The 72,089-nt window shown below is 43.7% G+C and overlaps 1 protein-coding gene across 1 annotated transcript; it reads left to right on the plus strand.

The window, feature by feature from the left end:
• Nucleotides 1-31,833: 31,833 nt before the first annotated feature.
• wnt7bb (wingless-type MMTV integration site family, member 7Bb) lies at nt 31,834-56,883 on the plus strand (the record flags this gene model as incomplete). Its single annotated transcript, XM_079223652.1, has 4 exons — nt 31,834-31,916; nt 36,144-36,374; nt 52,202-52,469; nt 56,404-56,883. 4 exons carry the CDS (start codon nt 31,834-31,836, stop codon nt 56,881-56,883), a joined length of 1,062 nt encoding a protein of 353 aa, XP_079079778.1.
• Nucleotides 56,884-72,089: the final 15,206 nt, after the last annotated feature.

The raw sequence follows: 72,089 nt of genomic DNA on the forward strand, positions 1-72,089 counted from the left end.
GATGCATCATCAAAGCAACTTAATAGCCCAAAATCAATTCAATGATGCACAACTGAATTGTATTTAATCAGAACAACATGGAAACAGTTCCAACTCTTTGCACCAAAGTGGATATAACATCCCTACTGGATGACATGCAAGGGACAGTAAAGGCTGCCTGCAGCATCTGGTGGACACCTGTATGACTGCAAGTCTCTGGGGTGAATAAGAGGCCTTTGTGATTCTGCTAAGTCACCAAAGCTCGGGGCCAGAGTATATACTGACCCCTCAGTGCTCCAGCCAGTTCCTGCAGACTTTCGCATGGCGGCCATGTGGGGTGTTTAATCTGAGCGATTCATCACAAAATGCAAAAGGCAACATAAATAACTAAGAGCAGTCAGCGAATGGCAATACATATATCAACGCCAATCGGGTGAGCCGATTGTTTTTTTCTTCCAAGGTCACTAACACAGCAAAAACAAGGTGGGGCACTAATTCTTTCCAGGTAGATATAGTGCAATCTGCACCCTCATGGATTGAAGTATAAAGGGTGAGAGATTCAGAACTGCTTCTGGGTGTCACTCTGGATGTTAAAACGTTTGCATAATGCCACATGTTTAAAGTTAAGAGACATGTTGCAGAGCAGATTTATGTATTGATACACAATTCGAAACAGTGGACAAGTAAATTAACATCTGTAAAATATAACGCAAACAGAATATGAAAAAAACATGGTCGATACATATTTTCAGTTTGTATTGAGACTAAAATTGAAGCCATAGTTTGTGTGTTATTGCTCTTCATTGCATTATATTGTAAAGTTAATCTTATTATTACTATCATTATTATTGCAATCATTAATAAAATAACGCCTCTGTTGTTTTGTATGTTCCAAAAATTGCACAATATCATATTTCACAGATGTTCACATTCCTGTGTTGGCCTCCTACATACAAAGTACTCACAGTGATTGCTTCAGGGACGTTTTTCTTTCTCTTCGTTCGTGAATCTGTTGGGTAAACAGGAAAGACACAACCTTATCAGTGTGTGTGTGGAACAATGTCAAATTGTGTCTTGCTGCCTAAATCTTAAGCTCTCAAAGACAAAAGAAAAAGGTTCAACATGTGTTTTAGCTCAAGCACTTTAGACTTGTATCCAGCGCTCAGCGTTAGCCCGTTCATTTATGAGAGCTAATCACTTCATGTGGACCCGATCACAAAGGGATCGTCACCGACACCAGAGCAATTACGTTGTACATGTCTAATCCCTTACACAGCACTTAGGGCAGTTTTAAAGGCCACCAGCGCACACTGCGGAGCTCCCTTAACTGTTAGGGTGCAGTTTGGTCCATTTTACAGCCACTGGGGCACATGCCTGATTGTTAAGACCAGGGAAAGTAATCCCTGGAGTCAGGCCACTAAACCTGCTCCGTTCCTGTAACCATGGCAGCAGACAGGTAGTGTCTGGGTCACAGGGCAAACACGGCCAGACTTCAGCACCGGCCACGGGTTAATAAAAAATACAAAAAACTAGCCTGGCGTGAACACGCCGAGCGAACGCACACGTGCATTCACACACAGACGCAAATGTACATGCATGCACGTTAACACATGCACACTTACAAAAAAAAGGTTCAGGTAAAAGACCACGGAGCGGTTGAAGGGTTTCTGTTAATCAACAGTGGAACCGGATTTTGAACACGGCTTAAAAAAAACGGCATCGCTGCGTACGACCACGACGAGTCACAATGACAGGTGAATGGTGAAAGGGCCCAGGAAGGATTAGTCTCAGACGCGTCAAGAGAGAGGTGGATGATGGGACTTTTACTTAAGTTTATTGTAATTCGGTGAGTAAGCAGGACCTAGCAAAATAAGCTTTTCATTTCGTTGTTATCTGTGCATATGACAATACAAATATATTGAATCTTGAATCATGTAAGCAGGACACTCATCAGAGGCTGGAGGGACTTTTCATTCACGCGGTGGTCTTTGCTTCCAGATGATTAACCTTTTAATATATTATGCTAAAATACCTCTTTCACAATTTTTATTTTTAGAAAAAAAAATGCTGTTATCCCATTTGAAATGAGGTAATATACATTGATGCACAGGGTGTGAGAAGAATGCTCCAGTTCCATTATTCCTCTTCCCAACATCTCCCAACGCTGGTCTGGTCTATCTTGCCCTTTTGAAAGCAGCACATGATCTCCCCTGGCCTTTTCTCCATTTACCAGCTCTCCCTCTCTCAGTTGCTATGAGACACTCCAGCTGAAGCCAAGGCTTCCACAATTCATTACTGGAGGAACAAAAGCCAAAGTGCTGGACAAAGCGGGGTAGACCAACTCAAACCAGCTCCCACTTAACACACACATCACACCTCTGAGTGCTCTGCTGACATACAAATGGACAATTCAAGACTTCTTCTTTTTTAATCTATGTATATATATGTTTTTACAATGCTAGAAACGCTCAAAAAGACCAGTAAGAAGTCAACAGGTTGAAGATTTGCCACATTTTGAGATCAGTTAAGGTTTCATTATATTCTTCACCAGATAATATTCTTATATCAGCAGCCAGAAGGATTTCGGGGAATAAATATTTCCACACAACAGCTTTTTAAGGATCTTGCGCCAAAGACTGAATAGGCTACTCTGCACCATCGGTGCAACATCACCTGTCTCTGGCTTTCCACCAGCTCTGCCTCGCCACATCATGAAACATCTCTTTTCCCTCCAACCAATCAGAGCTCAATCTCCGGCTGTTCTCATGCAAAGAAAGAAGGGGGGTAGGCCAATGAGAAATGGTCCTCCTCCTTCCCCTCGTATCCTACACACACACACACACACACACACACGCACACACATACAAGACAATCACCGTCTGAGAAATGCCAACGGACGGGCAATCAGTCATTGTAATTAGGCGGGCTGCCATTACTGAGTCCTCATAATTCAGGCTGGAGCTGGAGGACATAGGTAGTGAGAGCCCAGCTGCCGGCTGCCAAAGCCCACCCCTGGCTCACCCAAACCTCAACACAGGCCATTCCCTCTTCCCTCCCGCTGATGGGGGGGACCAACAGAATTATAAGTGGGGGCAGGCTGACTGCAAATTTTTAAAACTCCCTCCTCCCTCCCCATCTCCCTCCCTTCCTCTTCGTCTACATCCCAAAACCGCTCCCACTCACACTTTCTTTTCACTGCACTGCAGAGTTTTGTTCTCCAAACAGCATGAGCGAGAGCGCAGATACCTTGTGCTGAGAAAATGGCCGTTCAAAAAGAGAAAGGGTCTCAATCTGAACATGTAGAACGCCTTCATACAAAGTGGACAAGTGTCATTTTCCCCCGTACAAAAGCCTGCAGATGGGTGTTGTCCACGCTGTTTCGAGGTGTTGGGAACGCTGGATATACAGTACAGACATGGCGCGCTCTTTTCTCTTTGGAATTCACAGCCGAACAGGGAACTACATGGCAGTATTCTGCAGAGATTTATCTTATTTGCATAAGGGCCGTGGTCTACTCAGAAACTGGCTTTTCCTGTCGCATAGGACCTGAAGTTTTTTTGGCAGTGAAATGAAGAACTGCAAGTTCAGCCAAAATAGACAATAAAGCAGAATGGAGAAAACATGCCAAATTGCTGCAGCAATTCAGTCCAGAGGCTCATTTTTCCAAAATGATTCACACTGGAAAGAAAAGCATTTCCCTGTCCTCAGATGAACTTAGTTTGCTCCGTGTGGAAGGGAGGAACGCGCACACGCACGTACACATGACCACACAGTCATCACTGTCGATTCTCTGCTCACTGTGGAATTAGGTCATGCACATGAAACCAGCAAAACACAGACACGCATATAAACATGCACTGCTTAAAAAGAAGAAAGACATTGTCAAAGTCACAGGGGTGAAAACCACAAACTTGGAATCTTTGCAAGAACAACCCAAAGAAGAACAGCCATTTTGCATGTACTGTACCCTGTACTGTACAGTCGCAGCTCGTACCATAACAGCAGCAGCACGGTTGAGGAATGAGGGAGGACTGAAGGCAGGTTTTGCATCAGTCAGCAGTGTCCTGAGGCCGGTTTATTGGCTTGTCTGGCCTGACAGCGTTCACCTGTTCCTTCTTCCCACGGCAGGATGACCGTCAACAGTCTGCCGCTGCACAGCAAGAGCAGGAAGCTCCAACCCAGTCGGCATTATTTCCATCGTCCACAAAGACTGCCTTTTTTCGAAAAGCAGATGTTGCAAATGAATGCCAATAAATACCACATAATAATTACCAAAAATACAACTCAGTTTGAAAAAGATTAATGGCGGCATAACATGAAAGCTTGTGAAAGAGGAGCGCAGCTCCCTTGCAGATATCCACTCATTAAGTTTCACAATTCAATCTTGCACTGAGCAAACATTAAGCATTAGGTTACAGAGAAAAGATAATAGCCTTCTGTATGTTTTTTTGCCTGGAGCTTTTAGCTTTTATGCACTCACAACTATGCCGCCACTAATGATAAATATTTGTGCAGCTGCTGTGCGGCGCATCAGCGACGTGCGACAGATATAATATCATATCAAAACAATCACCAGTGATGAAGGCAAAGAAGGCCGAGGACCGAAAATATGCACTCACCACAACCAATTGCATGGAAGTCATCGCGTTAGTAGCTATGTCAGGCTGAATCATGATCTTTTGAGACTTTGCTTACTCAACAGATTATGCTCAAAAATCTTTAATGGCAGTTGTAATAAAATTAATGAGTCACCCCAATGTTCATCCTCCGCACAGCTATAAACCGACGAGCTCTCCGAGCAATAAAGAGCTGAACGTGCGGCGGAGAGACACACACATTTGGACCGAGGCCTGGATGCGTTTGTTGGAAGCGAGAATAAGCATGCCGCGTCATATTATGTAACCTCGAATGTTGCTGCAGACAACAAAAAACCTTGATTTACACAAAATGTAGGTAAATGCAGAATCACGCAGAAGTTAAAAGTATCATTTCAAAAGGTTACATGAATAGTGAGCAACGTGATGGCTGCCAAAACTTTTGTTTTTTTGCAACGACGGTTCCATACGACACAAAACAGGAGTATATCTCAACTCTTTAAAAGCGGGTTTCCTATGTAAGTAACCAGCCCTCTGCCAACAGCTAACCCTCCTCCTCCCCGTTTCATTTGCTTACTTGTTGTTTTTGTTTTGTTCATTCTATTAGTTTGTATTTGTGTTTTAATTTACTATGTAGTTTTATTTTCCTCTGTCTGCCATTTCCTTTGAATTTGTGGGTTTAAAGAAAAAAAAAAACCCCGGTCAAACCCTGTTAACTACAATCACAGCTTGTATGACTTTTTTTCTGAGGTTTGATCAATAAACATATATACATATATATATATATATATATATATATATATATATATATATATATATATATATATATATATATATATATAAAAAAGCAGCATTTCCTCTTTAGGAACCACGAGTGAGATTGGTGCTGAACTGCAGAGCTGCTGAAAGGTCTTTGAGCGAGGAACTCAATCAGTGACCTTTCAACACCGTGGAGGTCAAAGACAATGTCTCTACATGAGGAACAACAAGAGCTTCAGAGTTATCAGTGTCAATTCTAATGGGCAGTTTGGGTTTCAGACTTTAAATATGGTGTCTAGTTTGGTTAAGAAAATGGGACAACAATTCCAGATTTGTCCTCAAGTGCCTTGACAATGTCTGATATAAAAGAGGTTGTCATGATGTCAAGATGTCAAGATGTCAAATGTCCAGCCTCACTGTAGAAGCCAGGGAGTCTGTTTACGGACAGCCGACAGCGACAGGTCATCACAGTGGAATCATTTGCTTTTGCTTTCCTCAAACAGGCTACAGACACAGAAATGACAAAACAATGACATCTGATGGCGAACAATTCAAGCTGCAGAAGAGTGGTAATATTACAGCTCCACAACTCATGCCCGATGACTCCTTGTAAATACATAATGTACTTCAAATGTTATTGTACCTCCTGATCCACACTAGATATTGCATCTTGCGCTACTAAAGTGTGACCCGAACACACATTATATTAACTTAAATGTGTACTGTGTGCTGTATTTTGACAATTATTACCTTGATGGTTTATGTTTTCAATAACTTTAATGGGGCTCTTCCTCTGTAGGTCGTTTCGACCCGATATTCTCATTTAGATTCAGTAAATCATATTTCTGTAGTCTTTGGACCAGACTTCTCTTCCTCACCTCTTTACGCTGGTGAACATTCTTCAAAATGACTTAACTGAACTAATAATGTTCGGTTTCCTTGACGCTGCAGCATCCTTAATCACATTTATTTTCCAGCATAACTGTAAATCAAGATTTGTTTTAAATACAGCAAACTAATAACCACTACGCTGGATGGATTTCACCCCTCTGTGCTTTAGCTTTGTTCATGTTTTCACTCACCAGCTGCATAAATGACACCAAACATCGACACTGTTCACGTGTTACTTTTTTTCCACTCCCATGACAGTGACCCTGGAACCACATGACACCTACCGACAAGAGGCACTGAGTTCAAATACAGGAAATAAACTAAAAAGAAGAGAACCACAACCGGAATGAACTTTACACCACGGGACCAGTGCAAAAAATAGCTTTAAATACTGGTATAACATTGCAAAAATAATAGGATTATAATAACAATGTTAGTAAGATATGTATTTTCAGTGCTACACAGAGGGCTTTTATTAGACACGGGAGGAAAACTACCGCAATGTTAAGTCTGTGATGTGCACAAATACACACTAGGAATTACACTGTAAATATATGAAGTTGTTGAGCATAAACCCGTTCGGTTTACATTAATAAAACAATACTTCCAGAATAAACCACAGCATGTCAAGTACCTGTCTAAACAGAAACAGCAGGGCTGCAGTGGACTCACCATAATAATAACGCACCATGTGCAGCGTGCTGCTCGTCAGCTGCAAGTCTCCTCCTCGCGCGCCGTCCACGGAGTCACGGAGTGCAACAGGCACGAGTGGAAACCGAGGGGAAAGTGGCACAATAAGGCTTTCTCTCTGGTTGAAGAGCCGCAGCAGCTGCGCGCGGAGTCTTTTGGGGCTTCAGACACATAGTCAGGAAGAGGAGGGCGCTTTGGAGAGCTGTGCGTGTCACCGCCGCTAATTCAGACAGCCTAGAAAGTGATCCTCAGCCTCAGTCGAGTTATAATCTACGAGGTAGTCTGACGACTGTCGTGAGGACGGGATTACGCGCATCCCGTAGAAAGCTTCCCATCTGGTTCATCCCCCCTACACACGCACACACACACGCACACACACGCGCGCGCGGCTGCTCCATGGCGACCCTGACTGACTCTGCAAATAAATATTATTATTATCACAGCCATCATAAACTGAATATCGTCACCTTCCTAAAATAATGGCCGAAGTAATTGTTCCAGGTTTTTCAGAAAACACAAAAAAACTTAAAAAAAAAAAAAAAAATGTAATAGGGGTGCACAAGCTGCCTATAGACACTGCACAACAGGCATACTGTAATACCGGTCAAATTATGTTATGATTACTAATATTATGTTCGAGTGAGATTTTCTTGACAAGAATTCCACCTAAATTGCTGGCTTAAATGCTAGCTTCAAAATGCCATCTTGAAAAGCTTGTAAAATTGCCTAAGTCACGTTGTCTTTTGACTTAGGCAAAATAAAATGGCTTAAGTCACGCTCTTGACATAGGCCGTTATACTATAGGGGTAGAATCACATGATCTGTTCAACTGAGGATGTAGGAGTATATTTGTATTTTACCATTGATTTGGCCTACTCTCTGGCTGCGGGACGTATGAAAGTTAATATTTGATGCCAGAGGGCTGATCAATATCACACATCTGGTGGAGTGAAGCCTCTAGAAACTGACTGGCCGACGGGGCATTATGCAGGAGCCCTTTAAATCCTCTTGGAGTTGTGGGCATGAAGTCAATTTGCTTTGACCTTCGTGCAGATAAAATGTCATTATAATGCTTAACCAGCTTGACCCTGCAGTGAAAACTGGTTTTGGAAAAGGTTCATCTTGCCTGTTGAAATATATCTTAATGCATGCTTTAGCAGATTAATTATCATAGCACATAGTAAAAGTCATAAAGTTGTGAAATAATAAAAAAAAACTCATGAACTATTGCACTTGTGATAAAGGCTTGATGTTGCTACAACAGATACTCAAAACAGCTGCCCTGTGGTCGCTGCAAATTTCGGCTTTTGTCAACGCAAAGTGTTGACAAATGACACGATGATTATTTACGCTTTAAATAATTTCACTTTCCAATTCCCACTGTATTTCACCAGCTGGATACTCACTAGAGAAGCCAAATCATGTTTGAAATACTGCAACGTTTTGCACTCATTTTTGTGTCCCAAGTGTTTCTAAATTAATAAACACATTTAAAATCTCAGCAGTGGAGCACCAAGCATCCTCCGGTATTCTGTGTGCACTTAAGCAGAGAGTTGATCACTCTGCAATCCTTCAAACAGGCTGAGGCCTTAGGGAGGTTCTAATAGGGACTTGAGCCATCACTCAGAATAACTTTCACTATATCTTGATTTGCACCTGTTGCATGAACTGCTCTAAAATACCAGACTTGACAGACAGTAAACACAGGCTGCGCTGACTTTTCTTTTCCCGAGCACACAAACGAGCCGGCAGCAGCATGTTTTGCTCCAAATCCGGGCCACTTAGACCGCTTGATAGTATCTATTAATACGAACACCGCCTCTCGCATTAAAGTGGCTCATGTTTCTGTGAGGCCTCGCGGAAATTTATGATCATTTTGATCTCGGTGCCCTGCGGTGGCCCGAGCAACACAACCCTGTTGACCCCGCGCTGCATAGAGACAAGGGTAATGAAATTAGCCGTGCATGAGTGTGGCTGTCGTTTGTGCTCTGTCCTCCTCTCCAGATTGTGCGTGCACAGCTTTCAGGCTCTGCAGTTCAAGTGACAGAATCACTGCAGTTAGGAGGGCGGGGATTACTGGGCGGGGTGAATGGGTTCACAGAGCGGCAAGAGCAAGGCAGCGCGAGGTTGTGCCAAAGGAAATGACATGAAATGTGAGGGACTTCTGCCTGTTTCCACAAAGAACTTCCTGCCTCTTTATGATAGGTTGGTTAGGCCTATTTTAATGCACTTGGACAAATGGTTCAGCTTTTAGGACAAACTGTTCAGCTTTTAGGCCATGTTGTAAGCGACAGTGATAGTTTAGATTAAAAAAAAAACCTATCTGCAAAACTCTGTTTTGATCTTTGCCTAATGTATTGCGTCTTACGCTATGATGTCCTGCATATAAACGTGTTCACCTTAATGTAGGGCCGTGAATATGGATATCCAATGCAACATACCTAAGGGTGTTTGAAGATAAGATAAGCTCGATTGATCCCTGAAGACAATCTGCATCCTGATATGATAGTTACTCTTCAGAGCAGTTGTTGGCGTGAGCCTTCATGTTTAGGGACCGGCATAAGTCTGTGGAAGCAGCACAAGGTTTCGGCTTCCACACCCACCCGTCTGGGCTGCTCCAGACGCGAACGCGAGGACAAAGACACAACTATGATCTCGCTTGTCAAACCAAATCACCTCTGTCGACTTGATGTTAAACTGTTCTGGGACTTCTGCTCAGCCTCAATACTCAGATGAATTACATGTTGACTACTGAATCAGAGCAGTCGCACTAGCTTCGTGTCATCAGTGGGGAGGCGGTTGTCAGGCCTTTCATACTGCATCATACGGGCGTTTCCTGATGGACTATGAAGATAAAAAAGGTCACAGTTCATAGCTCTGAGGTTAATTTGCACATTTATCATCTTTGCAAAGATGATTGGGCAAGTATTATCATCATTATATCTACCTATAAAAGGATCACGCCCCATGAAAAAATACATCCTGTCCTTGGAGTAATTAGTTTTCCTCCCAGGACAGCTGCTCTTGGTCTCCACCCTTTCCAGCACCACACAAGTTAAAAAGCTAAAATCAGTTTTTTTGATTCAAAGTCACTCCAACATTTGTGCAACGGACCCTGAATGCACAAATCCATACCCTGTTTCTATACTCCGTTTCAGACAATGAATCTCTTATACCGCTTGATCAAGAGTCCAGACACAACACGCTTGCAAATGCAAAACCACTTGATATTTAGATTGAGGATTACGACTCACTTGTCCCGTGGCTTCTTCTATAACTCCATGGAGAGTTCGCCATCATCCATAAGCATGGGAATTCCAGCTTTGGGGTGAAGCGATGAGGTCGTCTGTGGCTGTGCCGAGATGTTTTGCTTGAATGCTCTTTGACCTCAGACTGTCTGGAAGCTCTTTACACGCTAAGCCATGCTTATTTGTCAACAGAATGCTTTGCTAAAGTTCTCCACGCTCAGCCTAGAGCCTCTGAATGAGGCCACTTTGCACAAAGAGGCCATTCTCACTGCTGTTTGGACCCCAATTCAGCTTTTTATACTTTATATTTGCAGTAGAGGATTGAGAAAATGTGACTATTTCTTTTTACATAAAAAATGCATTTAACGCGTGCATTAACCAGTAAATTGAGCAGAGGTGAATGACTTGAAGGTGATGATCTTTCATGGTGCCCAGACCACCAACCTCAGTGACAGTACACCTCCTAAAATACTGCATGAAATCAAACAAGATTGCAAACCAAAACTGGCACCGGACCTCAAACTCTTGGCCGCCGCCACCGTTCTCACATTCTCCCTTGTGCTAGTCCGTTAGCTATACCTCCTCAGGAAAACATGTTCATTAAATTCCCAGCAGGAGTCCCTACGTGGGCTTCACCCTGTCATTGACAGATGCATGAATGACTCAATATGCGTCTGGATTTGTAACCTGCGAGGGCTTAAGAAGAAAAAAAAGCCTGTGAGACAAAGGCAAGTGAGGCGAAGCTGCAGAGCCTTCAGTCTAAACAAAATCTCATTGTTCCTACTTTCCACAGCTAGGGGGTTAGGCATACTCTCGCCCACCCCCCACTCCATAACACTCCCAGAACCTCAGTCCGCTGTCCCAGGCTCTGTATTCCACCAGCTCTGAGTGCTGTTAGTGGGGCCAGTAATTAAACAGGGCTACCTCTCAGTTTCTGCAGCTCCATGGGGGGAGTCCCTCCATGAAATGCACTCCTCATTCTGAGTACAGATGGCAGCTGATGAGGGATTATCTGCTGGCCGAGGCATGGCATACTCCCCACTATAGTCTTCAATTAGTTCAGTTCACGGTGATGTATTGGCTGGACCTGTCACTATACCTTTCCCACGGCTTCCTCATAAACACCACACTAATGTATTGCAACATATACTATGTCACTTTGGTTTGCCCTACAAAGGGTGTCAGATTGCGAAGAAAATTAGCTTGAAACGGTAAATACATAAGTGATATGAGCCACACTTACAATGTGTAGGTTTAAAGTAAATTGTGTACTAAATGGTATTTGTTATTTGGAATGACATGTGTTGTACAGCATCATAATTCAGGTTAGCTCAACCACCAGACAAAACATTTTCTGTTTTTGAATTTTTGGTTCTTGTATCCTTGCATTACAAAAAAGCATACAAAATACAGTAGAAATGTGATTTTCATCTTCTCCTTCTGCAGCTGGTACATTATTCTGATGTCTGAAGCACTAGTTTACTGCATCATAAAGACTTGAAGTTCAAGTGCATTTCCTTATGCTGCCATTTATCACAAGCTAAATAAGAAGCTACCTGAAGACCTGTTACATGGTTAAACAAAAAAAGGGCACGAGAATCATGTGAGCTGTAAAGTCATGTGATGTTTAGGGGGGAAAAGGTGTTTTATACCAATTACCTTTGACAGAGACTAAAAAACTATCAAAATGAAAGCGGATCAAGAATCCTAACGAGATATATCCAATCAAGAACAAAAAGAATCAGCTCATGGAAAAGACATTACTGGCCTACCAATCATCTATTATGGCTCAAATTACTTTGCAGCAGATACCCAAGACTCTCTGAGGTAAAGCCTTACAACAGGCATGCTTCACCGTCTGTTCCCATAAGTCTCGGTCCATTTACAGTTTAAACAACTGAGAATTCAGAAGGTGTGTCTCAAATTACAAAAAAAAGAAAAACACATTAATTACTTTGACTGAAAGATTTTTCCAAAAGCTCAGGATGGAGTTATAAAACCCAGTTCAGTGACTTGATGAGTGCAATACTTAAGCAAGTGCAGCACCTTTAATGTTGAAACACATTGTATTACATGCATTACATTTGATGTATGCAAATATAGTGCTATTTCCTTATATTAGCTAATACAATAATTATCCACTCACGTTACAGGCCAAGGCTCATATTTGTTCATTTTGCAATACGCAGAACTCTAAAAACACTTCTAGTTTAATCGTTTTTGTTTCAGCAGGTTTCAAGTTCTAGCATGTAAAGACCAATTGGATTTGTTTTAAATGAGAAGCAGTGTTTGGGGAGGAACAATATTTAGTTCAACCAGTTCTCACTGGTGTAACATCGCTTAAGGTTATGATGTAAAGTGTTGGCTCTCACACCTAACGTCACTCAAAATGGTCTGATGCCAAGAGGCTGTCAAACTGCGGGGAAATACAAGGCCTTTTGGTGCATAAAAACAATATGATAGGGATCAATAACTCCAAGTTGTCAGTGCGAAGGTTATTTGATCCACTCGTCAAAACGTGGAACGTGACAGCCAGATAGGTTGGACTAGAAGGTCGTGAAATGAACCCCTAAGCCACGTCTCCCTCTATTGACGATCAGCTGGTTTTCCATGAGAAGTCACCAATGAAATGTCTGAGAAACCCGGAGACCGTCTCGGACATAAAAAAGACAAATCCCAAGTCCTTTGAAAACGGAGGCTCAGCGTAAACCAGCATCATCTCATAATGAAATCAGAGCACTTGGAACATAAAAGAATGATCTGTTGCTTACCGCTGCACCACTGCAATGACTTCAGCCTTCTATACACTTTCTATTATTTTTATCGTGGTATTATTCCAACATGAGGAATTACTAACACTGCCATAGATCTTCAAACAAAAAACACAGCACGTACTGTGCCCTACTTGCAAGGCTTTGCACGAAACAAAAACTCATATGTAATATATATTTCTAAAATGTTGACACAATTGGGTTTAATAACTTCTCCATGCTACAGTAGAATGTTTGTCAAGGTGAATCAATGTGTGTAAGACATTAATGAAGCCATCGGGTAAAGTCTATGTTATGTGACTGTAAGGTGGTTTTATTATTACTCTGTAACTATGCTAACAAATCAACTCTCTTGCAAGACTCCAGGAAGCATATTAATATTTTCATTCAATCGAACCAAAAGTAACTTTAACATTGGGTACTCTATTGTTCTACATCAGCAAAATAACAGAACTTAATTCACTTATGAATATGTCACACGGTCTTATATCAGGCCTGTCTCTCCAAGAGCGTGTTTTCACTTGCAGACAATTTACATGAAGAGTTAGTTTTAAATTGAATTTGCACTTCTCCTCTTTGACAAAAATGACTGCAATATGTCAGGCAAATTGTGTCATGTAAACGTAAAAGGAAATAGAGTGCAACTAATAATCTTCGCAAGCTCCAGTGCAAACCATTCAACTAGTGGTTTAGTATTAAAGTGCATGGCATGTCACGTTAGTCTATTATCAGATGCATGAAAACCGCAAGTGAGTCACAATCATGTGGAGAAGGGTCATCTCAGGTAAAGGAATCACATGGGCTCCTCTGGCACTTCATCCTATTATTGTTGAGAAAAGCTGGTGTGTTCCGCAAGAGTGTCGGCGCAATCAAGGCAGATGACGGTCCTCAATTTACCTGTGACCTGCTTTTTAAGGACACGTCTGAAAGGAGGAGAGCGCGTGCCAAGTGTTTTTGTAGATATGTGGATTTTATTTGTTTTCCCTCGGAGGATTAGATTGGCTGGCAGACATGCCTCAACAAGATGTGGGGCAGGCTTTGATAACACACTCGGATGAGCTGTCTATCTGCGGTCGTTGGACTCAATGAACTCGCTCACCCCCAGCCAGCGCAAATGGAAAACAGATTCAAATATCAAAGAATCGCAGGGATCATGTTTTGTTACACTATTTATACACATATAGTACAGTTGTGGCTCATGCACACGCATTTTTGCCTTTTGCATTCACCATTGTGTTCAAAATGTGCATGTATTTATCTGTGCAGTGTGTTTGCATGTGCACAAGCGATCTTTGCATGCAGCGTCTAAATGTTTACCTCATGTGGCCTGGCCCTGTCGGCTTGTCTGGGCATTACTGCATCTGATCCCCGTCAGGGCTCTTGGATCATCTCCATTTGAGGGTTTTATCCCTCCAGCTGACCCAGAGGATCTTTGCCGCTTCGCTCGCCGTCATTGGACCATCCCCGCAGCCCTGCTGCGGTTCTCTTACTCAACACGGCATGTGTGATTCATTGCATGTTGCCGAGAGCTGTCAAAAGCAGCCATGACAAATGCTTGCCTTTCTGTTTATAAGACGATCATGTTGGCCTCTCACTTCAAACCTCCATTATCATCCTCGCTTGAGTGCTGCGCACTTGCAAAATCTGTTTTGTGGGCACGCCGTGCCATAATTCAAAAGGCAGTAGGACGTTTCGTTTGCAAAGTCAACGAAAGAGAACATTCTTCACCGCATGTCAGCGCGGTGAAAAGCGCTGAGGAAACAACAGGAAAGCCATTAGTATAATCAACGGTCAGATTTGTGGACCAACTTACTCTTTTCTCATCCAGTAAGTGACCTCAACGAACTGACAGCATGAAGCAATCAACGCTAGTCACTGCACAATACGATTACTGTATATCTCTTACAGCCCCCCATCCACTGCTCCCAGAGATGACAAACATGCATTGTCCTTGTCCAGGGCCAGAACAATCCCTTCCTTTGTGGGGGAATGCTCGGGGTCAGGCAAGGTCAAGGATCTTTAAGAACTGGAGGACTGTAACAAATGCACATACTGTACGTGCGGAAAGGAAAACAGGACTCCCTCACAAGAAGGATACTTTTGCAATGTGTTCTACTGTAAACCCATTACCACCAGTTGAAATCAAGCCTCCGTTGTATTTGCATTTAAACATCCCCACAAATCTGTCGATCTGGCAAATGTGGCAAAGCCTTCCCTCTGTCACAGAGCTGTGCTGAAGATATTTGGACTGCTGCGTGGAGACAGTTTTGTCCCTTTTCTGCATCACTCCTTCTTTCCCTTCACCCCTCCTTCTCCACACAGGCTGAATCAGCACACTGCACCCCCCCAGTGTCGCTTCGCAATGGCATCACCACACATTTGCTTCGGCGAGCCGGGCCCATGCCTCACAGACAGAGAGCCGTCTCCTCCAATGACAAAGCCTGAAGAGACCAGGTGGGCGGGGTATGAATTTGAAACAGACGAAATGACTCGAGTGAAAGAATCACTGACTGAAAAAAAAAATGAAAAAACATTTGCTCAACTGAGATTTAAGGGGAAACAGGCATAATAAATCAAAAAGAGCTCATGAAGCTCCTCTGTAATGTTGTTTTGGCTCTTGTTTGCATTTTAACATTTAAAAGACATCTGTATTCACTTTTGCTGTGTGAAGACCACAGAGTATTTGTCATGTTGAAATACACGGCTAAGTTCTAATCCTGCCTGATAACTAAACATCAAGCAAAGGAAGGAGATCAGTGTAAATTGGCCCACGTGAATATTACTCACTAAACTTCTATGTGACCCGTGTGATTAGAAGGGAGCTTGAGCAGCAGAGTTTACTCGTGCAGCGACTGGCAGACTCAAGCAGTTTATGGTCTGCTGTAGTAAATGTGCAAATTGGTCTGGACACAGCGAAGATTGATTGTATACGGGTAGGAAATCTGGTGCATCTGGTGTATAATTTACTGGGTCCCTGATCTTGATTTCTATCTTTCTCATAATCTTTGAAGTGTTTGGGGAAAAGATAAGCTCATTAGGAGAATTATATATTCTGATATTCTATCAGGAGGCCTGCTGACGAATGCAGAAACACCAGATGGAGGATTTGTTAGTAAACTTTTACAACAAGAGATTAGTAGACACAAATCCAGTGAAAGCAAATATCTGAACATTTCACACCATATTAGTTATTCCAGTCTGACATAACAATTGTCACATTTCTTGAACTTTTTGGTTTCCCTTCCTCATCCCATCACTTCAACGGAGGCCCTCCTCTTTTCTCCTCCATTCTGGTTCCATCAGCACCTCCACCACGTTTCTCTTGCCCTTCACTCCGGTCAGTACTTCAGGATTGGTGCAGCGACCTCAGTCTCCCATGACAGCATCCCAGAACACTAAATACCAATCACGGGGTCCTCTCAAGTGTATCTCCGCTACATCTGCTCTGATCCTAAAGATCTCCGCTCTGCTCAATAATCTGCAAGTAATTAGAAGTTTTGGGAGGTTCGTCGTGGTGCGACGGCAGATTCCTTTAAAATGCACTCAGCAAAGCGGATGAGCAACAAGCAGTTCACCCATCACACTCATCGATACACTGATTGGGGGTAACATGCAAGGTGCCACTTGGACTAAACACATTCCCACCAGTGCATGCACCGGTGGCACAGCATCAGCAATAGTTGGGCTTTAGAATCTTGCCCAAGGACACTTTGACATGGACTTGAGGAGCTAGCAACCGAACCTGGCTCGTCAAATTCGACAAAAAAGACCAAAACCAACAATGTGTTGGTCCAACCGACGGAAAATAGACTCGAAGCTTAAGTACATGCTTCGAGTCGCGGTTTCACCGAGGGACGCGCCTGTCAGTGCAGACTTCTGCATGGATTCAATCATGTGGGTTGTGTTCATTCAGTCGCACAACACAGCGGTGGTTGTTGCAGACACTTGCACATGGTGGAGATCTGCACTCAACTGAGAGCACCTTTCTAGTTGGCAATAAGAACAAATATCTGAATTTAACAAAGAGCCACCAGGCTTAGCAGTGGGCTGAAAAAAATCTGACTCGTGAAAGAAAACCCTCTTTGTCTCTAAAGGTTGAGGTGCTCAAATTAAAGTGGTAATGTAGTGACTGATGTCCCTCAGGAGCAGCGTGGTGAACAAAAGGCTGCGGTTGAAGGCTACTGGGGAGGTCCCTAAACGAGTGCAAGGTTTTAATAGAAACTATGCTCCTCTGCAAGGTTTAAAAGTTTCCTCTACGCAATCATGGACGTGAATGACATTTCCTCACAGGGGATTAATCAGATTGCTCAGTGCATTTGCGATTATTATTCAGTTTGTCCAAGTAGCGCACACCGCCAGAGGTTTTACGTCAGTCCGTGTTCAATGAGAGGAGACAGTTTTGACTTCATTCCGGTCGAGATCGGCCTGAGATTGTACAACTAAACAGAGAATTTACATACGTTTGAGGTTGGAGTGCTTCGTGCAACATGCTAAAACACAACCCGGCGCTATAATGCACTTTGACTTGGAGCAGTGGGCACAATGTCTATCCTTGATCAAGCTGTTTCTGGATCTTAATAGGGGTTCTGTTACTGTACAGCGATACGCCTGGTGGGACCGGGGGCGCGGCGTTTACGAGGCAGACACTGTTTCAATCACACGGCAAGGCTGGAATTGGAGGAGATGTGTTCCTCTGAATTTAAAAAGTGGTGTGCAATCAAGAGTCAAGAACCCCCAATACACACTCACTTACACACACACACACACACACACGCACACACTCAGTTGGCAAACCGATCCACCGTCGTGTTGGCTGCAGTCAGGAAGTGCTAATGAAGTTATTAATAATATTCATGTGTGCAGTGGCGTGCAAGCAGCGACTGGGCCTCCATTGACCAGCTGGTCGATCTGTCTCAACTTTAGTTGATTGTGACTGATAAAGTGGGGAAGAAAAGAGAGAAAGAGACTTTCACTCTCTGAGCTTTGTTCTGTAAAACTGAGCACAGAGACACTGCAGACCAACACATGGTAAAGTGCTCACTTTTTTTCCAACGATGAGGGAAATACTGCGTATGATTAAGTGATTAGGGGTTAATCTCCTGATTGCACTAGATGGCTGTTCGGACACTTTACACTGTCTGTTGTTTCCTTTTTGTTGGAACTATAGTGAAAGTCACGGACCGTGTTCAGCTTGGAACAAAAGCAATCGATGCGGACACACTTTCTAATCCAGAATGACTACCAGATGCGCAGCTAAAACATCTCACCACTGTTCAACTGATCAAAGACGGGTCTTGTCCACATTACAACGTTCCGTTGTCGCGGCGATAATTTTGAGCTGTGAGTCGCTCCTGCAAAAATGGCAGCAATTAAGATGGCGGAGAGACTGGAGGGCGGGGGCGAGGGGGGGGGACAGTCAGACCCCAGCTGCGGGCGGGACGGATCCACTGGCTCCACTATATGAGGGGACCTCCTTCCCACTGCTGCCTCACTGCTTGTCCAACAACTCCCTCTGCTGGGTGACCACTTTCCTCAAGAGTCAGCTCAGTTTAATCCAACTCCTCAGAGTTCTTATGCATAGAGAGTGTGAGTCCATGATCAGCCCCTTATTCCTGCATTCTGTCTTCAAGCCTATTCTAGTTGTTTAAAATCACTTCAACATCTATACAAACTAAACGTCTAACTTCATGCATGTCCTTTGCAAATGTGTATTTGCTAGTCAGCTGAAGGAAACTGACACAAAATGGATCAAGCGCATTGTGTTGCATTTTGTGTTGCGTACTTTGTCTCCATCTACTGGGAAGACGCTGTTGTTCCTTTGTTTTCAAAGTTCGCTCCAGTGTCTCTCAGTGGCAGATATTATGTCCACAAAGGCATCAACATGTGGATATTTTCACCATAGGAAGACACCAAAAAGGTTTTGCTGATAACGTCGGCAGTATTTAGGAATATTGGCACTTGGCAGCATATTTCATGTCAGAACAGAAAATAAAATGTGTACATGACTCCAACTAGGAGGTCGAGACAGAAACAGATCACATCATATTTTTAAAAAAAAGAATATTTCAGACACATCGGATATAGATTAAAATGTAATTTTTGACATATTACTCTAATTTATTGTACCACACACAGACGGGCAGTGATTCCCAAACACATCATCTTTCGAACGGATTCCCGATGACAGCGGTCAAGTCTGAGTTTTATACAGGAGTGCCAGGATCCAACCACCCATTAACCACCAATATATCCCTCAATATATTTAATCACTTGGTTATGCATGATTTATATGGCCGACAAGATGCGGCGCCAGCTCTGTGCACGCTTGGGAGTCCTTATTCTCCTCAAGCTAAACGAAGATAAAGGAAAGACAAATTTATTGCTCTCGTGCACCATTGGTTCGAAAAAGAGCAATTGCACCGTCTACGTTTGCTATCTGCCACTTTCTGTGAGCGTCTACGTCTCTGCCAGCAAGCGTTTGCTAAAATTCCATTAGATTCCAGTAAGTCGTGTCAGACAGCTTTCCCGGGTTTAACGGGAAATCTGTCTTTGGGGTGCAAGATTATAACCTCTGCAAACCGCTGGTCAATGGAAAAGTCCTAATCCACTCACGGGGCCAACCACTCCTGGGTGTAATATTGGCTCCGGGAGATATGGAGGTGGCCGATTCGACCAAAGACAAATAAATTCTATGAAGAATAAAATAAATACACAGAACAGAGCAGCGTGTGGGGAACGGAAGAACTTTTCGGTCTCTGTTTTCCTTACAGTCACTTTTGGTTACATTACGGCTGTATTCGAGGAAAAATGCTGCTGTGAAGATGTGTGTCCACGTCGTCCCGTCTGTTTCACTTAAAACGGCAAATACCTGGATTCTTAAGTATAGAAATTCATGAACTAATTGCATTTTACAATGTGATCTGGCAATTCTGCGGAGTAGTATATTCCACACAAATGCCTTTCACATTACGCTGCCATTCCATTCTTGCACCAGCCTCTCATCAGAAGCTGATAATGACTTTTACTCTTGCACTTGGATTAATTGTCGTTCGGTAGCCCGAACAAAGGAGACTTTTCTTACGAGTGCACGTTGTAAAAAAAGTGTTGGACGCACCGCAGCAAAATAAAACCAAATGGGAAGCCTTTCATGTGTCTGCAGCTTCGGTTTACAACGGGGTTTACGCTCTGACTGAGTATGTCATTGTCATGCTGGTGGCGGCTGAGGTAATGGCTCCGGCCTCAGTGCGGAGGATGGCTCTCCTTCTGTGTCCGCCAGCCGTTGTTGTCATCTTCGCCCAAAACCCCCCGACACCAGACAAGAAGGAGGAACTGAGGACGGCGTGAGGAAGACATGCAGAGAAAGAAGAAGAACGCCTTCAGAGCGGCCACAGTCCGAGTCCGAGGGAATGCGAGAGTGCCCTTTGACCTTCTGCTCCAGAATTCTTTCTGTTTGCGGCCCCGTTTGGAGTCGAGCCTGCTGGGAGGAAGCTCTGGGTTTGGCAACGCTGGCTGTCACTCTTCTGTCTCCACGGAAATGTCTTCTTCCTCTCGTCGCCGAGGGGAAGCTTGAGGGCAGACACTCAGACCGACAGACAGACAAACCGCAGGCAGCCTCAGCGCTCTCTGGAGTTGAAATAGCAGTCGCTTTTCACAGGAAGTCGCTGCTCACTGGGATGCTTCACTGCTCAGACACAACAAAGTGGGCTTTTACAGACCAAAACACACAGGGAGAAAAGTGTGGGGTTAACCGGCGGACAGGAGCCGGATTAGAGTTGAAATGGAGTGTGTGTTGACTGTACATGCAAATTGTGTGGGATGCGTGTCCTGGAAAGGGATGAATTTGAAGTAAACAAATAGAAAAATGACAAATGGGCTCACATAGTGTGCTCATAAGGAGTTCATCTCTATTTCTGAAGAAGAAAAAGGTTCATACAAGTCTCTGTGGGGTCTGGTTGCCCTTTTCAACACGTGTGTTGGTATGCAAACTGATAGCCAGTTAGCTGTCAGTGTCTTTACACCAAATGTCACCGGGACCACATCTCGCACATTTATTGTTCTCGACAATTTTGAGTGATTCTGAGGTTCTCTCTCCTCTGGCTGCCTCCTTATCCCACTGCAAGGCCTCTCTACCCACGGCAAGAACCTCCCTGACCCAATTTAGATGTCAGATTACTGTTGTGGAGTCAAACAGGCAAACAAGCAGTGTGTGTGGCTGTGTAACGGATCCATCCAAACATTCCTTTGTGTACGTGAGGCCCCTGCAAGGTTCAGTGTGTGGCTGACACAACAAAGGGAACCTGTGTTTGTCAAGCAGCCCGGAGCCAGGCCCAACCCGGGGCTGCCAGAGAAGCCCGGGACGCTCTGAACCCACCTGAGTCTGGGCGTCCAGCTCATGGACACGATGCATGAAATTCATACAGATAATGTATTTACATGTTACCATTTAATTTGCTATCTAATGTGGCTCTTGTGACATATTTTGAGTTATCTGTGTTGTGTTGTTGGCTGTGACTCGTTGCCACCGCAGGGATATTCAGTTGGCATAAATACATGAATGTGCTGCTCAGTGACTTATTTTCAAGCAAGGAAAAGATGCGAAGAAAAGTTCTGTTTGCATGATATCTGAAGTAAAACAAAACTGCATTTAGGATGATAAAATATGAGAATTAAGCGAATCATATGTCTATAATTTATCTGAAAAGCTTTAATCTTTATTGGCCCAGTTGACTATTTTACGACTTAATTATGAAACTGAACGATATGTCTGAGAAACAGTGAATATGAGGTGCTTTTTGTTTTCTATTCATCTTTTAACAGATCCAACATTATTTAGTTTGGTTATATAATAACAGAAGAAAACATATATGGCTCATATATCAAAAGCGGTTTCTTTCTTTCTTCTGCTACTCTGTCATTTGAAATCTTGAATATTAAGATGCCATGTTATCTGTTATTTGATGAAAAATCTTGCTCAAGGTTCACTTACTACACTTAATAAAGTTTCACAAATGCCACTTTATTGTCTGCTGCTCCTCTAACACAACATCAACCTCATATATGGCAGATGTGTGCTTACCATAGCAACTACAGCCTGGACTGACACAACACTTAGTATTCCAGAGCTTTTGATGGTCTTCCTCAGTGGATGGATAGTCGTCCACATGACTTCAGGGGTAATGATCTCTCTCACACATCACCTGTAAATCAAATCTGCTAAGGAAGTCTGTGAGGTGTATTTGAAAGGTCTGGAAAAAAACTAATTGTCAAAATTCAAGATTTCATGTCAACTGTAATTGATGTTTTTCTTTTTTTTGTGTGACTGTGACAAAAACTGACCGACACACCTGGCAAAGCACTCAAAACTGCTTCTGTGGTATAGTTCCCGCTACAGTAGGTGTCTCGAGGACCAACACACACACACACACACACACACACACACACACACACACACACACACACACACACACACACACACACACACACACACACTCATAAGGTGGAAACAATACCAACCACACTCTGTCGCGGCTTTTAAGAATGCACCAGATATTTCATAGTCTTTAAGGGAGAAATGTAACCATTGCGTAAAACTAAATCTTGGCACGAGCCACGATGTGATTTGAAGGATGATTGGTCGAGCTTATTGCTCCCTTGTATCAACAGCAAATCTAGCTTGAATATCCTTTCACATCAGCCCTCCTGAAAAAAAAAAGGCAGCACTGTAAGGAAACATTTTTGTGCCATTTCTCTCAACCGCAGTCTATCAGGCCGGTATTATTAGGCCTCACGATCCAGCTGCCAAGCCATCAGTGAGCAGGAGTGAACGCCACAGATGGCCTTTACATATTACATACGCAGTGTTTGATGTCGGGATGGTATACGAAAAGACACACTGACGGTGCCAAAACAGGAAAACCGCATTCTCATATCCAAACATATCAGGCCATTGGTATAGAAACCTCAATGTGCCAAACGCAATGCTGAAGATAAACAGCATGGATGGATTGAAGGGAATGGCATACGCAGAGATGGAGTCAATTGAGAATTGCCAAACACTTTTTGAAAAGGTTTTTAGACATTGAGCCGATGCACTCAACCAGAGTGACTTATGTTGGACTAATGACATTCTGAGAAAATCAAAGCAACAGTAGAGCCTTTTTAAATTTGATGAAAAAAGTCATCGTAAAATGATGTGATTTACAGAAAGACAGTAAAAACAATATTGCTCTTTTGAAAATGTCTTTGGTTAATTTTGTAAAGACATTCTGGAGTTCATTGTTTGTCCACATTTTTTTTATTAACCTCTCAACTTTATAATAAATCACCTCTGGCCAGATCCTCCCTCAATTGAATCATCAATAACCATGGCACCGCTTTCCCTGTATATCTAGCTCATTGCATACACACTTTATATAAACTATTTAATTGTATGACATTATTATGTTCTGCTCTGCTCTGCTATTATTCTGCTATTATTGTATTGTATATATTGAGTATTTCCCATACTTAATATTTTTATGTTAACTATGTAACTTGCTTGCTGCTGCTCTATCTATCTATCTATCTATCTATCTATCTATCTATCTATCTATCTATCTATCTATCTATCTATCTATCTATCTACAACTGAACAGAGAGTGAAAGCCACTTGCTCTTGTGAACTTGGAGTACCAGCAGGTTTGTCTTCGTGACTGCCATTGTTAAGGAAATGAAATAGTGCACGACTAATATCTCTGTGACCCTGGCAGGAATGCCAAAACACTATCAATTGCCCGGAGGAGAAAACACGGGGCGAAACGTATCAGGTGCATTTCTGAGATTCTAAGTGATTTCTCAATGAACTTGGCCCGTGTTTTCCGAGCGCGACCTTTAGGCCAAGCCTTCACAAAAGCGAGCCTCAGAGTGTGCTTGAATGGTGAGGGGAAGGAAACGAGCGCTGTTTGAGCTAGGTGCAGTGCAAACACAGACAGTGCATGGGTCATTGTGTGAGGCCGAGAGGAGAACGCACTGCAAACACTCCCAGCTGTTCAGAGTGAGGTTTGCTCGTGTGTGTGTGTGTGTGTGTGTGTGTGTGTCCATGCACTTGTGCCCCGCTCATAGCTGCGGTCAGATACAAATATGGAGCCACACCTTATGTCAATGCGCTCTGTTTAACTTGCACAGGTATGTAAACTCCAACGCCAAAGCATGCATTTGATGTGTCCGCAAAGTTTACCCAAAAGGGGAGGAAAGTTAATACCTAATTCGGTTTTGCAACGTTATCTCAGCCATATTCCTGCCTATTGAGGAAAAACATGCCCAGGACATTCACTATTAGCGCTCGATCAATGAGACCAATGTGCCCTGGAATCAATGATGCACGATGGTTATTTAAAGAACCATATGGTCATGTTGGAGTGCTAAAAACCCGCCAAATGCCATAAAGCGAACCTCAAACTCACTGTTTTATGTCATTTATGCTTTATTAATGCCTTTTTTCATCGTCAAGCTGCCCTTTTGAAAACAAAACAGCAATTATCCAGTTGAACTGTTGCTTCTGGAAATGGGGAGCATGTCACGGTATCAATATTTCAGACGAAATCCCGTCCAAAGTGCCAAACTGACGAGGACTCTGTGTGTTCTCAGACCCTTTCTCATATGCCCGGGCTTATTAGAGGCCAACAGAGAGTATTGCTCGTGTGCGCTCCACTGCACACACGGTCTGGGGCCTTTGCTGCAGACACACACCAGCCATATGTCTGTCAGATTTTATTGTGAATGTAAACGCCTGGGTTCCATTCTCCGACCGAGGAGACTGAATGTGGTCCATGTAGTTTTTTTATTGTAGCATCAGACCTTTTGTTGTTGTTTTTTTAAGTTTTTTTAGTGACGACATTCATTGTTTCTGCGTTTAGTGATCCCTATCCTCAGCTTTGCTTCTCATTTTCTATTAAGTCAAACTGGGCGGCATCCATAATAATTTAAAACCAGCTGTGATGTACCCTTAATGACACTAAAACACAACACAAATGTCTTTGTGGGCGTCCCATTCTCATTCCAACTGACAAAAAGCTCTCGGCAAACTGAGGCACAATGGCCTCCTATACTTTCGGATTACAATTTCACTCACCTTTGCAAGCACCTGCTGCATCAACTATAAGTTGTGCATATCAAAGTCTTAGTCTGGATGTGGGGACAGCCAATGACGATATATCCAGTAACTCTGGAAATAATATAACTTCAGTTCAATCCCCCACAAAGCGCCATCACATCGTTCTGGTGTTCCAGTCTATCGTTTCTGACATTTTGGGAAAGGAAAGCAAAAAAGATTAATCGAAACATACTTTGGGGAAATCCTAAATGCAACAATGGATTACATTTAATTGAAGAATTGGCATGAATTAAAGTGTACAGACATTATTTTATTTTTTTACCGATTATACTTTATTGAGCTTCCAGCCCATAAGCAAATATTAGCCTGCAAATCAAAAGTGTTTTAGTGGAAGACATAAAGTCAGAAAAGCAAACCATCAGTCATGTTGTATTGTGTGGCGAATATTGCTGATTGTGACTGGAACACCAGAACTGCTTCTATCATAATGTATTCCTGCTGGACTCTCACATCCAGTAATTATTAGGTGTATATTATATTACTTCTGTGAAACATACATAACTACAGTCACATACTCAGGAGCCAGGTCTGGAGACATGGCACAGTAGCAACAAATCCTAATCTTCGCCATTCTCAGGCCTCTAACTTGAAACTGGACTCTTTTCTTTCCTCTCAGACGTTGCATTCATTTTACTGAGTGTGCTCTTGAATAGGGGCTGCAGCTTTGGCGTGGTGTTCCGGACTGTCAGATTTGGGTAAATTGATCCTGCCTCCCTGTTCACTGTCTCGGAGCCCTGGCCTGATCAGGAAAATACCCATGACAGTTTGGCTAGCGGAATTGCTAAGAAGTGAGTCCTATTTAAAACAGCAACATTGCAAATTAGTGTTTGAAGGTTTTAACATGAGGAAGAAAAAAAAGAGCGCACTGCTCTCCCTTTGGGTTTCTGTTCAAACTTCATACAAGCTCCCCAAGTGGTATCGGACGCTTGTGAGGCCAACCCTCAGAAAACCTGCTTTCCATCGAGAGGCCATGGCGCAGCATTTTTAGGCCGGCCCAAATCAGCCAGTGAGAAGCAGGCCTGGGAGCCGGCCTGGCAGATCGGCATGCAATGCGTGTGCACTGATATATCAGCGACCACCTCCTGCTTCCCTATACCCACAGCTGTGACCGAGAGAGGAAAAGGTCAAACCCATTGGTCGGGACGGGAGGACTGGTAGAGTTGGTTTAACCTCTGACCTCACACTCAGATGTACGAGGAGGCGTCTGACATCCGGGTCGAGGAGGTCGCTTTCTCTCAGCGTACCTCCCGTGAATCGTCTTCCGGCGGGGCCGCTTCCTCTCCCCCCCGTCTCCAACTGAATCTGAGCTAATTGACGGAAGTGTTAAGATCAAGACGAATAAGGAGATGGAGAGGGGGACTTTGCGAGTGCATAATAGCCGTTTCCCCCTTCTTGCCTGGGGCCCAGTGTAGATGTGGTGGACCCAGCCCCAGACGCCACTCCATGGTTTGGCACGCTCTGCATTTCAGCCCTCTCACTGTTTCCAGCTGAACCGGCTCCCATGCAAACACATGGGCAACCGGTGGGTTTTCTTATTTAGTCGTCGGTCAAGAGTACTTAATAGTATTCAAAAAGACAGTGCGACATATCATCCCATGCTTGCAAACCTAAGATTTCCCCTGCAGATGAAAAGGAGATACAAAATGGGGTAATCTTGAAAAGGTTTGGCAGACAGTTATTAAAGTAATAGAGCACAATGAGAAGAGGATAAGTACGGAGCAAGGAGGACATATAGCGACCGCCTTTCGGGAAAAGAGGACATATTTCAAATACAATGGCCCGTAATGTAGCGTAAAGCACAGGCAGGGATGTGGCGTATGACTTACCCAGATTGATTTGTCCTCACTGACCCAAATGCTCTCATCCTTGCCTCTGCTTTTTGAAGTTAAATAAACAGTGTGTCACAAGATCTTCCATACCACCCAAGTGCTACAGTGTGTGTGTGTGTGTGTGTGTGTGTGTGTGTGTGTGTGTGTGTGTGTGTGTGTGTGAGAGTCTCCCTGTGTGTCCGCAGTGCATGTCTCTACCGTGTGATTTGTGTGCGTACTTACTGTATGCGTGGACACACAGAGACGGATCATGTGTGTTAGCGCGCACAGGAATGCGTGCGCCACCAACGAGTGTGACATGTCTGTAACGACAATGGCGGGTGACAAATAACGCTGACGCACACTGTCCACGGTCTCGATCCCGCTTTCATAAAAAAGTGTTGGCTCTTTGAACATTTTAATTAAACCAAAAGGACCATCCCCACCCAGGCCTCGGCGATGAGCTACGTAGCTACATTTGAAGACAAACAAGGCCATCTGTTACGGGGTATAGACATCAAATACGTGTCTTTTTTTATTTATTTTTATGTCACTCTGGGCCCGCATGTTGACTTTCATTATTTCTAAAAATCCATCTGGAATTTTGATGGGCATGTTGTGAAGGAAAAGGCCTCGAAACCACAATGCAGGGATGTCTTGAAACAAAGGTCTCTGCGGTCGTGTCTGTTCCTCGTGGTCAACAGCAGCCCGGCAGTCTCTGTGCCCGGATAGCTCACGTCTGTAATTTTAGTTTACGCCATCATTATTACAACACGTTAGACATTTTTCATGTAATTTCTTGCAAGTAAAATGAATGAATGGTTTATGTGTTCTTTTAAGGAATTGAGGACTGTTGGATATGCGGTAGAGGAGACCAGGGTTCCGATTTTGAATTGACTATAGCAGGCAGATAAGAAAAGTATCCGGATGAGTGTTGTTGCCTTTTCAGATCGAAGTTGTGTCGATTAGAAAAGGGGTGAGGGGACCAGACTGGCCGAGTCAAAATAACATTATTATATGCTTTATGTATCTTCATCTTATACATTTTCTCCTCACTAACTACAACTGTGGTGGGATTGTAATATAAAAAGTGTAATATGTTCACTTATAGTTAACTTTCTGCAGAAGCCTCACACCTAAATGTGAGGCCCTCGCAGGAAGTGGAAAAAGAAATCCCTCAATTTAATTTCCCCCCTCATCAAGTTGTGAAGCTCCCTTTGAGTTCATTTTTTCACAGACATGAATGCATTTTCAGATTAAACCTTAAAACTGCTATGCAGAGCGTCCACCTTATTAATGCATGTTGAACCACATCACTTCAGCAGTGTCTTGTTGCCACCAGAGGGAGTCTCCTTAGTCAAATAACAGCTCCCAAAGGAGTAAACTATGCATTCTGAACATCTGCTCAAAATACACATCATCTTGAATCAAGCCCACACATATTGGAATATTGACGTTTTGTTTGTGTTGTATTGTTCAGGCTTATTAATAACAGTGACTGAGAAAAACTCACTGACACAGATCTCTCATGACGCCAGTTCATTATTATTAGTCATTATTAGTCATGCAATTGTAATTGTGATTCATGCAGCTGGAAAGCCATTCCTCCTCTGTGCATTCCTCATTCCTTTTATGAGGCTTACTGTTGTGGTGGAGCCCGTCCGGGAGCCCACACTGGAAGGGGCAATGCGACAAAGCACCAGCGCAGCCAGGGCCACAGGCCTATAAAAAGGCCGTTTCACTTCGTCCCTTTTTTAGTTTTCTGTACAACAACTACACGTGTTGAGCTCAGACTGGAAGCCCGTCCCATTCCCTGCATATCCACGCTGGAGGAGGAGGAGAAGGAGGAGGAGGCGTGCAGCCCTTTTGTTACCTGTATTACCTGGCTGTTGCAAAGTTATTAACATGGACTAAGATGTCTTCACCCGAGCGATGCACTGAAGCTTTAAACTAAACGAAACCCAACATCAGAGCTGGCAGGGCACGACTATAGTTTTTGTTGTTGTTTTTTTTTCTACCTGCGTGACGCAGCAAATGGGAATCGTTAATTAGGCTCTACCGTGAAAGTGAGGACGAATAGGAGGCACTTCCTCCAAGAACTCATTCACCTCTCAAGTCCGACCCTCTCTCGAGTTTCATTTTCGGAGTTTCTTATACAGCCACCTTCCAGGTCGCCATCAGCATCTCACCTGTGCTGCCGCAGCCATGGATTTGACACGGTCGAAGATTTCCAAGGAGCCCCAGCTCCACGTCGCGGAAAACAGGCGGTGTCCGCGCATCTGGAAGGGTTAAAAGGAACCCGACAGCAGCTCGAGCTCTCTATGTTACAGCGCATGGCCTCTGGATAAAGTGGGAACGATCATGCACAAACCTCCCCGAAAGCGGAGTCTGTACCTGTTCCTGTGTTTTGGCATCATCTACCTCAGACTCGGGTGAGTTTTTCGCAACCTGTCTGATCACATTTGCACATGCCTGCTTTCTTCACATGCGCAAAAGTGACGCTCAAAAATTACGCAACACTCTTTTTGATTATTCACGTCTTTATACGGCGACGCGTCTGCTGCCCTCTGACCTCAGACTGTAGCATGGAATCAGTTTTCAGCAGGTGGATAAAAAATATATATTTTTAAATACTAACAAAATGCAATCATTATACCGGCAACGCCTGCACGCGGGGAATGTGTCGTGCGTAAAAGTGCCAGATAAGGTGACAGGCAATGCGATCGTATTCGCTTTCAAGGAGCTGGAGTTCACCTCATGAGACTCCTGCTCCTTTGTCGCACACGATCATTTGAGCCGCTGTCATTGCGGCAGATCCCGCTCCCCCTGCATACCTTCACTAATAGCGGCAGACTGAGTTGTATTTCCACATTCCATCGGCCAGACGGAGTTTTTACCTGTTTTGCAATAGCTCACCTTGATGCATAAACACAGAAGCACTGCGTGTACCGCAGTGCCTCTCATGTATATTCATAATGTATTAGGACCCTCAGGTATAGTACACATCAGTATGGCGTGAAAACCTTTGTGGGAAGTTATTTTAGTATTTTTGTCCAAGCTGTGCACGAATGAGACGGTCTATTTTGTTTTTTACTTACTCTCGGAAGTATGAAATAGTGAAATTAAAACACTTCTTAGTTTGTTTCTAACCTCCTTGAAACTTAAACTATATTTCATAACTATTAAGTGAACTTATACTAAGTCAGGGCCTAAAGGCAAACAGGTGAGTGTGCAACTAGATGATGCAGTGGAGGGTAAACCAAACCAAACCAATGCATGTTTTTGTTGTTGTTTTTTTCTCACACTATTGCAGATTATTCATACATTTTACACATATTTACAGTTGCGCATACTCAGAAGCGGTCCAGCCAACTTAAATGCTTGTATCCTGATCTCGCAGAGTATGTGCAGATCCCTGCAGCCTCAGAGAACCCAAACAAAACAAGTGTCAGCCCCGCCTGTGAGAACCTCGTGTGCAGTGAAGCGTGTAAATGACTTCAAGTTCCACAGATGCTCATATCACATGACAGCAGCTCCACTGTGTCTCCCATCTCCGTGTTCACTGAGCCCGAGCAGCTCGCTCATTCCTTCCATCCTTTCACTCTGCATGGCCATACATCTCTCATGGTACCCTCTTCGTTTACAATGGCTTGAGCCTGCAGGTGTTGAGTGAGAGTCCCGATGCTGAGGCGATAAAAGCCTCCACTCACTAAGCCCTGCGACTAAATCTCCTCAAGTATTTGATTTCTCTGCTCAGATCCAATCTGAGGCTGCTGGTTTTTATGCCTTTACCACCTTTCGCAATCCTAAAATTGGAATGGAATAGTATTTAATATCACAGCAGGGGCACTAAATGAATATTTGAATATTATAGGGGGACGGCCTTCAATATCATCAGAGCGCAGCAGACAGGCAGACAGAGCAGACATATTATATATATTACATATTATATATAGACGCCTATATAGTTTACCACAGGAAATAATAAGGTCCCTGAAACTCACATTCGAGTACCGCAAAAACGCTTTATTTTATGTTTCTAGGGAAATGTTATAGGAAAGCATGTTGCAAGAGGACGTAATACTGCATAGGCCACAATATTATTATAACAATATTATAGGAATAGCTAAGGTAAGGGCATTTATTTTCAGCAGGATAATATCGCTGCATGCTCACTTTCACATAGACACACATTCATACCTATTATATATTATTATATAGACTAGAGTAATATCTGTCAAATTATATGGACTTTATTGCGTTAATGTGACACCAACTTGTTGATTCAGAACGACACATCCTGCCAGAGAAATGTGCTGAATTCATTTTTTTGTATTTTTTATTTTTTTTTGCACGCGGAGCTGTGATGATGGTGTTACAACAGGCGCGAGCAGCCAGCGTCTCTGTTTGTTTATTTTTGGCTGGGTGGTGGGGTGGCGGTGGTGGGGGTGTATTGGAGGTGGGGGTGTGGTGGGGTGGGGGGGATATGATGATGAATGAAAGTTCCCGCACGTCCACCGGGGGGATCGGATCAGTGTCACCCTATTGTCCCGCTGTGGCAAAGTGGGCGGATAGCAGTGTCTCTCCTCTGCCCAATGGCAGGCACGACTCTCACGAGAGTGGAGAGAGGCACTTTTTTCTGCCATGCAAAATCCCTAAAAAAAACCCATCATCATTCCGGATCGGGAACCCACAGTACTGTGTAACAGCCTCCGCCGCTGAGAGATGACAGAGCCAATCTCAGCGCACACACGGCCCTGGGAGCTCGGAGCTGCGTAAAGAGCCAAAAGACGAGGAGACGCTCAAGCACCTCTTTTTTTTTTTTTTTTTTTTTTTATTCTGCGCGAAGGGGACTTAAAACCGGGAATTAAGGGAGTCTTTTTTTCATCCTGTCCGCGTCGTCTGACTCTATCCGATCGTGGCCATTTGCTCAATGTCATCATGATCATCTTCTCGTCGCGCAGTGTACTGCTGTCTGTCTATTATCCACAGATCTTCCTGATCCTGACGAGCGGCAGCTACCTGTAAGTTTGAGCCAATTAACTGGGGGGTCCTTAATTAACTTCAGGGAGTGCGCGCGCTCATCTTCAGCCATACAAAGACGCTCGGTTTGGGGTTTTTGCTCCCGTGCAGCTTTTACCGGACAACGAGCTATACATTGCCTTTTTCTTCTTCTTCTCCTAATCATTGAACGCCGGTTGTGAGATGAGTATCTTTAGTTCTTCGCATCCACGGATTGGAGATTCAGTCGAAGTTGTTTATATTGTGCCATCGGACTGTTCAGCAGGCGTATAGCAAAAAGTGCAACTTACCAGCAAATGTAATTTTATTCTAGCATATTTCTCACACACTTCCTAATGTTATGCAAGCGCAAAGTCAGTAGAGAATACCCATCAGTGGAAACATCGCCGGGAAAATGACCCACGTGGGAATAAACTAATTAGGTGAAAACCTGAACGCGCTAATGTGCCGTCCGCAGGCGGAAGAGCGCGCCTCGTGAGGAAGCAGTGCTGGTCCGTATCTCGCTGTAAATATTGTAAATATTTTACACGATCAGAAAACATTTGGGTGACTGCTACATGGATTCGTTTTGGCCACAGAGTGGCAGAGATGTTCAAGACAATTGGATGCTGACAGTCTGTCTTTTTCTTTCCTCAACACAATTATGGGCACTTTTTACGCACGATGCGAGCACCGTCAACCTGCCTGCGCGTGTGAAATGTTATCTCTGTGTGCATGACCTCATCTCTGGTTAATTCTCAGCATTTCGATGGTATCGTTTGCGCCCTACATCTGTAGAATATCTGCCTGCAACATGCACTTGATTGGCACTATAATGCGTCTCGGCTTTGAATTAAACGAGGATTAGTCTTGCAGGAGAACGCTGGCTTTCTTAAAGCGTCCAGAATAATTACTCACCCGTGCTGCCTCGCTCCTTCCTCTGCTACCTGGAGACCCCAAATCTGATGCTGAAATAGATGTGGTTTTTGGTTTTCTGTTAAAAGTGGGCTACACTTCTAAGTATAGCAATGGCATTACAACTACATACCATTGTTTGGATTATTGAAGTGTGTTTTCTGTTGAGCATTAGCCACAAAATACATGTTTTGAGGAGAACTTTTCTATTTTTAGGGGTTCAAAATAATGCAATGCCCCTTCCTCAAAGCTTATGTTTTGGCTGCACAATTTGTGACAAATGAGCCGTCAGCAAAAGGATCTGACTATGTAGAGCGTTTGGGCTTTTGCACACCTCACGCTCCAATATCCCCGAATTTTACACTTAATGTTCCAATGGCAATAATCGGAGCGTTTTCTTAATGTCATGCCCGGCCCAGCCAGATATAGTTTCAGACAGACGCACATGGGATTTTCTTATGAATTAAAAGCCTTCCAGTGCACTGAGCATCTTATTTGTAAAAGAGCAGCAAAAGAGGAAAATCATATTCAGCACGAACATAACAGTTAATTTCCCTGCTCTTGGAAAAAAAGAAGAGCTTTTATTCACTTGGTTTAGTTAAGTTGTGTCAGTTTTGAGAGTGCATTCCTCAGTGGAAGATGCATGCCCGGGAGCTTAATAGTGTGTCAGTTGTGTTCAAAGTGCTCCATGTGATGGAGTAGGTGGCTGTGAGCACGCTGTATGCCATGACGTAGACTACAGTTTCTCTTAAAGCCAAACTACCCTGTGATGGGACCCGTAAGCTCCTCACCGCTCGCTCTGAGACTGCTTTGAGTTTGGATTTTGTTTTTTTGAAATCACGTTTTTTTTCTTTCTCCAAAAGAGATGAAGAAGTTTACTGTGAGGTCAAACTGGCAGAGGCCTCTCTTTCTGTGACGTGGAATGTTGGATGTTTGGTGTGATGCGTTTTCTATCGCGTCACATTTTGCTATTAATATAACAGAGAGTGACCCGCCTTTTGTTAAAAATAAAGATACATATAATTACGGATACAAATGTGTGGGTGTCGAAGCCTTTGTGCACAACCAGTGTGTTGATGTTAAGCAGATCCAACTACATCATATTTCATGTACATGACAGTATCTGTGCAAGGCAAAACAAAATAAACTCTGCCACCTGTTGCTAAGTAATTAACAAAAAACGACTTCATCCGCCCATCACAGCTGTGTTAAAGATGCTGCAGCGATAACTTAAACACTGCAGTGTGCATCGATCGATATATCCGATCCTCGCCGTGATACCCGATACATGAAATCATACTATAGTTGCTGCTGCCGGTCTATCTGACGGCAGATCTGTGACCGTGGGTGAGCTGTCCCCAGGCCGGCCCAGGCGTACACACTGTGTGTACGCTAAGCAAACAGAATCGCATCTGTGCACTTTGATGATTTCAAGGATTTAAAAGCTTAGCGCTGGAATTCTCTGTCTGGTGCTGTCTGACGGTTGCCCCCGCGGTAGACTGCGATTCTGCGTATTAGCAGGTGAATGACGTGAGAAAAAGCCAAGAGAGGGGGAGAGTCATTACGAGTTCTGTTTTGCCAGAACAATGTGCAGTCACACGAGCTTTTAAAGTGCTGTGCTGGAACATCGGCGATATAAAAGACTCAAATGTATTTTATTGCCTTCGGATTTACATAAACAAACCGGTTCCATTCACCCGGAGCATTCAATATGCAAGACAGCGGATGTTCTCCAGTTGCACGTTACTTGTCTTAATGAGCGTGACCTTTTTTTGGGGGGGTTTGCACAGAGTTCATGTCATTGTTGCCACGAACAACCACATATACAGCACAGGGTCACCGAGGGTCAGAGGGGTTCACGCTTGTTCACCAGCAGCAGCAGGCCTGGGTGTTCACTGCAGACGCTGAATGCAGCTGATGCATTTTTTGGGATGAGTTGTCATGCATTTTTGAAATATACATCTTAGTTGATTTTCATTGAATAAATCTCGGTTCAGTTATAGGCTTCTGTGGTGACTTTTAGAGCAGGGTTTGTGGCGCTTTCCCCCTTTATACACTGTTGTGCGTTCCCCTGACTGCACCGAGAAGACAGAGGGAATGTGTGTAGTCCTCAGTCTGGTAACGGATACCCGCCTCGCTGCAGTCAGGATTTATTTCGACGTCATGTGTTTGAAATTGAGATATATGTTGTTCTGTCTTAGTGGAGAAGCTCGAGCAACCAGGGGAAAAGGGAGCACAATTGTCCAGAGGACGATCCAATCAATGATCACGTCTTTTGCTGTTAGTCAGGGGGTCTCCTACCGAGACCACTGGGAACTACGATCCACAGGAACCGCTGTGTCTGTCCTCGCTGACGTCGCTTTTCAGCTGACACACTCCGTGCCTGCGTTGGTTTTGCCCCGTTTGTGGTGGTGGAGCCTCCGGAGGACGACGTCATACTTCAAAGCACTCCCCCCCCCTCCCGGTCCCTGACATGTTTGAAAAGTATGTATCTACATGGTTTCGCGTGCTATAAACAAGAGTCGTTGGAGATAGTCAGAGCTGTAATCTGTTTTTGGCTGTCTCCGTGGTTGCGAAGCCATCTTTAACACATGTTTTGATATCATCAAGAGATAAATAACGACGTCTCCCTGAGGAGAAATGAGGAGGACGGGTGTCATTTACTACGCGGCGCATTAATACCCTGCAAATTAGGCCGACTAGTGTTTAAACGCTGACATGTTTTTCCATGTAGACCAATCTTAGGATGTGGCTTAAGTAAAAGCACTCTCTCGTGAAATTTATAGGCAGCACTTTACACCCTGAATAACTTTTCAAACACATGATCACACAAATCATGAAGCATAATATTCTGCGTGACATTTAGTGAGCATTCGAAACCGGCATCTCCGTAACGAGACACTAAAGCAAGTGTACATTTGCGTACGTCTGGCAACTGTTCATGCCACTATGTTACCTAACAATGAACAGAAAAACCCTAATTTATTGCTCAAACTTCCAGCATCCAAACCAATGTGGAGCGGCGTTGCCAGTAGTCAAGTAAGCATCTTGCGTTCGTTCTCTCTCTCTAGGCTGCTTTAGCGAGTTTCCCTTGTTTTATGCTGGATTACATTTTCAGGTTTTTGATTGACCTCTAATCCACTAAATAGCCGTACTTTCACGTGGTACAGCTTTCACTCCACCGCGGAACGTGCATCAATCACCGGTTGAGTTGAATCCTGTTCTGGAGCGCCTCCAATACTCTGGAAGTCCTAACTGAGTCTGTGTTTGTGTGTCTGTGTGTGTCCGTGGATGTTTGTGCGTGTGCGCGTGCTGTGTTTCTCTCACTCCGGCAGGGCCCTGTCCTCGGTGGTGGCTCTGGGTGCCAACATCATCTGCAACAAGATTCCCGGGCTGGCACCTCGCCAGCGGGCCATCTGCCAGAGCCGCCCGGACGCCATCATCGTTGTGGGCGAAGGCGCCCAGATGGGCATCAACGAGTGCCAGTACCAGTTCCGGTATGGACGCTGGAACTGCTCGGCGCTGGGAGAAAGGACAGTCTTCGGTCAGGAGCTGCGAGTAGGTTAGTCTGGGTTTTATCACGAATGGGAAAAAAGGCTCAGTACACGCTGGTGTTTGCATTTGTGTGTGTGTGTGTGTGTGTGTGTGCTCCTGCATGGCGGTCTTTGTGAGAAACTGTGGAAGTTTTAGCTGTTGGAGTGAGGATATTTCTGCCAGTAATCACTTATTTAATTAGCCGTTAGTTAGAGCTAGAATTACATTTTGGTTTATGTGCGTTCAAAGGTTAGTTTTGAGTTAATTATTTGAATTAGAGAGGAATAGCACACAATAAGGGGAAATAGTTTGACGCAAGGAAGGGCCACAAAAATAGGCATTGATCAAGGACCCGTCTCTATTTTAGTGTTGCACATTTTCGGCCATTTTCAGAATCAACCAAAACACCCCAAAAAACTTGCAACATGCAACAAACTCAGAGTTAAATATTCCTGAAAACTGCCATTCTGAAATGAAGGTACATGCATCTAAAACTTTACATTAAAAAACATTTAGATTTGGTCTTGCATGACTTGGATTTGAATACGCCTTCAGTTGGAGCGACACAGGCTGCAGCTCCAAGGACACACTGGAACAAACTGACACCAGCATATAAAGACTTTATGAGAAATTTTTGACTGGAATCACATTGTTTTGCAACTTTGAAGCTGCCATAAGTTGTCATTTTAGGGGAATATCAAGGTTCATGAGGTTGACGCTTGGAATGCTGCGGAAGGGAGACGAGCATTGCATGAGAAAAAGTGATATTATTAGTGACAGATATTCTCAAGTGTCCGTTGTTCACAGCCGATCATAACGCGAATACACTGAAAACACATGACAGGCACGGATTACCACTTGGGTGTTGTGTGTGTGTGCGGAGCTCAAAGCGTAGATCCGAGACGTCTTAGCGCTGGATGTGGTCGCTGAGCGATAATAACGCCAGACAATGATAACGCCGGTGACCTTCCTCCCGCAGAGGGAACCGAAATGACATGCGTTGTGTTGTCAAGCCATCCTATTTTCTCAGTTTTATGAAACAGTACAAGAGGAGTATCAAAAAAGCGGTGCCAGCCCCCCGACCCTCTGAGCCCCATGAAATATGGCTCCTCGCGAGCCAAAACCGAGCTGCACACATCACACAGTCAAAACTCAAACCAGTAACGCACGGCCTCTTTGACTCTCTATTGTATAACCATTGGTGTTGGCATCGTTCAAGAGAACTTCATATATTCCAGCCCATCTTAGTTGTCCTCCTTTCAATTGACAATGTTGTATTCCTCCAGCGCGCTCTGGTTTCTGTTGATGTAGGTTCTGCAACGAGACCGTTGGTTAGCAGCAGGCCGACCGACCAATCGCTGGCCGTGCCAAAGTTATGGAAAAGCTACCGACAGGCACTGGAGGCCTAATGGGGAAAACGTATGGTTGAAAAATGATATTGCAAATAAGGAGACAACTAATGGTGTTATTGCAGAGAGCGCTTGAACCAAAATAGATGGACACATCTGTTGTTAATTGGGCTAAATTGGTTGTGTCCATGCCTGGCTGTGCACGTACTGTACATGCAGACATTTACATTTACGATGCTTTTGTTCGAGAGACTCGGCGCTCCGCAAAACCTCTTTTGCGTCGCTTTTGTTTTACAGGAACTTTTATATATTTCCCTTCATTTAGGAGATGCTTTGTTGCCATTACGTTGCGGTGGAGCTGTGCATTTAATCCAGTGGCTCTGTTAACAATCACTCCTCTAAAGGAGTAGCTGAATTAGCTCCAGCTCTCTCTCTCTCTCTCTCCAAAAACATTTTTCCCCCTTTGTTGTGAATGTGGCGCTTTCTTTTTTTGTAATGGGGCTCATGTTGTTTTCTTCAACACTCAACATCCCCTTTCCTCCTCCTTTTTGGTCTGTTTTTTTTTAATGCCCTTTTGAAGGGCGTAGACTTCAGAATGATATTAGGCACTGGTTCATCAGAAGCATCTGTGCGTCTCCTCTGTGGGACTGATGTTTGTGTTTTTACATATTATACTGTGAAGCAAAGTACTTTGCATGATAACAATCTACTCTTCGGGATTCTAATTCGCATGGTTATTGTTCCCTGATGGGGATTGCAAGCATTGTCACTCATCTTTGTTTATTTTGAGGCCATTCCACCCAACTTTTCACCAGTGATGCGACATCCGACATCCCATTATGGCGTCATCTGAATGCCATGCCCGCGTTCGCTCTTCTTGTTTGGTTTCCATTTCCATCTACATAAATAAATGCTTCATGCGCCGGCGCTGAGCACATGACTGTCTGGTCAGAGAGGGATGACTACTGGGCCTTCCATGATTGTTCAATAATGACGGGACTTTGTGGCCTTCTCGAAAAAGTATTCCAACGATGACGTCGTCTTTTAGCCCAGTGTGCAACTTGATTTCGGTCATGGGTTCCCATGACAGATTTACAGAGACATTATTGATTTGGGTTTTTGTTGAATAAAGAAAAGAACCATGCAGCGTACAAAATGCTTATTATTATTCTTCAAATCTGCCCAAATAGAAAATTAAACACCGTGAGAGATCATGGCTCCATGTGTGTGTCGTTGGGACCCGAGGACTGTAACTTTGTAAAAGCTGTAACAGGGATTCAGACTCGCCGTTCCTCCTCTCGGCTTCAAGTGAACAGATTTACACAAAAAGGAGAGAGTGTTGCATCGCCGGTGCTTTTTGACAGTGTCGGCTTATTGTGTGGAGCCCATCGCTGCTCTGAGACGCACACAGCAGCTCTTTGTCCGCCGGGTCGGTAAACTCGTCTAAACAGAGGCTCTAGTTTAGTGATCGTGATGTGGGTTCATGCTTTTTCTGAAGATAACACAAACGAGCTTCAAGTGCTAAAAGCATCAATAACTGTAGGTTCATTCAAGTGCATGTTTTTACATTTGAATGATATTTCTGTCAATAAATGCACTGGCAAGCGACGGATCAATAAAACACACACCCATTCACACACAACACGTATTGTTTAATAAATGTGTTTTGGATAAACTGCGGTGGAAAGCAAGACAAAAGTTCAGAGAAGAACAATAAATTCACTCACCGACTGGAACTTTAGCTGAAAAAAAAATGAAGCTGTATTGAATCAACTTCTCTCATCCACTGTGGCCATTGCATCATTCTGGAGACACAAAATATGAGAAATTCAGCCTGAGCTTATTTTCAACTGGAACAGGTATTTTAATGTTCCCTGATGAGTGAGTTATGAGTTTGTTGTTTGATTTTATTAATTATAACGATACCACAGAGACGAAAGTGATCACAGAATTCTTCATCACCGATGAGTGTTTTTTTTTTTTATTGGCACAAAGGTCATCATCATGATATGGGATAATAAGGGATGAGGGATAATATGATTAAAAATTAAATTAATCACATCTATAATCTAATCAGCTCCATTGGAAGGGGAAAAAAACACCTGAATCGCTGAACATGTAATTAATTTTTCTGTTATTGTCGCAGCGGGGTTGAAGTTATCGAGTTTTGCCCCCTGGAGCCTAAATCCTGTGTGAAATAAAAGTAAAGCATTGGTTAAATATTGTGACCCTAGTTTTAAGACTGACTTTGTACCCGCAGTTCCTTAAATGACGGCTGTATTAGCCTCAGTCATTCGCGTATTACTACTTAACCATTAATTGACGTTTAAGCCTTTTCCTCTCACTGTACAGTTATTTTGTTGGCATGGAGAGACCGTAATTGCACAAAGTTTAACTCTGTGGCTGCTCTCCCTAAAACTTGAGGTCGACCATTGCATCTCGAGGCCGCCTGGGGACGAAGCTCTCCACTGCTGAAGGTGGGACGGCTGTCGGTTGAGATCTGACTGCTCCTTCAGTCTAGCAGTGTCCCGCTAGGTCACCGTGGGAGACCACAGAAGCCACAGCTACTGCAGAGCTCCACTGCCAAAAAAAGTGGGCGATTTAGCGTTTCTCTCTCTCAACACCTTACTGTCAAACTGCCATCCGCTGGCGCACTGGCATTCCCAGTTGCGATAGTTTCCTAGTGTTTGTTTGCTCCCGGTTTTGAAGATGTAACCATGTTTTCTGATCACGTCTGTCTGTGTTATGGAATTCTCTCGCATGGCATATGAAATCATGGAATACACCCCTTCGGCAAAATGTTCCAATCCCTTTCTCCGAATCTGCAAATTCCCACATCATCATAATCAAGTGCAGGGGAAAAGATATTCCCGTTCCGCTCCCATTTAAGTTTTTCATTCAAATCCCCCAAATTATGAACACTAAACCTTTCCCCCCGCTCTGTGATCCAGTCTTAGTTTTGGACTGGGCGGGAGGAGATGTCGGCATTTCTTCAAGAACTGAAGATCAGCCGACCGCAAGTCTAATGCATTCTCTCTGTGCTGCCGGCTCTTGGAGGCGGTCTCTCTGTTCTGGAGCTTCTCCATGGTATTACATTTGCTTTCCAAGACAGCACACATTAATAGTTGGGTTATTGAGCATTACAGAGGCTGAGATATCTTCATTCAGCAGAGGTGATTCAGTTTCAAAGGCCGGCCATTTGATATTTATTTCACTCTCTTAATGTAAACAGAAGAAAGTGTATTCAGCTCAGTCGATGGCTTCTGCTGGCACCTTCTCCGCTGCCTGATGTCTGCCGAACACGAGACTTGAAGGGCGGATGGATTGATGGAAAAACGAAAACATCTCGTTGCATATCTATCCCTCGGCAGCTCCTGTGTTTTTTCTCTCCAATTGACAAATTGGAGAACAACACCATGAACTCGTAGCGAGATTTTTAAACTGGCAATCGGCGTCCTTCTGCAAAGGCGGACGCCAGCGGTCCTCTCCATGTGCCCCCGCTACGATGTTGGCATTGAGCGGGTAGAAAACGTGGAATGAATTATCCCGCGCTAACAGAAATGGGTGTTATTGAGCGGCGTGTCGCAGTCTATCAAGCAGTAATAATGAAATTAGAGACAAATCCATCAGCGAGTCGGGAGGAAAAGGAAAGGGGGGGGGGGGGCTCCGGGATAAGAATGGCAAACGTGGTCAATCCTCCAATCATAATCCTTGGCCTGGTTTCTGGATGAATCATTCTATTTTAAATATTTCTGTCAGAGACTGATCCCAGGGCTGTGATTTGTTGATGCCGTTTTATTATGCGTATTTAAGTGCGTTCACCCACGCGTGAAGTGCATCGAAAGCCCCATGTGGTTTCTGTTACACGTCTCGCATAAGAAGTTGACGTGTCTCGGATCCAGCCAGTGATCTTTGCCCCGTACCTCAACTTTTACACACGCACAGTATTACGCCGCTGGTGCTGTATTTTTTTCTGTCGCATTTATTCTATTGCACAACTCAGGTTGGGGTAATCAAATCCACTATGACTGTTTAGTTGTATATTTATGCTTTAACTTAAAAAAAAAAAGCATCTACCATCAGGCATTCCTTCGGTTAACCACCTGTAATAGAGACTTAAAAGACCTGCTTATGAACACCTTACAGCTCTGTTCAAATTGCAATGCACTTGATGTTGGCGATTAGGGCTTGAAAATGGACACCTTTCAACGGCTACACTCAGCATCAAAGGCCAACTCGGTCTCTCTTGTCATGAAAAAGGCCTGCTCTGGTTACTCTCTGTTTGACTTTCCAGCCTGTTTGTCACCGTCGTGATTCATGCTTTTCATGCTGAAAGAGGTTTCTTGTTGTCCCGGCAGTGAAATATAACAAAAGTTCAATCATCCTGCCGTGGGGCCCATTGCGCAAGAATAGATGCAGCACTTGAGCAGGTGAGCCTTTTTTTGTTGCAGTGGAAATACTCAATTTTATTCATTTGAATTTTTTAGCAGCACCAAAAAATAACACGTTAAGATACGACTGCTGTTTGAAGAACGCCAGACCAAGGTGCTGAGGTAGAATTGAAGGCACGACATTGTTTTATTAATGCTGCTTTGAAACAAAAAGGCTTTTCAGAAAAGATTCAAGGAAAAGTCTGTTTTGCTCTGTGACCTACATCATGCCCCTCTCTCTCTCTCTTTCTCTCTCTCTCTCTCTCTCTCTCTCTCTCTCTCTCTCTGGGTTGTTGCCCCGAGCTCAAACTCTGAGAACAGGGAAAATGGATACGAAATATCTATGCGAGTAGTTACCAAAACAAATTCAAGTATGATCAAATATGGAGGCTGAGGCTTACGGGAGGAGAATAGAGGGCGTGTACAATGTCTGCATTCCCCCCCCCCCCCTTCTCCTTTATAGCATCACCCCCTCCCTCCCTCCTCCATCGATCTCCCATTGGACGCTCAGAGTGCGGTGAAGGCAGCGGGCAAGATCCACCTGCCAGGAGTCCAGGGCCGCAGGGGCCAAACCAGCGTCTAGTCAGCAGGTTCATTGAAAACCACTTGTGTGGAAAGAACTCCCGGGCAGGCACGTACTTGATCGGGAGCTGGAGATGCAGGGAAAGGTCACTGCATACACATAACTCAGGGCTGAGGTTGTTTTTGTATCCCCAGTTTAAACAGTGGAATAGGATAAGTGCAAAGATAATGTGGTTGATAGAAGTTTGGGGATTTTGGTTGAGAGTTTTGCATTGCGTACCCTCTTTTTGTGTGTGGATGCAACGTGTCAGAGAGATGCTCTGGGTTATGTGTCTTCAGCTTTTTCTGAACTTCCACAAAAACAATATCTGCAGTGAATTAAAAAACGATCGGCGAGAATCATTGTCGTGTCGATCCAATTTTCCCGAGCAGCTATGAAGACAGCTCTTTGGCATTTCAGACCTCTTCGACTGATGTTACAACAGGAGACAATGGTCCCACAGCGGCTTTCAGAGGCAAAAATGAGTCACAATAAAATGATACATATAATCAAGTGGAAGTACAGTGGCAGTTATGTTACAATCCTCACATTGTATTTGTTATTGAAGGCTTAAATTAGCCATACATTTGCTTTTTTCTCAGCATTAGTCCTCTCATACGCTGCACTAGCAGCTCCCGGTTCGAGACAACAAAATACTTGCCGATTATAAACGCATTGGCGGAGCTCCTTCCCCTTCTCGGAATCAGTTGATGGTCATTTGTGGTGAAATCATATCCCAGCAGAATGAAAGTACAACATCACAGTCCAACCTAAGGCTAATAATGAACGGACGAGGTAATCCATTCAAATGGCCGTGTGGTTCCCCCCCCCCGTGCTTTGTTTCCTCATTTTGACAAAGTAAAAGGAAATGCAAGTTGAAATATTAATTTCGACCAGCTGAACTTTCTTCAACAAACTCCTTTTAAATCACGCGACGCCGTCTTAAACGGACATTCGAGTTAACAGTCAACTACATGATAAACACTCTCAGTCAGACGGTGTAACTGTAGCCATCTACACTGTCAACCCCAATGCTTATTCAACATTTAGAGGAGAGAATTCATCTATTATCCCAACAGATTTATTTGCTTCTCGTAAAATGATTCTTCTCTTTTCTCTGTTTCTCTTATACATAGAGCGAGAGAGAGAGAGAGAGAGAGAGAGAGAGAGAGAGAAAGAGAGAGAGAGACTTCACAGTTAAATGTTTCCTTGAAAAAACGGCGACATTACCCTGTTTGACATATGAGCTTATAGAGTTGGCTACGAGTGTTATACCCTGGACTAGTGTAATAAAGACAGTCTAAAACTCATTCTTCAAAACTGTTTTTTTTTTAAGAGCACACAATTGGGTACTTTGACAGTGGTAAACTCTCCTAAAGTACCATCAATCATCTCACTGCCGCCAAAGTTTTCCCCTTTGTGGGATTACTTTCTTGTTGGTCGTACACCCTTCAGGCACGTTGTGGTCATCCACTCAGATATGTCATATTTCGCCTCATTCTGTTATCCCGTAAAGATAAAGAAAACAACAAAAAAAAGATGTTGCCACCATCGTAAAAAGATGCCATATTGCAAATATCTCCGATGCACTGTAGCGCCAAGCTTACTAGCTAAAAACTGCGGATTCACTCGCCAAGTGCTCGATGCTGTGCGGATAACAGCGTGGAAATGATGCGTGCATTGTGTTATGGTGGAACGGTGGTGGATAAAAGGCCTATTTTTCAGCCCGTCATCATGTGGGTAGCCGTAATCCTCGCTGCCCTCCTCTGTGTGAGTCCAGAGAAAACACAGCAGTCGTATAAATGTGTGTGTGTGTGTGTAGGATGTTTTCCCCGAACCTTTATCAGATAAGGGAGTCTGATGCGTTGCTGTTCTGCAGTGTGTGGGCTGTGGTCATCAGGGCTTTGGTAAAGGTCATCTCTTACTCGTTTTCTCCCAATTTTTTTTCGCCTCACATCCCCTGCCCACAACATGTGTCTGTATCTAGGGTGGGGCCTCTCGTCCTACGCGACCAAACAGCGCTATCATCATCGCCAGGGCCCCTTGTTCATTCATCAGCTCTAGCCTCTGTCTCAGACTGTGTGGGTGTGTCGGGATCTGGGGTCCCTCTCCTTTCCCTTCACCTCTTTCTTTCTCTCTCTCTCTCTCTCCTGCCCACCCACCGTCCGTCTGGTGATGTGGCCTGGGGTCGTCCCGGGCCCTGGCCCTCGGGCCCCTGTGTGCGTGTGTGTGTGTGTGTGTGTGCCCCTCCCCGCATCGCTGTGTTATCGGTGGGATCTGCGTCTGTCTGTGTCTGCCAGTGCCGCTAGACGCAGGAGGAAACAGGATGCGAGAGGATCAACTGTAATCTCACTGCGCGCTTTGTTCCACACAATCCCAGGCCGATCACTGTATTCTCTACACGCAGGGCCGCCACTGGACATTTACATGTGCCAACAATCACACCGCTACTGGCCCACTTAGGTGAGAGCTCAGAGAGTTAGCGGGTTTGAGGCAGAGAGACACTGGTGGGAGGGAGAGGATGTTAAGAGACCTGGAGCTTCATTCCAGGGGTTTGATGACTATCAACGAATATGGGAAACGTTAGGTCTGAACGTTTCTTTTGTAATGAGAAAGGAAACATGTCATCAGTGGCATATTTGACTCGCTGATTATAGTGATGATGATGATAATGATATCCTCGATAATATGATGTGGGATTGATTTATATCTCAGTAAATATGTTTCCATTGAAGATGAAACAAAGTCCAAAGGGATTGAAATTGAGGAAAATCCTCAACTCTGTCCTCAAATGAACTTGATGATTACCGTGTGCAGCACATGCAGGCCTACGTTTCCAGATCTGAGCAGGTGAGGTCCCGATTTCGGTCTCATTATTAGGATGAAAGGGTAGGAAGAAGGATTTGTGCCTGTTTTAGCAAGTCTCGGTATTCAGTGAAAAAGCTTTAACTCCACCTCAGGGAGATCAGGGAAGAAAAAGGATGCTTTTCAGATGTTTTCTGCCAGCCCAATTTTCTATGCCTGGGAGGCAGCTTACTTACAGCATTTAATACCGGCAGTGTTGAATACCCTCATAATTGTTTTAGCTTTACAGCTCAAAGCCCTCCTTTATTATATGAATAAAAACTCGGGACCCTACAGTAAGCGGCTGTGCCAAAGCGTGTCACTTCCCCAGCTCCATGATGTGAGTACACTGAGACTGTGGAGCCTAGTTCTGGTAAAACAATATTATTTTATTGTACAGGAACACGGCTGTGCTAATTCCTCAAGCTGCAAACCTCACGGACCACAACTTTGTCTATAATTTGCTGGGAGCATATGTTCATAGCAACGGTACATAAAGCGGAACGGAAAACAGTAGTAGAGAGCGCATTAGTCAGTTCAGTGATTGGTATACAAAGCGAGGGGTTTTCCTCCAACTTTCTTCCCCTTCCATGGGGCCCTGGAGACACAGTTTCAGCGCCGGCTAGGCCATTGGGTTAGAGATTGCTTTCAGTGTTTTGGGTGTTATAACATTATCATAGCTGTACTTTGTGGAAAATGTGCTCTTTTTTTTTTTTATAGCGCGTGCATGAGCTTTTACAGTCAATTTGTGCGAACGCAATGCCAAAAAGTATCTCAGATTTCTATTTGATTCATTCAAGTTTTGTATTCATCACCCTGTATAATTTTTTTGCATTTCTTTTTTAAGGAAGAGTAGGGGCTTTCTTGGCTTTAGGATTTTCACGTTATTTGGAGAGTGGAAGTGCAGCAAGGCAAAGAAAGCAGCGGTGGAATAAGTAGACAAACCTCTAACAGGATATAGTTTAAAGTCGGTGAACCTACACGCGGCTCCAGAATTTACTTTTGCTATCTCCCTGTCCACCTTAAAAATATAGTCTGTGTGCAATTGAGGAGAACTGCTGGGTCCTCTGGATGAAAGAAATAGAAAAAAAGACTCCTGTCCCGTTCGTAATATTCTGTCAGTCAACATCGCCACACGTGTAGAGACCCCTGGCCACCAGCAGGTGACACTTTCCCCTTTGTTCACTTTAGTGCCATTTGTCCTCAACAGGATGTCCTTGTGCTTAATGGATATGAAGCTCCAAAGCCCCTGTGTATCGTTGTGTTTTTGAGATGTCATTTCTTACGCAATCCAGTCCACCTCTTGTCCCCCGGGGGTGTGAGTGCATGTCCGGGATGAGGGGGCCTTTAAAAAGCTTTTCCCTTCACTGCTCCACCAACAGGCTCGGCTTGTGTGGAGAGGGCCATTCAACTGCACTGCTGGGCTCTGCCGGTCTGTGAGTGTGTGTGTGTGTGTGTGTGTGTGTGTGTGTGTTTGCCTGTTGCCCCCCACCAGTATTCCAGCCTAAACTACTTCTCTCCAGCCCTTTTTTTTTCATCTGCTGAATTTCTTACTCCGTCGTCTTACTGTAACACATCCGGTCCTCCTCACCTTTATACTCGTTGTGTTGTAGCCTCTCCGTGCTGCGGCGCTCCTTCAGCGTGCTTCACTGCCGCTCACACACACCGTCTTATGCGATTGTGCAACCTTCAGAAACAAGTTTTAACGAGGCCACTAACGAGGCCACCGTGATACAGTCGCTGGCCCCCCGTCGCAACTCGCATATATGCAGAAGATGATTTTAAACTTGAGGAGGCTTGTTCCCAGTCAATGTTTGGTTCCTTATAATCAATGTACACCTTCAAAATAAAGCTTTATATTTGCCGTTTTAGGAAAAGGTCAACGTGCCTCTTTGGAGAACAACATATGTACATATACGTTGTTCTGGAACTGTACTGGTATACTAGTCTGTGCACGTCAGATAGTAAGTAAATCTTTAAAATAAGAAACCATCGCACAAGTATATCGTGCGATTCCCTCACTCTCATACTAACAACAGTATCGCACAATTCCTGAAATGTGGTCATGGCCCTTGGTTTTGGGGTGCCCCCCCCCACGATCCCCATCATGTCCACTCCAAAGATTTCAGAGGGAAGAAGGCACTGATAGGCACAAAACAAAACTCTCTTTGGGCTGTTTTTGGGTCGGAGCAATGACATCCACAGCCTTGCGCTCAAGTCCATGCAGTTCATCTTTTCCCTTTCCTCTCTTGTCAGCAACATAGCCTGACCGTGGCCTTTGAGTGGTGAAGAAAGCGATGCCCGTTGAGGTCAGCGGCAGTGTTACTACATCAGCTCGTCTATATACTACAGCAGCAGCACTGCCTGTATAGTGCCGTCGGTTGTAAATCTCCTGTGCTGTGTCATGTGAAATGTGTCTAGCGGTGGGCCTGCCCTCCGGCTCTAAACACAGATTACCGTTTTAGCGGCGAGCCGCTACATCCAGAGATTTCTTTTTGTGTCCCGGTTTTCGGCAGATGGTCAAAAGACTCGACGGGCACTGCAGCAGGAGCCGCTATCCAAAGTGGTGTGGTCAGTTAATGTGAAGGCCGAGGCACTCTGAGTCAGTGACTTTCACTACATCTATGGTTTTAGGCCCTGACACAGGGAAAGAGCAGGATCCTTTGTGCGTATTTATGAATGCTTATATACCTGTTCTGAGGGAAGCAAGGCTCATCTTCTTCCTCCCTGCTTTCTTGGATAGTGTAGCAGACACTTGCCACTAAACTCCATTAGACATCTGGTTTAATATTCCCCCATTCTTCTCTCCTGGATGTTTCCAAGTTCATTGAGGTTTTTCTGGTCACTCCAATTTTCCACTGGCAGCTAGCGAGGCTATCCCAGGGTGGTTCCTCCTGGAGGGCTGTCAGGACTCTGGGGCCGGCCTCTGAAGGGCTTTCAGTTGCTGTTATGGGTGCTTTTTCTCCTCCGCTTTTCATCAACCACACGGCTGTTCAGCAAACCAGCGCCTTCCCTTCCTGAGGGCACAGGAGTAACATATTGTTGCACACACAACATCTAACACAAGAGCATTGTTGTCGAAATACAGAGTGTCCCGGTCATGATTTATATTGATATATTCTGAACCTTTGGGTTTGGGATTTCTATCACCTTGGGGCACCAACATGCATTCTCTATTCCGCATGTGTTTCAGCTTAAATTCTAACCTGATTAAATAAGTTTAACAGCAGTTCACGCATTTAATATGGAATGAATAACTTTGATCGTAATTTTTCATGTTTTTTGATTTATATAATAGTCACACATAATATAATGTAAGAGGCAAGAGGGAGATTTAAGGGGCCATACTAATGGGTACTTAAACCCAACGGACAACATATTTTAAAGTTCTGATTTCCGATGTCTTCTTTGGTTTATTGCACAAAGAAAAAAAAGAGGGTCTTGATAGCCACAGGCCCTTGGCTTGTGTAATTGGCTTTCATTATGGCCAGGCAGAGCCTTGGCAGTGCCAGACCCACCAGGGGGTGTCAACCAGTACGAGCCCCATCATCATCATTTTCCCCATGAGCAGCACAACTCAATGGGCCCAGAAATGGGCATGCATCTATGGCTCAGGGAACCACCCTTTCTCTGGAAACTGCCTTTATCCTGTTTTAAACATTACAGTGACGCTCTGTTTGTGCGTTCATGTGCAAGCGCGTTTTTTAACGGTGTATGTGTGAGAGGGTGGAGGGCAGTGTGAGTGTGTTGTGGGTTTTTTCTTATATGGTCACTCAGTATCTGCGTGCGTGTGGACGCACGTACATTATGGTTGCGCGCCACCATCCGTGCATGTGTGTGTGTGAGGTGGGGGCAGCAGTTATACCACAAGCTGGTGGGGCACAGCTCGGCTGCTAACCAAAGGAGCAAGTGGTTGTGAGTCAGTCCCCATCGGGCAAACCTGTGGCCGTGGTATTAGCACTGCAGCACCAGTGCCAAGATAGGAAATTAACAGTGGCTTTTGGGTGAAAACGTCTGTGAGAGTTCAGAAAATGCCCCTGAGACTAGAATAAGAGGTGCAAAAAATCCCTCTGAAGAAAGAAGAGGAAATGAAATGAAAAACAGATGCAAATGACTGCAAAGAAACAGTTTATTTTCAAAGTGCATAACACAAAGGAGCTTCATAAAATCCGGCAATAGGCAAATAAGTACGTTTTATTATGCTGCTTTCTGTAAAGCTGTCATGCCAAGGCTGGACTCCGGCTGATGCTAGGTCTATCTGACCGCACTGTCTGGGCCCGTTAAACTGAGTAAAATAAGCAAAGATTTTACATCTAGTAACTTTTAAAATTGTTAAAAGATTGTTTGGTCAGGGGAAATTATACACAGGCCATACTGAGACTGTTTTTGTGTTTCATTTCCTTATAACCTCCACTTTATTGTTGTACTTTGCCGCTGCAGATGTAAACATTCCCCCCATTGGCTCATTTTAGGATATTATTTCTGTTTTTGGTGGACTGTGGGTATCTGACAGTTTATTTATTGTAGGCAGTGAATGTTTATTTCTTCACTTGATGTTTCAAATTGTTGCAGCTCTCTTTCACACACTTCTTTAAACACATATTGCACATCTGTCACATTTGACATGTTTGAGTATGTTACAGCCAAATTGTCCAATACGGTGCACTTCAATTTAACAGGTTCATATTCACCATTAACGCATCATAATTTGTCAAAAATGAATACAGCTCTTCTCTGATGAATCGCTGATTCAGCAGGTTTCATACACGCTTTGCTCTTCGTCCCCAAATATAATGTCCAGAGCCCTGGACTTGCCGTTTAGATCCGTACAACATGATGCGGTGACGTTTGTTGCCAAACGGATTCGACACGCTTCTTTGCTGTTTCTCCGAAAGAACTTTGAGGAAATGATAAATCATCAAGCAGCTTTTTGGCTCTCTGAAGTGCAGAAAATAAATCATTTTACCTAGAGAGATTCAAATAATTGCAACTGAGTACATTACACAACATACATCAAAAGACATTCCTCTCTGCTCTGCGGTCAGCCTCGTTTCTGCTGCTCAGCCGCTTCCCGATTACTGCCAGTTGAAGGGAGACCGGGGTTGTAATAGCCCACAGTCTGTTTTAGACCATGGAGGCCTTTTAAGGCAGCCCTCTGTAGCCATTAGGAGAGTAGGAGAGGACTCTGAGATATTTAGGAAGAAAAAGGAACGGTATGACATAGTTTTTGTCATCCACCTTTGGCTACATGTGTCCTTCCTTTTTGTCTCAAATCCATAATAGAACTATTATTCGATAACAGGATTCTGTGATAAATATAGCAGCGTTCAAACAAATAGCAGAAAATGTATCAACAATCATCTTTTGTCACGAATTCATGTCAAACGTTTGCAAATGTGACCTTCTCGTATTTGAGGATTTGCAGGTTCATATGATTCTAAATCAATGGGTTTTTGCAAAAAAAATGACAGGATATGAAAAAAGTTGAAACAGTTGCTCACTTTAAGTGTTTTGGGGCGGTGTGTATGGCGACCAGCGAACAGCTAATGGAACTACCAGTACACACACACACACACACACACACACACACACTGCTGAGTACATCACTGTCACACGGCCGCTGCCAGACTGGCTAACAGCTTGATAAGTTTACTTTTGTTTTTGGCAAAATTGTCTATGTGAGCCGGACTTCGAGCCAATTGCCTGCATGCATCGCCGTTTGTTTTTGAGTTTGAATGAAGTGCGCTTCACGATGCCTTCCAGCCCATTAGTGGGGGGAGGGGGGGTATTCATCAATCACACAATGCAGCAGTGGTCGTTGCAGACACACCTGGAGTAGATACACCCTCTTCTAAGTGCACCTTTTTATAGTCTAATATGTATTTTATTTTGTTTAATAACATTGCATTTTGCACTCTATCCAGTGGTATAAGCCTCATTTAGCTGCTCATCGTATCTCGTGCAGCCTTGGTCCCGTCAGGCTCTTGCTCCCTTCTTGTCAGTGAGCAGCGTACGAGAGGCAGCCAGACCTGCAGACCCCAGCTGTTTGCAGTGTGGGCAGCAGAACAAGGTGCTCCTGTAGAGGAATTCAGCACTTTGGACAGCACCTAGACCAGCTCTCCCCACACTGGAATCCCAACACTGCACTCTCGCAGGCTGGGCCCAAGGACTTTGCGGTCGGAAATGTGACCACATTTCTTCCAAGGTGCAGGAGGGGAGCAGTTCAGGAGGGGGAAGGAAATATTTGTAGCCTATCACGGTGATGGAGCAGGCTTGACATTTCTCTGCTGTTCATCAAGGTTAAAATGTCTGCTGCAGCTCATTATCGTTCAGGAGCGGAGTGTTGAAAGTTTGCTCGGCTGAAGGTGACCACGGTCAGCGTTAGCGTGGTCAGCGTTAGCATTAGCATAAGCACAAGAGCATGCTAACATTTTCACAAGCTGACACATGAAAGATAATTGGGTTCACAAAAACATTTAAATGAGTATTCAATGGTTGTGAGTGATGAACATGTACTTACGTGGTTTGTGTTTTTCTAAAGTGAAGATGAAGATGAATGAAGTACAGCAGTTTCACTGTGCCTGTTATCTAAAACAAATCTACAAAATGGCTTATATGTCATCACATCCCACCATTTCCTCAAAACAAATACCTATTTTCCCTCTTTCAGGCAGTCGGGAAGCAGCGTTCACCTACGCCATCACGGCAGCAGGGGTGGCTCACGCCATCACAGCAGCGTGCAGCCAGGGCAACCTGAGCCAGTGTGGCTGCGACCGGGAGAAGCAAGGGTATTACAATCAGGAGGAAGGCTGGAAGTGGGGAGGCTGCTCGGCCGACATCAAGTACGGGATTGAGTTCTCTCGCCGCTTCGTGGATGCCCGGGAGATTAAAAAGACCCCACGCCGCTTGATGAACTTGCATAACAACGAGGCAGGGAGAAAGGTAAAGAGGATTTTCATCATCTCAAAATGCTTTGCCACACTTTGAAATTATAATAATCACTATAATAACCTGATTTAACAGTCAATTTCTGATTTATTACATCATATGTTTGAAGTGTTGGCCATCAATCCTACCAGTAATAAGGATATTGTGCACACTAAGTTAGCTATTGAGATTTAGGAATGTGGTTCGGCTGAGGTAAGAAACACATGAAACCCAAAGTGTCCATTAAAATTAAAAAAATGCATTATAGACATAATTTTGACGTATTGTACAGACAATGAAGGATTATTACCAACATTTTGGGTGCGCCCATTTTAGTTTTCATTTCCAAATCTAGTGGTTAGATAATTAACTGCAATGTAAGAGTAAGCGATGCATATGGTGGGAATCAGACCCAAGTTGTAATAAAGCAGAATTATCCGTTCAGTGACATAAATTATCTTCCTTTAAGCAAAACAATGCATGACTCAATACTTGACCAACTTGATGCATGCATGCGTTTTGTTAATGTGTTCCTTTGCAGAAGAGCAAACAGTCCCAGATAAAGAGCTACAAGTCACACAGTCATGTGACAAAGGAGTGCGCTTGACCAAGTTGCTGATTGATTGATCACCCAGTCAGCCTTTCAGCAGCGTGTTGTGCTTCAGCCAATTATTGACATATCTTTCCATTTCAAGAGGGCGTCTTTTTCTGAGAGAGTGCTTTAGCAAACTTCCTCATGGACATGTTTGTTTGCTATTAGTCATCTCAGAACGGTCTTGAAGGAAAGAAACACAGAGGGAGAGAAAGAGTGTGAGAGGTAAATAAAAGAGAAAAGATGATGTTATGTTGACAAATGGATCTAACTTGGGCTTTATCGTGTCCACTGGGACAATGGTTGCCAGATGGAGGACGCCGTCACCTCTTCCCAGCTCCTTTCATGGAATCATGAAGTTTAAAGTCGGGGAACGGGATATTATCGCAGTTCTCCACGCTATACCAAAACATGTCGCTGCCTATTCAGGGTGTGAAAGCAGTGCGACGATAGCGATGTTAACACAGCAGACCGGGTGCTGCCATGTCGGCCTGCCAGGGTTGGAGTTGGCACAGTTGCCGTTCTCGCTCCGAGGCTTGGAAACTCGCATTCTAGGAGGATGTGCGAAAGTCAGATTTCCTCTTTGCTGAGACAGTAAGAAGCCAAAATCTCTCTTAGATTGGTAGTTATTAAGGTCTGAGCCTCTGAAACTTTAATGTCGCTCATAATCCATGCACGCGATTCATCCGTGTATTTGTTTTTAGTTCATGGGTAGTTCTTAGGTAGCTTTCCATTCATTCTCACTGTTTGGTCACTGCTGCAGATCACAGGTTGGTGCTTCTTTCCCGCTCTTGGCAGTTACCAAACAGCTTCTAGGGGATTACCACCAGAGTTCAGACTGTGAGACACATATGTAGCTCAGTGTAAGCAGTGTAAAGAAAAAAAAAAAAAAGTGCATTAAATCACGTGTGGATTTTGCTTGGACACACGCCACTTGAAATGACGTTGAACACCAATCTATTGAAGTCAAATGAGCTGATTAAAATGGTCCTGAATGTCATGATGGAGGAAGTGGCTCCTCCAATGGGATCCAGCTGAGATTGTGTTTTCTAATCACCGATAAGAAGCATGAAACAGAAAACTATAATTACAACAGATTCCGTGACTGAACCAAATGAACACCCAGTGAATCGCCAGACCTCTTTCATCTCGCATCTGGGATATGTGTTTGACAAGTGATCTTTAGATGGGAATCTGGTCATATTGGACTAATTAATAACAGATCAGGGGCTTTGATGGACACAGTTTAAGTAAATGTTTCCATGCATCTGTCAGGCTCCTTCTACCAGGCATTCCTTGTGGTTTTTGGGCCTTACATTTTTGGAAATCCTCATTCTGAATCAACATGCGAGGCGGGATTGACAGCTGACCCTGGCGTTTATGAAGTCGGCGGAGCTCATGTTTTTTCAATCAAATGTCCTCATATCTGGGAAACTGTGACCACAGGAGTCCATGGACAAGACAGACAGAGATATTGAACAACTCTTGTGTACATTTCGTAAAGTGTCTGATAGAAATGATGACTTGTGCTTCTGGCCGGGCGAGGTGCCAGGAAAAAAGCTGCACTGGAAAAATGCCCTGCCAACCAAACTTACATCTTATACAACAAAGACGCGCTTCGTTCGAGCAAATCGGGGGGATCCGAATTTGGTTAAAAGAAGTCATGTCGGGATTATTACAGATGTGTTAATGTGACCAATTCGAACTCTACCCCCTTTTTTCCTCTATTAATTTGCCTTTTAGAACAGTTCAGCAGAAAACGAAGAGGGCACAGTTTTTATTTTGAGGTTTTTCAGTTTTCAGTCCCACGGGGCAACGGATTGACACTTAAATAATGACGACAGCGCACAATATTTCCCATATGCCCCAGGCTTAGGCCTCAAGGAGAAGACATTCTGCCCTGTGTAGCATATGTTGGACATAACCTCAAAGAGAAATTAAGTTCAAGACTGAGTAAGGGAATAACCTAAAATTGCATTTTAAATGACTCTTTGACTAAAAGCATCTGAATCTGTAACTGCGATCTACTTTCATGCATGTGGCAACATTTTGCTTTCTTCTATTTATCACATTATTCAAGCAGTCAAATAAATCTCCGTAAACAATTCATTTAGTTTGTCTTTGTTTTGTGCCGCATGTGCAACCAAATCAAAGACACTATCATCTGGATTCAAATTAACCGAGATGATTTACAGTCATATGTGTGGTTTTCTGTGTCATTGATGTGGTTTGAGGAAGGTAGAAGAAATTACGGGATGGAATATTACCAGTAAGGGCAATTTCCCCTTTCTCAGGACATGCAACAGCATGTCATCTATGACTGAAAATGATGATTGTGATTATATTGTCTACTTCACAGAGATCTGTCACTCTGCACTCGAGCCAATTTAGCAATTTGATGTACTTGTGGCATAAATGCAGTATGAGCCACCAGCACAATCACCACCTACTGGAGGCATGGATGCCAATAAGAAATGTTGCTTTGCCAGCACAGTTTTTACACACAAAAGAATTGATCAAATATCTCAACATCTAGTTGATCTGACACATTTCACATTTGTTGCCATTTACATGCTTGCACAACACAAAGATAGCATTTAGCTAGCCTCTGGGTAAAACTGTATTCATTAAAGAGAGAGTGTGGAGGATTGTGTGGCATTTAGTGGTGTGGTAGCAGATTGCTACCAACTGAATAGATAGCCAGCGGTTTTGCGCGCTGCGGCTCACATTACTGTAGTTTCCTGAGTGTGTCGAAGGACTACGGTGGCCTTCAGGTAACAAGAAAAAAGCGAAAGACTCTCGCTATAAAGCCAGTGCTTGGTTTGTCCATTCTGGGCATCTGTAGAAACATGGTTGTGCTGCAACATGGGTGACTCCGTGAATAGGACCCGCTTTCTATGTAGATATGAAGGACTCACTGTGAGATAACGAAAACACAATCATTCTTAGTTTTAGGTGATTATACACTATTTAATTCATAGTTATCATATTCAATTTATGCTAACATATCCCCCAAAATGGCCCTTTAATAACCCAATGTTTAGTGTCCTTTCACTCAAACAATTTATCCATCAATGTTTATGGAATGCAGAAAAAAAGAATAGAGAGCTTTCACACTTTCACCCTACACCAATACAAGCTTAGGGTAAAGCTAACGTAAAGTTCGTCTTGGAAAATTTCAGTTGCTTGGTGCAACTAAAGGAATTGTGATTTCACTGGTGGTTATTGCAAAAGTTTCCTTCATAATTTAGCTGAACAGACCTTTTAAGAGAGACACATCCTTTTTGGAAATTTGATTTTGCATCTATATTTGCTGCAGTTTTACAAAGTTTTTTCTTCTTCTCTTTTACTCTCCAGGTACTAGAAGAAAGGATGAAGCTGGAGTGCAAGTGCCACGGCGTCTCAGGCTCCTGCACCACCAAGACCTGTTGGACGACACTTCCCAAGTTCCGAGAGATTGGCTACGTACTCAAGGACAAGTACAACGAAGCGGTGCACGTGGAGGTAGTCCGGGCTAGCCGACTGCGCCAGCCCACCCACCTCAAGGTGAAGCAGACTCAGGGCTACCGCAAGCCCATGGAGACAGACCTCGTCTACATCGAGAGGTCGCCCAACTACTGCGAGGAGGACACTGCCACGGGGAGCGTGGGCACCCAGGGACGCCTGTGCAACCGCACCTCGCCACATACAGACGGCTGCGACCTTATGTGCTGCGGGCGGGGCTACAATACACACCAGTACACCAAAGTGTGGCAGTGCAACTGTAAGTTCCAATGGTGCTGCTTCGTCAAGTGCAACACGTGCAGCGAGAGGACGGAGGTGTTTACCTGCAAATAAGGAACTCAAGCGCCAGAAAGTGAGGCTCCAAGGACTATTTGAATGAAGAAGACTCGAGCAACCCGAGATAAAAGTGTGACATGGACCAGTGAGAGATTTTGAAATAAAAGGAATGGAACTTTACGCTATCAGCTCTTCATGGCATCGTTTTGCACAGCAGAATCTATCTAATTTCTTTTCTGAAAGTAAATGCTAAATATCAGTAGGTAACACCCCAGAACTTTACTGTCACATAGAGATTGTGCTCATGTACTGATGCACCCCGCAGTGACGCTGGGACTGCAGGTAATGAATGACGCCCTCGTCGAGGGAACTGTGCTTTGCACTTCTGGGATCTGTAATTGTTAAATTCAAAAAGAGACTCGTGCATGGAGAGGAAACAGTAACCTGGGAGTTGAGCAAAAATGACAGCAGCTGATGAGGGGTGACCGGCAGAGATTTGTCAAGTTTTTTTGATTGAAAACTTTTATCGTATTTTCACTAAAGGGGAGCAAAAAGTGAATCTTGACATGAATGACCCCCCCAAATTGGCTGGGGCTTATGTTGGAGGTTTGTAGAAATGAAGAACATTTTGTAAGTACGGTGCGTTGGGGTGCGCCAAAATCTGAGTGGAGAACTCTGTTAAACCCTCTGCTGCCAACTGGAATATGGTGGAGTATGTTAGTTTTCCAGTCACACTGGAACTGTCTGTTCTGAACACTGAAAATAAATTGTTTATTTATGTTATAGTATCTTAAAACGAAGCACTAACGGGTAGAGATGTCTTTTTTTTGTACTAAGTGTAAAGAAAAATACTTTTTAGAAACTCTGACTGAAAATGTGTGTCTATTAGAAAATTACCCCAATCCCTAAAACACCTAATTGTTTCTTGAAACAAAGACATATGAAAAAGGTTGCATTGCTACTGGTGTGTTGATACATTCATGTTCAAACACCTTGGTTCTATTTTTCTGTAGAATAGTTTGTTTGTAGTCCTTTTCCCCCCAAGCAGTAACATCTATGCTTTTGCAATTTCAAACAATTGACAGTAGCAAGAAAACTCATTTAACTGCAGAGATCCTTCCTCAATTCATTAAACATGAAGCTGATATGTTGCTGAATGTGTTGTTGAGTGCTGCACTGATATTTTCCATTCAGATACGACTCATGAGAACTAAATAAACTCCCATTTGACTCAGTTTGGTAGTTCATTGCTAAAATATAGTTTTAGACCTTTTATTTAAAGAGAGACTTGGACCAGTTATTTTCAAAATATCTGTAAAGCTGCGTCAATGTAGTGATGGTTGAAACGGCTCAAACATGCATATAACAGCAGAGATAGCAAAGCCCATACAATATAGTATTATTATTATTATTATTATTATTATTATGATCATTGGATCTGATGTGCTGCCAGACAAGTTAACGTTCAAGTATTAATTTCTTCACCTAACACAAGGCTCACTTGGGTCTGATGATTTACCACTCACTCAACGTTAAAGGGCAATTCCACTATATAACAACTGGGATATTCATTTTGGAGTTTTGGACATAATTTCATAATTATAATATGTTATATTAACATTGTAATAACATTGTACTCACACAACTAACTGCTGAAATTTGGGAACACAGTGACGTCGGACCACTTTGCTGGTAAAGACAATGAGCACACCCAAAATCAGAATCAGAATCAGCTTTATTGGCCATGTGTGTCTCCACATACATGGAATTTGACTCCGGTTTCACGTAACTCTCATCGTACATATATACATATTATATACAATAAAGAAGATAAATATAAAAAAGACATTAAAGACAACAGAGACAAAAAGACAATTAAAGACAACAGAGTAGTCATTACAAATGCAGGTTGTAATGAGTGCACAGCTACAGTCTGTCAACTGTACACGCTTTGTTTTCCAAATAATGTGAGCCGTTCTCCTTTTTAGCGATCTCAATTATTCCCAGATCATTGCTATTATCCGAAACTCTAGAAATGAGTTGTGTGCTGTAACTATTTCCTGATGAACAACAGCACTTCAGTGCAGCGTCTCCGCTGGTTGCTGGTGATAACAAGACTGCAGAAAGTCAGAGCGCCTCGATGTTGTTCTCCAGCGAATGTTACAGCATTCACCTCCTCGTAAAACCACATTATATCTATTTAAATCTTTCACTAAGATAAGGTGAACTAATAATCCAGGCTATGGAGCTCCAAACCTGACACACAGACATGAGAGTGGCATCGATCTGGTCACCTAAGTGTTCATAACAAAGTGAATGTTGCTGCCGTCTATTCAGCTTTAATCTATAATGACATATTCTTCAAATTACGGACTATAGAGGCCAGTTTATCTTTGGGTTTACATATTAATCGATAGTTTTAGAATGTATTATAGCTTTTGCTCATTGATAATAACCACACGTTTAAGAGATTTAGAGACTGATGTTGCAGCCTTGCACTTTGTGTGATTAGTATTTTGTGTATGCATCAGTCTTTAACTTATTTTATTTCAATAGAGGGGCTACTCAGATGGATCAAACACTATTTTCATTTACACACATTTTCATATTTACTCAATTAAAGTAAGTTATTAATATAAGATAAAGCCTTATTTTGACATTTATATGGTTTTATTACATATAGATTCAAATATTAACTCCAATTGAACTCCAATTCAAATAATCATGTTTCCTTTGACAAGGATGCAAATGTATTTCCTTACATGAAAAGCTGATCTGTCTTCAATTTAATGATGATTTATATGAGTTGCATAATGAAACACACACAAGAAAGTGTATCCTTGAACTCTGAATAAGGAATCCACATTCTTCATTTTATTGTTCTACGCATGTTGGTACAAGAATGTTCCCGCTCAGTGTTCAGTTGCCCGTATCGACTGTTCCAACAAATATCCAAAGCTATTATTTTCATAAATTCTCCCCCTGTGAAGGAAAACACGCACATTAAATCGAGTCATTGTGTGTGTCCAGGTTCTGAGGCCAAACTTTATGCAGAAGTCTTATTATTCAAACATTCCGACCACGCTTAATATAGTAACTGGCAAATGCATTAGAAGAGCATAAATCATTAAAAAATCAAAAATAAATACATCAAGCCGTGTGTTGACTTGCTGACGTTGTTTTGTACACAGCTCATTTTCATAATGCGCTGTGGTCTTGTGTCTTGATTGTGGCACGCACGGAGCAGAAGTCAATTATCTCTCCCCGCATGGAAAGGAGCGTCCTCTCCATGTCAGTGTCAAGCACAATATGTGATCAGAAAACACAGAAAGAGAAGGGGGAAAAAAAAACAAGACGGATTACGGAAAACTGTAATTTTCCATTAAAAATGAAATAAACAATGCCCCTCCGCAAAGTAAATACGGAGCAACCCGGCAAAATGTGATTATTCATCAAGCTGGAATTGTTCAAGGCTGAAAAGCACCAATGCCGTTTTCTTCACGGGTAATTACTGCCGCCTCACTTGGGTGGTCACGCCCACCTGTGACACTCGCAGTAACTCTTTAACCTCCACTCCACGTGTTTATTTTCTGTTGCAGCAGTTTATATTAGCGGCGTATCCCCAAAGCGTGATGCGGTATACGATTCACGATGCTCTGAAACTGAATGAGGATTTAGGACTCTGGACAAAACCCGGGACAGCTGGCTCGCCACTCGAGCCTCTCCTTGTGCTCTCGGCGTTGGCAGAGCCGTTTTCGGAGTCACTAAATGGGAAGAGGACCTTCATGCAAATGACCCCCATGTGAATAAGAAGTGGCTCAGTGTGCCTCTTGTTTCTGGACACACAAACAAGAGTGTACTTCTTTTGTGAGGGTGTTTTTTTGAGATGGATGGGATGTCTCGATGAAACAAGGAGGTGCATGTGTATAGCCGGAAACTGCAAGTGAAAAGAGTGGTTATTTAGGAGAGGAGCTAATTGAGAGTGGTTTGGAGAAAGAGTGGGCGCACTATGTAAGTAGGAGCAGCTGTCGCACCAAGTGAGGGGCTATGTGCACAGCATGGTGAAAGATATGGTGAAACAGTGTTCCGCCTCGGAAAATACTTCATTCATCATTCTCACTCTTTCTGGCCCTCAGTGTGATGTACTCTGTATTTTAGGAGGCAGTGGGGGATAATTTACATCGTTCAGAAATTACCATTTTGGACATGACCGCTGTCAGTGGGTCCATCCAGCTCTTTCTATGAAGTGGCTCGCTGAAAGAGGGCCACGCTATTTCATTCTTTCGCTGGACGCTCCCACTCGTCCTCCTGTATGTGAAAAGCATTGTAGGCGGCCAGCCGAGCAGAAGTAAGATATGTTTTGTTAGTTGTCTGAAGCCCTGGGCACCGGAACCGAGTAAGCTCCCCATACTATGCTCTGGATTGGGGAAAAATAAATCCATTTGTTTCCGACAAACGTTTTGCCATTAAAAATATGAGATAGAAAAACAGAGTCTGCTGTGTGGGCCTTCTTCTAAAGCGGCTATTGTTTGGGTGTCAGGATCATTAGTTCATTGGGATATATTCTGCCAGCTAATGCTTCTGGTCCATTTCACACTGGGAGCGACGCACTTTACAATTCAGGACCCGATTTGGAGGAAAGACAATCGTGAGGTAACATAACAACTGTCATTGCTGCAAAGGACGTAGCTTACGTCTGCCAAGGAGATGCATTTACTAAATGCAAATATATCGTATGATCCTGCTATTCAGAGTCCGCTGGCAGGACATATCAGGGTGTGTAGTTCTTTGGGAAAGCAGGGGAGCTTCAATGGACCCCAACGAGGATGTAAAGGAGTCTTTTACACTGTCTTAAGAAAATAGGAAAAACGAAACTAAAATGATTGGAGCCAATAAAGTAACTCAAAACACGTCGATCCTCCAGAGTGATTTCTTCATTTGGCTGACAAAACTTTTTACTATCTGCTGTAAAGAGAATTTATTATGGTTGTCTCGGTAATTGACTGCGTCTAAGCCAAAGCCATATAAAACAACTTTTAGTACAGATTGTTTAAACGTTAAGAGCAGCATTGCTCTATGCTTTTCTGATTTCCTTCCCTGTTTTGTGGAGTGACAGCAGCCCTCCCAAATCCCTTGAATTATGTCCAACATTCTGCCTCCTCGTGTAATTTGTAACTTTGGCAAAGTGAGACGGGAACGTGGAGATCTGAAGCTTGGCCTCTGGAGATAAGACACATCTGCAAGAGTGGGGGAAGAGAAGCAGAAGGTGGCAAATAAAAATGAATTGATTCAATAAAAAAAAATGGAGGAGTCAGAGGTCTTCGGAGCTGATGCTTGAGATTAGCCAGATACCAAGTGGGAAGAAACAAATTGTTGTCACCCAGACGCCGCTCTTCAATTACAGACGTCTCCCCAGTTGAGGAAAGGGATGTTTAACAGTCCAATGGATGATGGATTATTCTGGGGCAATCCTTTGAGTCGTGTTTGTTATTCCAGGATGTGAAGGCTTTGGTTAAGGTGATACAACATGGAAAAACATGGAAGCACTCCTGTGTTGAATCCCTTAGCAGCAGGAATGCAAGCCCTCGATGCGCCATGATAATACTCATTTAAAATGTTAAGATCCTAAACAAAGCAGAAGAGCACACAATACAGTTAAACGCACCCGTAACACAGCCTGCAGCAATTAAGAACGTATAGTCTCTCTCTTTTTTTTTTTTTTTTTTTTTTTATGTGATCGCTTGGTGTTTTTCTGTGTTCCTTTAACTTTGTTTTGACTGCTTGTCTTAGCGAAAGACCATCATCCGGAGGTTTCTCATCATCTGTTTGATATTAGTGGTGAGGAACACATGGCCATTCAAAGGCAGAGCCCTGTGTGACATCATAAACCACAAGGCAAAGTGGGGATCGTCAAGACCCCAGACTGAGGACTCTGAACGCTACCTGACTGCCTCCATCCATCTGCAACTGTACTGTCCAAATAATGTGCCAGAGTGCATCTCTGCTTCTTGTGCCTGCATGTTTTTTTTAGGTTTTTTTTTTTTTGCAGAACTGTGCGTTGTCTCTTCTGCACAGAGATCAGAGAGGCCTTTTTTTCTTTAACGGATATCTTTTGTGTCAAATAGCATGCCGAGCACAATAAACTAAACCGAAATCAGCTGTCAAACATAATAGCAAAGAGTGTGCACGGTAATTAAATGAGAAGAGGCAAGACGCAGCAGAGTTTTAATTGAGCAGTTTGGGTGAAATGCCCTTACTGTACAAAAACTCAACGTCTCGCCTACACATCGGCTCTGACTGAACAGGTTGAAAAATGTCTGTCACAGACGTTGTAAATTACTTTAGATTCACAGATATTAAAGTGAATGTTATTACTATATATATAAGCAGACAAGACATTAACCCTGGGGAGTGATGACGCCCGATTTGGCGTGCACACCTGTTTATGTTGGACCGGGGCAGTAAGCGGTGCTTGTAAAATATGAGCGAGGTTAATACTTATGCGGTGACGCCCTCGGGTCTCACAGCTACAGTAAGGACAGCATCAGCAGTCTGAGACGATGGGATGGGTCTAACCCCAGGCAGGTCTGTGTGTGTGTATGTGTGTGTGCTTACGTGTGTATGTGTGCTCACATGTGTGTGTAGCTCGCTCTGTGGATTTAACATTTATTTATCTGCTCACCTCACCTGGCGTTTCTGTCTGCATGCCACTTTTACATGTACGAGTGTGTGTGTAGGTGTGTGTGTGTGTGAGACAGACACGTCCTTATAGGAAGTTGGTTTTTCTACGTGGAGACATTTGGTGGAGGGAGTTCGAGGACAGCCCACACGCGCTTTTGTGCTGCTCAGTGTCCAGTGGTTGGCTAGGCCACGGCTTCTCCTTGAGGTTATTTTTCTCCTCACGTTTTGTTTTCATGAAGTGAGGTCGGGGTTTCTAAAAGCAGACTCCACCTCGGGAAAAACTACAAGACCCTGAAGGGCCCTTTTATTAGCACTTCGCCCCTCACCCTCTGGAAGAAGCGCGTTACAACTTTCACAAACAGGATCGCACATCATGTCTTGGAAATGGATTTTCCATGGCCTGTTGCTTATAACCTACACTGAGGTATTATTTCCAAAGACACAGCATGCGTTTTTACAGCTAATTGCTTGGTAATTCCTTTTTCTAAACCATGATTCGTCTCTTTAGCTAATTGAATTTGGCATTTGATTCTAATGCTGCAGATAACAAACCGAACTTACTAAAATTGCAAAGAATTTACTCAGTCCAGACCATACTGTAGCAACCCAGAAAGGTTCCAAGTGCTGCACCCTTAATGATCTGTTCTGATAAAACATCAACATGCTGCACAGCTGAGACCACAGAACTCGACACTCCACAGCTGCCATTTGGAAAATATTGGCATTTTTAATGTTTTGGTTAACTTACACAGCACGCAACTGTTGTCAACAAGTTCCAAAAAATCAGTCTTGAAGCCATTTGCTCACCTCAAGCAACTTCTCATCCTCACTAAGCTCACGGAGAGGCAGAGTTAGTTAGTTTGCTACTGTAAAACAGAAGAGCGAAAAGAGTCAATTGCTCTTTTGCTCCACGAAGGAGCGACACTTTTAGAGTCAGGTCCAGAGAATAGTCCAGGAATAACCCAACCGAGTGGGATCCAGTGCCAGAGTATCATCCTTCCCTGTCTAGCCTGTGGAAAGAGCAGTGGTGGAGGTGAAGAGGTTCCATGATGAGGGTCACATACATGGAAAGTTCTGCTGGATCCTTTGCTTTTTTCCATGTGGAGGGAAGGTCACCGGAACAACACACAAACAGCTCCAACTAGACATGTGGCAAAGTGCGCTGCTGCTGCAAGAAACACTGAGCCCTGTTGTTCAAACTCATCATCTTACGACTTTTAATGGCTTTTTCAGCTGTGTCAAACCCAGCAAGTCATCCAGACTTTAAGCGCCCGTGGCAGGTAATGATGAGCAGGAGTAGTGACAAAGTTTGCTTAACACAAGTGAACTTGTCCATCTCCCGCTCAGGGACTTGATGGCTAACTCAGTCTGTCAGCAGAGCGCACCGCATGGAAAGCAACATCAGAGGAACTGGTTGCCCAGCGCTTGTATATTTCTGTCTCCATCTGTGTCACTGGCTGGAAGTGGGCTAGTGTACATGCCTTTGAATATGTAGGGCATTGGACACCAGCTCCATGTGGTTTGGGAGAAGTTAAAGGCTGGTTGGGGCTTTAATCCGCCAAACCCTCCTCCCAGTTTTTCCCCTCTTTTTCTTGTCTCTGTGGGTCCTGTTTTCCCCCCACCAGCTCTCCATCTACCGCACGGGCCCGTCAGCACCCAAACTCCAAAAAGACCCTCAGCTCCCTCCAGGCCCCCCCTCCACTGCCTACACTGCCTCGCCGCAGTCCTGACGTCCTAATGGCTGATGGATGCACCGAGGTCACACTGATGATCTAGAGAAGTCCTTTGGTCCATCATTGAGCCTTTGATCAACATACTTAACCCTTTCTTCCGAAGAACCCCCCTCAGTGGATGAGAATGTGGGGAGATTGAGTTACACAGTGCTGGGGAGCGGGCAGGCTGACATCCCTTTGGTAACACATGTCTTTGTTTAAGGCAAAGCTCTGGCACTGACAGTCCTCTTCCAAGCTCCTCTCCTTCTCTTAATACCCCACCAGAGCTGCAGGGAGAGAATCTGGAGAGGAGATTCCAGCCGGCAGTCTATGAGAAAACCTGCAGCTTTTTTTTCAAATGACCCGCATTGATGGTCAGTCAATCATACAGTTAAGCCAATAGAAAGCAACAGTTAGACATCTTGGGAAAAAACTTGTTTCTGCTTTGTGGCCGAGAGTTAGATAAAGAGATTGCCACCACTGTCATATCTGTCCATCAATTATACTGTGGCCAGTTAGCTTAGCTTAGCATAAAGACTGGAAACAGCTAGCCTCGCTAAAGATTTAGATCATAGATTACCACAATGCAAAGAAGTGAATAAGCATATTCGACTTCCCAAATTTTCATGCTAAATATCTTCAAAAGAAAAAGAAAGAAGACACCAGTCTTTTATGCACTGCAACGGGCTTCAACAATGCATTTCTTTCATGATTTGATTTCACTTTAATCATTTTGAATAACTTTTACATTTGCTTTGCACAGCTGTTATATGGTGCCAATATGGTTTGGGTAATGCATAAGTAGGGCATTTGAAAGATGCATTGGAAGCATGTTATATTAGTCCATTTCAGTCAGCAGCTGAGTAATCATTTGATTTTCAGTGCAGGTGTCAGCTTGTTGATTGGGAACACAGTTTATGTTTGTTTGTAGAAAGCTGTGTGCTCCCACAGCGTGATTTAATGAAATGTTGCTTCTAAGAAACAGAGTGCGGGTTTTATTTAAAGCTAGAAAACCTGGCGTCAAGAATTATTTACAGTTCATTTGAAGAATATATTCAAGCCCTTGTCTGAATGAAGGTAGTTTTGTTTTACCAATTCACTTCTGTGGGTGGGGGATTATAATCATTATCATAACTATGAAGTGCAATATGTGTTATAAATCTAATGAGAGCATAAGAGAGTTAATTATATTGTATTAATCAGGTCCTTCACTTTGAGTTATGTCAACACAACACATCAAATGTATTTATTTATTTTATTAGCAAAGCAAATCTGGTAAAACAAAAAAAACTAATTTATTTTCCTTTGAATTTGCTCAATGATGATTTTCATTAGCACATGAAATAAAATGTGGTTTGAAAGCCCAGTAGCTCCGTGTGTTCATTTCAGGATCACCTTACCAGTATTCGGATATGTTCAATCAATTAGCGGGCTTGGGCAGAAAGCAGAGGAAAAATTAATGTGTTTCTAATTCTGAGTATTATGGTTTCTGCACATGGACCTGCATATCATCCTTCCAAAGAAAACTTCTACCCTTACATTTCTCTGTTTTATTGAGCTGAATTGCAATAAATTATAATCCACAAATACATAAACGCATTAGACCTCATTGGGAAGTGTTATTAGGTCTGTCTTTGAGCAGCAGTAAAATCCATTTTTAAACTCCTGCCAGTTTTCTGGCCGATCTGCAGTTACACTTCTCATCCCTCGAGCCATTGAAGAATACTGGCCGCTCCACGTGGAGTCAAAGTGATGAGGCACCCTGTCCTGTCATATCCCGACCGTCTGCTTTGGCTTTCTGCGGACTTTTTTCCCATGAGCGCAGGTTGTTGAGGCAACAGCAGCTGTCAGACGGTGGTTGTTGGCAGGGCGTGGTGCCTGACCAGCGGGTCTGACCAGACACTTGTGCTCCTGCGCCCAGCCACACGGGAAGAGAGTTGACCCCAAAGCCGGCATGCCTCAGACTGCTGGTTGACTCGCTGCGGTTGTCGGGGTCCATGACAGCGTGGATGAAACTCGTCAGCGTGGAGGAACTGGAGTTCCTGGGTGTGCTTTATCACGTCGGGATCGGTTAATTCTGACAGAAGATTTCCGCGCCTCTTCAACACGTGTCTTCGTCTTCGTGTGATTGAGTTTATATAAACGGGCTAAGTAACTTCACAGCTAAACAAACTGTGATTTGTGACCCACAGTAATCCTGTTCTTGGGTCACATCCCTTCTTTTCTCTTTCCTAAAATATGCTACTTGAAGTTCCCTCAAAGAGATCTTTAGATCTGGCTGAGGAATAAATAGCGAACACTGCTTGAAGCAGAGTCGGTTTGAGAGTGATGACTGTCACTATGGCAACCACCTTGTGTTTTCAATTTGAAGCCCACGTCTCAATAGGTCCTGTTGTGTGGGGATAGTAAATGTTCTAAATGTATGAGGTGAATTATTAGGAAGTCTGTTAATTACAGGGGTGGGACTAGGTATAAATCTTGCAGATTAGAGGCTGGATGTATAAGCGAAACAATCTGCGAGCTCAACACTCGGTGCTTTAGAGGCAGCGCTGGATAGCCGCAGCGTAAAGACGTCGCACGGGAGACTCAATTATCAAAGTCAAGCTGAGTCTGCATGAAATTGAAGCTGATGAATGTAGATTCATAAAATAGGTGGAGGGTGGCCTCGTTCAGTGAAAGAAGCAGTGCAGGTCTTTCCTTCTTTTACAAACTCAAGCATTTTGCGTTTAAATTCAAGCTTCCTGTACTAGTACATCACTGCACTACCTTAGCTTTAATGATAACTAAGGTTTATTACAGCTAATTATTCATTCAGTTTGGACCATCATATCTGAGTGTTCTTGAAGTGGCCGTTTTACCATGCTCCAAGTTCATAGGCCGCTTATTCAAAATCTACGCAGACTTTTGAGCGTCTTCTTAACGCCACTTTTTTGGCCATGTGCACTAACAAACTAGGGATGCACTGATCCAATATGCCAGATCGACATCAGTGTCTGTACTCGCCTTATTGAAGTGGATCACGTTTTGGATTCATTGTGAATGAACTGGAATAAATACAACTTTTTTCTGAACTGTCATAGAAGTTACAATCAGAAAGAGTTGAGAAACACTTGAATCACATATGTTCCTAAAAAGGAAACCACAGGAAACAGGTGTAAACTATGATGGAAGTCGAAAAGTAAACTTTCGACCTTTATCGTTTTTTCTTTTCTTTTAAATAACACGCAGGAAACGTACAATTTCCGCTTGTTACACATGCAGTCTCTTTTCCATGTTGGTTTACTTAGTACGCAATAAAACTACTTGAGGAAACTAAAGTACTTGATTTTGCTTCGGAAAAGATTGTGGTTTTGGGAAAAAAAAAAAATCCTGGGTGAAAGTTCTGTTTGTTTGATCCATCCACCTCCTCTCCTGCCCGCCATGAGGAAGAAAAAAGATGAACACAGTACAAGTGGTTTACACACGTTAGCTGTGGAAGACAAATACAACGCAGTTTAATTTCAGTTGGATTTCCGATGCCATTAATAAAAATAGGAATGATGGCGAAAACCATGAAAATAAGTCCCACATTGTGCCCAGAATAATCTTTTGTTCGTTCGTATTTAAATTTGAGGACGTGTTCTTTTCCCACTATAAAGTGACGTGCGGTTATATGGAAAGGTATGCAGATCTGAAGTGTCAAATGGATCACAACAGAGGTGAAAGAAAGTGAGAGAGGTACACAAACACAAACAAACATTCCTGCTGGGTGAGAGCAGGCGAGCCTGGGTGATGAGAATGGGTCAGGAGGGAGGCTGATGCCTGGAGCTGGAGAGACAGGTCTAGAGGTTGGTGCATTCATGCACAATGGGCCATGAGAGGCTCCTTTCTCCGTTGTGGCAGGCCCTTTCACAGGTTCCTCCTCCCCAGCCCTGAAAAGGACCCCACATGCGTCCCCGCTGGCCTGTCAGTCCACTTTGCTTTCCCATCCCTCCCCAACAGCTGTTTCTGGGTGGCGTCGTGTCATTAGTTGTACTCATTTACGGCCCCCTGCCTGTAAAGAGCTTGGTTTTTGTTGGAGTTGTTGTGGTAGCTCGCTCACATTTGGTTTCAAATATGTTGCGTGTAAGTTATTTGATGGTTTGGCTGTTGACAAGCGCTGGTTAAACTAATTTGGGTCCTCATAGAAAGAAGAAGAAGAAAAAAAAGACTCGAGCCTCCAATGCGAGCGAACACTTCAGTACATTTTTCAAAAGCGACGTCTTTTTTTTTTCTGCGCTGCCGTTTCGACATCGCAGGAATGGTTTCCTTTAACCATAATATAATGTTGCTGGCACAACATGTTTGAAAGAGATATTTCCTAATTATGACTGAGGAACATAATCTGTGATCAGATATCAAATGAAACCAAGAGGGCATGTTTTCGTGTGGAGAGCGAAAAACTCCGCTCTGCAATTTTGGCGAAGCAATGAGATGTCTCAGACACTCACTGACACTCGCTCTGACTCGAAAAGACATGGCATCGCCCACCACAGCGGCTCTGACATTTTCTGGGTTTTTGGATAAGCAGGTGCACCACCGCGACCCTCCTGGAAAGAGTCTTATGTCGAGAGTCAACCCGCTATCACTCCCAATCCACATGAAGACCTTGTGAATTGCCCAAGAGAACAGCAGTGGATGTCTCACGTGAAGAAATGATATGGCACACGGTTACGGTGCTGAGCCAGAAGAGCTATAGGGGAGCCACGTGTGGTCAAAGTGGTGAAGGGAGGCCTCACAGTGTTGGCAGCTATGGGCGCTGTACTCCACCAGATGCTGCTTCCACTGTCATTTGTTTGAGGCAATTTGCAGATTTAAGGATCTACCTGATTACATTTGAACCCGGCTGCAATATAGCATCAGCGCGCTGTTGAAAATCAGGCTGGTTTTTCAGTTTCTGGTTCAACTCTGATTTATTCAAAATGTATAATAGTCATATCAGAAGTCACAACAATCACGTGCGAGACTGAGAACGTGTCCAATTGCCATGCATTTTACATTTGGACACAGCTTGTGGCTCATGGAATGCTTTTAGAGGTCGGTATAATTAGTCGTTGCGTAAACACGTGGAATTTGTTACAAGGATTTCCGTTATCAAAGCTGTACAGCAGCTCTTTTCCCCTCACATTTTTTCATATTTTCGCTGCTTTGTTGTTGACTTTGCTTCAAGCTGTGTTTTGTGAATGAGGGTTCTGGTATGGCCTCCAGTGTGATCTGCAATCTTAATATTTTGTGACTTACAAGTGTTTTTCATCACAGTGGGAAATGAGCTGTAACATCACAGGAGAAAAAAGCTTGGAAGTTGAGTGTTCAGACATATTTTGGGGGAAAATATGGCTGTTTTGGAGCCCACTGAGCATACACATGGCGAGCAGAGGGTCGGATACTGTTGCAGGAGTGATTTGAGAAGTTTGTATGGACATTTTTTCCACAGTGAAAAGTGGTCAGTATTGAAATCGATTGGAGCTGAAGTGAACTCAAACTTGCCATGGGATGGAAATAAGGAGCAAAAGGACCAATGATACCCATTGACTTCTAAATAAGTCATATACAGGATGCAACTGTCCAATGAACTGTTATCAATACTCATAATTACAGTTTCAATGTCTATTATTACACAGATACATTAATCCAGTCACAGGAGTCTGAACCTAAACCATTTTTGGCCTCATGTAGTGACAAGCTTAATGATTCAGAAAAGGAAAAGACTGTCCGATCAGTATTTGGTACCTTGAGCTGTGTTAGGAGGTATTGGGAAAGAAAAAGTACGTACGTGCAACAAATAAATGTGTTTGTTTCACGGTTACACAACATTTACAAATTATATAGCTGTTTCTTCACTAACAAACACTATTCAGGCATCACACCAGAACCCAACAGATCATTACCATGGTGATAACTCATTCATTCAAGTAGCAGCTGACAACTCAAGCTAAATACCTCCCAAGCCTCCTTTCCATCATTGTAATAGGAACGTCATGGCTAATGGTGGAATCAGGGCCACAGGATTCTCCTGCCTGTGTATGTAAGTGGCCATGCCAGTCATGAGGCTTGGGTCACAACAGCCATTCTAATCAGCGGTCATCATGGTCCAGTTGTTAATGATTGAGCGTGTTCCCAGTGCTGACACTAAGTGGTGAGTCAGGTCAAACGGCCATTCAGAGGAATGCCATTTCGGACATTCCAATGCTGCGGTTCCCTCAGGTTCACATCACAGAGGGGTTGCGAGGGAAAAAAAAAAGGTCGAACAATGTGATCTGGAATCTGGGAGGGAAGTTGGCCTCCGCTTGTTCACGGCTCCTGAGATATGAGTTAAACATGCGGAATGTTAATCTGTCAATGTGTGGTCATGGTGCTGTTTTTTGTAAGCGGTTGTGATTTGAATCACGAGGCCCTGTAATTGTGCCCATGCCCTCTCCGCCCATCAGGCCCGCTTAGAGGTAACCCGTTCTGACACCCTTGATGGCCATGAGAGACATCCCTCGCCCGCCAACAAAGCCACATGTCACACACGGCCATCTTGTTTTCTCCCAGCAGGCCTCTGGAATGTAGTTCATCCTCTCAGCCTCCCTCAATAAGGCCATTCTACAAATTCAGGGTTGGCGGCTATTGAATCTTAACTCTTCAGCGGGATGCAAAATAGCTCTCAGCATGTGAAACTGTGTAGAACAAATGCATTTTACCGCCCTTTATCTGCCCCTCAATGGACTGTCTTCATTGACACGGGCATTCTGAAGGCTGTCTTGGTCAACTTGTCTCCAAAATGTAACGGTGAAACAGCAGGGAAGACATATGTGATCATCAACTCGGGCTTCCAGCAATGCTAACGACCGTCCTGCACTGGAAACATAA

Source organism: Taurulus bubalis (assembly GCF_910589615.1).
Source record: "Taurulus bubalis genome assembly, chromosome: 9".
Taxonomy (NCBI): domain Eukaryota; kingdom Metazoa; phylum Chordata; class Actinopteri; order Perciformes; family Cottidae; genus Taurulus; species Taurulus bubalis.